The 72,089-nt window shown below is 30.9% G+C and overlaps 6 protein-coding genes across 7 annotated transcripts; 5 read left to right on the forward strand and 1 right to left on the reverse strand.

Annotated features, from left to right (window-relative positions):
* The first annotated feature begins 7,189 nt into the window (after window positions 1-7,189).
* LOC146721972 (uncharacterized) lies at window positions 7,190-8,244 on the forward strand. Its single transcript, XM_085485716.1, has 2 exons — window positions 7,190-7,495; window positions 7,543-8,244. The coding sequence occupies exons 1-2, from the start codon at window positions 7,190-7,192 to the stop codon at window positions 8,242-8,244; spliced, it is 1,008 nt and encodes a 335-aa protein (XP_085341842.1).
* An 87-nt stretch (window positions 8,245-8,331) lies between these two features.
* Window positions 8,332-11,437, forward strand: LOC114932247 (uncharacterized). The gene is made up of 2 exons (XM_085485717.1): window positions 8,332-9,363; window positions 9,956-11,437. Exons 1-2 carry the CDS (start codon window positions 8,332-8,334, stop codon window positions 11,435-11,437), a joined length of 2,514 nt encoding a protein of 837 aa, XP_085341843.1.
* A 92-nt stretch (window positions 11,438-11,529) lies between these two features.
* LOC114932248 (uncharacterized) lies at window positions 11,530-12,711 on the forward strand. Its single transcript, XM_029304403.1, has one exon. It carries the CDS (start codon window positions 11,530-11,532, stop codon window positions 12,709-12,711), a length of 1,182 nt encoding a protein of 393 aa, XP_029160236.1.
* Window positions 12,712-20,932: 8,221 nt separating this feature from the next.
* On the forward strand, window positions 20,933-28,399 carry LOC114932240 (uncharacterized). Of its 2 annotated transcripts, XM_085485767.1 has the most exons (10): window positions 20,933-21,344; window positions 21,434-21,493; window positions 24,166-24,337; window positions 24,420-24,522; window positions 24,611-25,052; window positions 26,394-26,526; window positions 26,992-27,136; window positions 27,353-27,456; window positions 27,575-27,881; window positions 28,076-28,399. In XM_085485767.1, the coding sequence occupies exons 4-7, from the start codon at window positions 24,467-24,469 to the stop codon at window positions 27,009-27,011; spliced, it is 651 nt and encodes a 216-aa protein (XP_085341893.1). In that variant the 5' UTR covers window positions 20,933-21,344; window positions 21,434-21,493; window positions 24,166-24,337; window positions 24,420-24,466; the 3' UTR covers window positions 27,012-27,136; window positions 27,353-27,456; window positions 27,575-27,881; window positions 28,076-28,399. The 2 variants fall into 2 exon arrangements, with proteins under 2 accessions (XP_085341893.1, XP_085341894.1); XM_085485768.1 differs by having other exon boundaries at window positions 26,394-27,136; window positions 27,575-27,727.
* Window positions 28,400-34,237: 5,838 nt separating this feature from the next.
* Window positions 34,238-37,674, reverse strand: LOC114932238 (uncharacterized). The gene is made up of 3 exons (XM_029304389.2): window positions 37,515-37,674; window positions 36,178-37,347; window positions 34,238-36,084 (listed from the first exon to the last, which is right to left on the reverse strand). Exons 1-3 carry the CDS (start codon window positions 37,534-37,536, stop codon window positions 35,858-35,860), a joined length of 1,419 nt encoding a protein of 472 aa, XP_029160222.2. The 5' UTR covers window positions 37,537-37,674; the 3' UTR covers window positions 34,238-35,857.
* Window positions 37,675-66,215: 28,541 nt separating this feature from the next.
* On the forward strand, window positions 66,216-67,026 carry LOC114932245 (uncharacterized). Its single transcript, XM_029304401.2, has 2 exons — window positions 66,216-66,640; window positions 66,774-67,026. Exons 1-2 carry the CDS (start codon window positions 66,245-66,247, stop codon window positions 66,906-66,908), a joined length of 531 nt encoding a protein of 176 aa, XP_029160234.1. The 5' UTR covers window positions 66,216-66,244; the 3' UTR covers window positions 66,909-67,026.
* The last annotated feature ends 5,063 nt before the right edge of the window (window positions 67,027-72,089 follow it).

Genomic DNA, 72,089 nt, shown 5'->3' on the forward strand with positions numbered 1-72,089 from the left:
TGTTAATTATCTTTAATTTCTACTATGTACAATGAGTGAATTCAATTGTCTTACGTCATAGTAACAATTTAATGATCGTGATAGATGTGTGTATGCGTACACATTAATGAAATAGTTGCCACGGCTCCACAAATCAAGTATATCGTTAATGGTTTTAATCGATCTTGACGACATAAGCTGAAAAAAATTGTTATTAAATTTTAAATTAAAATCACATATGATATCATATGTAATGATTAAATTCAAATTATAAATGCGTGTAAGAAAAAATATATTTAGATATATTTTCGAAACTTTATAATCTAAAACTAATCTCACATATTACATGCTTTTTTAATTTATTAGAATTAAGCTTATTGATTTTAATGTTCTTAAAATATTTTACAGAGGAAACATCGCTGATTGTGTCTTTTATATCAAACGTCGCTGCATTAAACGTCCATCCAGTTATAACCACCATAAAATGAAAGTATAAAACTACCAATATTTTATATAAATAACTACTTACTATACGTGCATTTTTGTCTCTAGCTTGAGGCGGCACTCATTGGCATTTTCTTATGTTAGAAATCTTTGCATTATCTAGATTATCTGTCCATTCAAACATAAAAAATTCTATATTTTTTGTACAATTTCTGTATAAACAATAAAGAAATAACATGTTCATGTACATCAGTGCGTAATGTAGATGTTTAAAAATAATATTCATTCAATGATAAATTTTTTAGTCTTTCTTGAACTAATTTTTCTTTAGCAAAAAGGAAAACTTATTATTATTATTTGACTTATTTAATGTATTATAGTAGATTCAATTATATGTGTAGGATTCGGTATTGGAGATAAGGTATATTCTGCACAAATATTTAGAGAACCAAGGTTTGTAATTTTATTTGTTTCTCCTTTCGAGGCTTATAGCGGACTGCCTCTCGTCTCTCTTACAAGTCGCTCAGCCGCTCAGCTGATCCCGTCCCCACTCTTGTTTTTCTACAAAGGAATTCGAGTTGACGAAAACCCGAATCCTCGAAAGATTCGCATATTATATTATCTAAATGCGCGTATACATCAAATTATAATAACATATGATAAACAACGCATAGAGTTAACAATCCTACAATCGGCCATTCTGATAAATTATTCGTCTCGAATGATTGCTAGCGTTATGACCAAGGTTTCATGTATTCCGCACATGTGCTGGTCGTAATCGGACCGTCGCCCGATCGCATTCGTTTTACATCGTATGTATCATTAATTTTCGCTTTTTCTACGCGATATGGCCCTAAATATTTCGCACGTAATTTTCGTCCGGGAGTCATTTGAGTTCGTTTAATAGCCACGAGGTCCCCTACTATATATTTACGAGGTACTCGGCGTCGAAAGTTATATGTCTTACGATTTTCCTCTTGCGTTTGTAAAATTTGATTTTTGGCTCTCAATCTATGTGCTTCACGATCTTCTTGAAATTGCTCACGGAATGCCTCTTCTATTAATTTTTTTAATTGAAGATCCTCTTTAGATTTCATTTTTACGCCTACTAATAATTCGAAAGGAGTCATATCGATACTTCTGTGATACGTAGAATTCAACGTATTTTGCAGTGCGGGAATGTGTTGATACCATTTTGTTGGATCCTCGAGAGACAATTTAGTTAATATCGGAATAATACTGCGGTTAAGCCTTTCAATTTGACCATTGGCTCTAGGTAATCCTGTAGTTATCATTATGTGCTTAATATTTTCTTCTTTACAATAATTGCAAAATTCTCCTGAAGAAAACGCAGTTCCTCTGTCTGAAATTATTTGCACTGGATTGCCAAAAATCTGTTTTTGAAGTTCCAATTTGGCTATTGCTTCTCGTGACGTTGTTGATTTCGTAGGGTAAAGCCATACAAACTTCGTAAAACTGTCAATTACTGCAAAAATATGATTGTAATTTTTTCTAGTTGATTCCAATGGGCCCAAATGATCTACATGATATGTATATAATGGTAAGTCGGCTTTTGGCAAAGGATGCAGAAAACCCTCGGCTTTTCCTTCTTTTTTATTTGCGAGAATGCACGGGATGCAGGAACCAATAAATACTTCTACTTTTCCTTTTAAGTCGGATATATAATAATCCTTTTGTATGATGTCCATCGTTCTCTTCAAAGAATAATGAGCCTTTTGATGTATTATTTGGATAATTTCGTTATGCATTGACCCTGGTATCATCAGAAGATCAACGCCCTTAACGAATTTATAAATTAGTCCTCCTCTTAAGGAGTATTCTGCTGCGGGCTTATCTCTGATTCGCTCCGTTATCGCGTTGCATTCAGGATCTTCTTCTTGTAGCTTTCTTATCTTAGCTACTAAACTATCCTCCGTAATGGTCATCACAAAACTTCGGCTGATTGCGTCTACATGTTTCATGCGTGTGCCCGGTCGGTGTTCTAAAACATAGTCAAAATCTTCAATTTGTTCAGCCCATCGCCAAATCTTTGCTGAGACGTCTTTCTTATTCATTGTCTGAGTAAAGGTTGCACAATCCGTGACAATTTTAAATTTCAAACCTAGCAGATATACACGGAATTTTTTTAAGGCGTCCATCACAGCTAGAACCTCCAATTCATAGCTTCTATAATTGCTTTCAGCAGCCGTTGTTTTGCGGCTCCAATAGTATATGGGATGAAGACTTTCTTCGCGAGAAGATCGCTGTAATAATATCGCTCCTAAACCATTTCGACATGCATCCGTATGAAGTTCTGTCTCACTATCAGGATTAAATATTTTTAATACAGGTTCTTTAGTCAAAAGTTCCTTCAAAGCACAAAAAGCACGCCTTTCGTCATCATTAAAGCAAAATACATTATTTCCGCGCAATAAATCACTCAACGGTTTAGCTATCAAGGAATAAGACGGCATAAATTTACGAAAGTAACCCGTTAATCCAAGAAAACTTTGAACATCTTTAACCGATTTTGGCTCTGGAAAGCGCATGACAGCTTCTATTTTACTTGGAGAAGGATAAACATTACCATTTTCTACGATCTGTCCTAAGAATTTTATACGCGTTTTCATAAATCTACATTTCTTAAAATTAAGTTCGAGACCATAATCGCTCGCCGTCCTTAATACTATTTCTAAATTCGTTAAAGCTTCCGCAAAATTTGAAGCAATAACTATAATATCATCTAAATACAATGTCATTATATTACTATTAATTAACGGTCTAAAAATATGATTAATATATCGCTGAAACGCTGGCGGAGAATTACAAAGTCCAAATGGCGCTTTCAAAAATTGATATTGTCCCTCATGCGTGACAAAGGCCGTATATTTACGACTTGACTCATCTACTGTGACATGGAAAAATCCATTTTTTAGATCTAATGTACTAAATACACGCGCGTCTTTTAATTTGTCTATTTGATCTTTGATTAAAGGTAATGGATGCTTATCTTTTTCTATAACTTTATTTAGCGGACGATAGTCGATACATACACGCGGAGAACCATCCTTCTTTTTTGCCACTACCACTGGACTCGCATATTCGGAAGAGCACTTTTCAATAATTCCGTTTTTTTGCCACTCGGCTACTTGTTCTTCGACGATTTTTTTATCCGGTGCGGGCAGTCTGCGCGGTCTTTGTGAAATCGGTTTGCTATCCTTCAGAGACACACTCAATCTAATACCCGTCGATTTGCAAATATTCGGTTGATATGAATTAATTAATTGTTCCACTCGATCACGTATTTTCTCATCGCGAATAAGTCCGAGGTCAACTTTTGTTTCTTCCGGCAAATCTATATGCGCTATAAATACTGTAGGAACAATTTTGGTAATAATAACCTTATTTTGATCAAATTTAAGTACAGCCATCTCAAGTATGTCTCTTCCGATAACAACATCGACTTCCATCGCATCGCTAGGAACAACATATAACGTCATTGGATAATCTTCATGATCGATATAAATGATTGTTTGAAAATATCCCAGCGACCTAGATTCGCCCTTGCCGAAACCGAGAAATGTTCGCGCGCACTGTACAAGCGTTCCCTTTAATTTACGAAACATATTTTCGCGAATGAAGCTAACACGACTACCGGTGTCTATTAACGCTAATAGTTTAATATTGTCTATAAAAATTTCTTTAAGCGGTTCGATTCTTTGAGAATACGTCACTAAATTAACTGTCGATGATTTAGAATCTCGCGCGTAATTTTTTGGCGCCAAACACTTAGCTGCTACGTGACCGAATTCGTTACAATTGAAGCATTTCTTACCTAGCGCTTTTTTCTTACAGTCTTTAGAGTTATGTCCGTATATGCCGCAGTTGAAACATCGAGTCTCCGTTTTTTGTTTGTCAGAAATCGTTGCTCTTTCCTTGCCGTCCCCTCGTGTTGTGCTACCGAATGTTTGCCTTGGTCTATCATTCTTGTCTTTTTAATACTTCGTAGATTTGTCGTGGTAGGCCTTTCTAATTTTTTCATAGGTCCTTAATTTTTCCTTGAACTCTCGGATAGTCTTGGCTCCAAATAACATCATTTTGTTATGAGTTTCGTCTTGTATGCCATCTATTACATAATCGAACAGAGCATCTATTTCGAGAGTACCGCGGGAGGCCAATTCTTTCATTGCCAAAAAATATTCCTTTATGGATTCCTCTCTTTTTATTTTGCGTTCTTGGAGCATTTTATGCAATTGCGCGCTGGTAATTTTCATAGAAAATTCTTTCGTTAAGGCCGTCTTCAATTCCGTCCAGGACTTTATTACACCTTCACTCTGAACAAATATTGTAATTTCGCTAATCCTTTCAAACATCTTTTTGCGAAAATTAATTTTTGTAAATTATTCCACTGGAACATAGACGCTGCGTCTTCAAAATCTGATATCCACCGCTGCACGGAATAAGAATCACCTCCGTCAAAAGATGGTACCGAATCCTCGACATCCTTATAACTTAGTGTGAATCTTGTATTATTTTCGTTCACGTGATTTCTGTTTTCTTGTCCTTGTTCACCGTGAAATATTGCCGCTGCCTCATTTGTTTCCAATGTCAACCTGTATGTTGTTAATGTTTGCCTCTCTCTCGTTGACCGCCACGTCATCATCCCCTGGCTTTCCATCGTCGTCGTCGTCAGAAATTACTGCCACTTGTTGCAAAGAATTTATATCCATTAATGTTTGTACTATGCGTTTTCTTAATATCTCTGCATTCCCAGTATAGTCTAAACCCAGGAGATTACAGATTGATATCAAGTCTCCGATAGTTAGCCTTCTTGTATAATCGAGTTTAGCACGAAATTCTTCTGAGTCATTGCAAAAATCGAAACCTGGGAATCCACGTATACGCTGTCGATTTCCTCGATCGCCTTCTTCCTCAAAGATAAGTTTATGTAATGCCGTTATAGTGGCCTTTGTTGCCGTCTTAATTTTTCCTCTTATCGCTGGAATCTGTGCTAAATTCTCCATCGTCGTAACACACTTTCACTACACTTCGTTGTTTTAAAATTCGTCTTTACCGTCTTTACTTTTGCGTTCGTCTACCGTCTTAGTCTCTCTTTTTCACTCTGTTTTATGAGATTGGACGAGCCCCCAAATGTAGGATTCGGTATTGGAGATAAGATATATTCTGCACAAATATTTAGAGAATCAAGGTTTGTATTTTATTTGTTTCTCCTTTCGAGGCTTATAGCGGACTGCCCCTCGTCTCTCTTACAAGTCGCTCAGCCGCTCAGCTGATCCCGTCCCCACTCTTGTTTTTCTACAAAGGAATTCGAGCCGACGAAAACCCGAATCCTCGAAAGACTCGCATATTATATTATCTAAATGCGCGTATACATCAAATTATAATAACATATGATTAACAACGCATAGAGTTAACAATCCTACAAATATATACTACAGTGCTATTGTTTTCACAGATTAATGTATTGAATTGGTTAATTAATACATTAATACATGAATTATTTTAGGAAAAATGACCGCGATACAATCGAAAGATATTGCGATATAAATAAATCTCTCTATATAAAGTTATCTTTGGTAGGAAGTGAATTGGATAGTCTTCAAAAAAAACTTGAAAGAGAACAACTCTTGGAAAAAACTTCTACTCTCCTGATACAATATATTCAACCGCGAAGAGATGTATGTTACTCGGATGTAAATGAATCATTGGATAGAATCGTACAAGAGGTACTGAATTGTCTCAGAGAGAAGCATCCTGAACATTCGATATTCTCCACGTCTGATAAAACTTTTTCCTATTGGAAAAACAACAATATCGATGATAATTATTGGAACGAAAGTGAAAGTACGCAAATTATGGATACACTCGAGGAATATATATTTGGCCAATTGAACTTTCAACAACGCGACTTTGACATGAGCTTTAAAGATTTATGTATAGATTATGTAAGTTCTAATAAGTTATAATATATGTTTGAGATGCAAAGTAAATTTTTAGTAAATTCTAGAATCATCGATCAGCGTCAATAATAAAAGTCACGTTCTTTTTTGTATGTTTGTCAAGGTAAAAAGATGACATAAATTAAAACCTGTCATCACAAAACATTCTTTGCATATAAACAATTAGCGGTATCGCAACCGTTTTCGCCGGATACTTATCGCGCTAAAAGCATGCGCAAAATTGCCACGCGGCCTCAATCACCAATTAGAAATAGCGAGCGGCCGCGCGCGCATGGCAAAACGCGAGTCCTTTGCGCATCTTAGCGAAGCGGCCAATTATGAGCTGTGTCCTCGAGTCACCTCGAACACAATTTAAATTGCTTACAATAATTGGCGCTTCCCGAGAGGGTGGGTTTTCTTCGGGAAACCATAAAAGAGAGCTCGCACCCGAAATTCGCGCCTTATCGCTTTTCGCAGTGACCGCATAACGCAAACCGCATATTAGTTAATCCGCAAAAATCTCGTTGACGACCGCCGCTTATTCCGCACTTTGATCTTGATTACGTTTTCTCTGAAATAATTAACTGTTGTAATAAGTCTTGTTCAAATGTATTTTGTAATTAAGTGTGTGTTGAAATTAAACCTTTTGATACAAAAAAGTGACTTATCCTGTTGTATCGCGCGATCCTCTTTCACGCAGCGCGTTCGCGAACATATTTCTGGTCCTTCGAGCCGGATAGGTCGTGCCGGCATCTGCAAGTTTGTGAACGTGTCTCTTCGTGCAGTTAGTGAGTTCGTGAATTGACATGGATGTGCACACCTTGATCGATTGTCAACGTGAGATCCAGGTCCGCATTTCACGCTCCGTGGAATATTTGAAAAAGCTGGGCACCACCAACATCACCACCAGTGCCGTATCTACACGCACCAGAATCCTAGATCAGCTGTGGACGAAATTCGAGGCACAGCATGATCTCATTCGTGCGGCTCTGAAAGAGAAATTTAGTGAGAGCGACTACTACAAGTCGGAGTTGCATGGAGATACGGAAAATCTTTACGTGGCACAACGCAGTACTTTGGATGGCTACGCCGAACATTTTCGGAAGCCGAACGTATCTCCATCGACGTCGCATCAAAGTCTTCGCTGCCGCGCATCAAGTTGCCGCCGTTCTCTGGTGCCTACGCTGATTGGCCTTCATTTCGCGATCTCTTCCTGTCCGTTGTGAGCAGCAATTCCATCTCGAACATAGAGCGCCTTCACCACCTCCGCTCATGTCTGACAGGTCAGGCTGAAAAGTTGATAAAGTCACTACCTGTCACAAGTGACAATTACGATCGCGCTTGGGCAATCTTGGACAAGCATTACGATAATAAAAGAGAGTTAATCCGCTCCAACTTTGTCACGTTTACCGCCGTGCCAAAGATGAAGAGAGATACCGCCGAGGAGCTGAGCCGCATCCACAACGCTGTCACCGCCGCCGTCAATCCACAGGAGAGCATCGGTCGTCCTATCAACACGCACGGGATAGACCTGTTCAACCACTTAGTCATCGAATTGTTCGACGCACGCACTCGTCTCGAATGGGAGTCAGCCACATCAGACTCCACCGAACCACCACAGAACGAAGCACTTCTCGACTTCATTAGTCGACGGGTATTGACACTCAACGCCGCACGACCGAGGAGTGTCACGAAAGGACCTGGAGAGGCATCACGATTCGCCAAAGCGCACGTCACAAAACATCAAGGCACAGATTCGCCTCAGTGTGCGCTGTGTCGTGAAAAACATACATTGATGACCTGCAAGGAATTCAAGGCCAAGACCGCGGTCGAACGGAAAACGTTTGTGGAGACCAACTGACTGTGCTTCAACTGCCTGGGCAACCACTTCTTGTCACGGTGTCAATCGAAAAAGAATTGCCTCACTTGCAACGCGCGACACCACACCATGTTGCACGGGGCATCCACGTCAACACCGTCAGCTGAGGCCACTTCACTTGCCACCACACTGGCCACCTCACGGCAATCTGAGAGCCACAAGGCCGTCCTTCTCGCAACTGCTCGCGTCAAGGTCGCTGATCGCTACGGATCACCACACGAGGTTCGAGTCTTGATCGACCAGTGCTCCGAGGTGTCCATCATCTCTGAGGCTCTGGCTCAGCGTCTTCGTCTGCCTCGAGCTTCAACGGATCTGTCCATCTTTGGCATCGGAGGGACTCGCTCTGGATCGGCTCGTGGCAAGGTCACGCTGGACATCACATCCGACGTGACCAACGCCGAGCTCCGCGTGGTTGCTTTTGTGCTGCCTCGCATCTCATTGCAACAAGGCACCGCCCAACGCGAGGATCGTAGCTGGCCTCACATCCAAGGACTCCGATTGGCCGACCCGCGTTTCCTGGATGACGACCCTGCGGAGCTACTTCTTGGAGCAGAGGTCTACTCGTTGATCCTTGAGGAAGGCCTTCGCAAGGGCGGCTCACGCATGCCGATCGCCCAGCAGACTAGCTTAGGATGGATCCTGTCCGGGGGCTACGACGCAGCAGCCACCGACGGACATCGCCGCACGTTTCAGTGCACCGCCGACAACGACCTCGCTGACCTGGTTCGACGATTCTGGGAGGAGGAACATGAGCCAGTAGCTGGGATCTTGCTCACCGCCGACGAAGCCAGATGCGAGAACATCTATGTGCGCACAGTCACGCGCACATCCAGTGGAAGATACGTGGTGAGGCTGCCATTTGCTTCACCGCCGACATCGCTCAGCGAGACTCGTCGACCTGCAGAGCGCCTCCTAGAAGCAATGGAGCGGAAGGGAGCCCGTGATGCTCGGTTCGGTGATCTCTATCGAGATTTCATGGACGAGTGCGAAGACCAGCAACATATGGAGAAAGTTAGCACGTCTACAACAGCTTCTAGCCCCAGGTGCTACTTACCGCATCACGGGGTCCTCAAGGAGTCGAGCACGACCACGAAGCTCAGGGTTGTGTTTAACGGCTCTAACGCACACGGTCCGGAGAGTCGCTGAACTCGCACCTCCTCACTGGAGCTAATCTCTTGCCAGCACTCGCTGACGTCTTACTCCGTTGGTGTTGGCATCGGTACATTTTCGTCACGGACATCGAGAAAATGTACCGACAAATTCTTGTGCATCCGGAGGATTGTCGCCTGCAAACCATCCTGTGGCGCCACAACAGCTCGGACAACATCCACGAGTACGAGCCCAGCAAACACAATATATAAATGTTACATACTTAAGCATGTTACATGTAACGTATATGTTAGTTGTAATTTCCCACTCATAGATGTAACATTTTTAATATTACATATATTACATTGTAGTTATATTGTCATTGTATCCCAAGATAGCACTGACTTATCAATACATCAATGTGCTATTTGGTATATAATTACAATGTAACTACAATGTAATTTATGTTATATTAAAATGTTACATCTGTGAGTGGAAAATTACAACTAACATGGATGTTACATGTAACGTACACGTTATATTACCTGTTATATTCCGTTTTATTATAGCAATGTAACAATTATATATCGGTGTTTGCTGGGAGCTGAAGACCGTGACCTACGGACTGGCGTGCGCACCCTTCCTCGCCATCAGGACTCTTCAGCAACTTACTGCAAACGAAGAGGCACGGTATCCACGCGGAGTCAGGGCGCTGCGACACGACTGTTACGTTGATGACGTGGTCACCGGTGCTGACAGCCTAGCGGATGCTATCGAACTTCAACAGGAACTTCGGAGTCTCTGCATGGCGGGCGGATTTCCTTTGAGAAAGTGGGCTGCCAACGATCAGCAGGTGCTCACAGGAATTCCACCGGAACATCGGCTTCAACGCGGACCGCACTCGTGGGAAGGAGAGAGCCACGCTACCTTGGGTCTTCGATGGTATCCTCAAGGTGATTGGTTCTCCTTCACCATACGTCCACGTGCAATCACCGACCTCACAAAGAGACGAGTTTTGGCCGAGACATCTCGACTATTTGATCCGATGGGCTGGCTAGCGCCTGTCGTCATCCGAACCAAAATTCTGATCCAGACAACGTGGCTTCAACGGCTGGATTGGGACTCTCCGCTGCCTGATCAGGACGCACACCGCTGGAGACAGCTGTTAAATCAACTTCCTTTGTTGGATCACATCCGTGTGGATCATTGGCTCAACACCGGAGATGACCAGTCGCAATTGCAGCTCCATGGGTTTGCCGATGCGTCGGAGCAAGGATACGCCGCCGTAGTATACATCCGCAACGCTGCAACAGAAAAAACATCAATCAACCTGTTGATGGCAAAATCGAAGGTCGCACCAGTCAAGCAGGTGTCGTTACCTCGATTGGAACTTTGTGCCGCCGCGTTACTTACCACGATCATGCTGCACGTACGCGCTACCCTCGGTTTGACTGCTACGCCGGTGCACCTGTGGTCAGACTCAAAGGTCACCCTTCAGTGGATTCGCGGACACTGCACCATTCAGTGGATTCGCGGACACTGCACCCTTCAGTGGATTCGCGGACACTGCACCCGCTGGAAAACCTTTGTCGCCAACCGAGTGTCTCAGATCCAGACCCTGCTTCCAGACGCTCAATGGAGACACGTCGCCGGACGAGAAAATCTTGCAGATTGTGCATCGCGCGGTGTTACCCCTGATGACTTACTTAATCATGAACTGTGGTGGACAGGACCTACCTGGCTGTCAGGGGACGAGGCTGCATGGCCTGGTGCAGACATCGACGTCCCAGAGGATGACCTCCCGGAGCAGCGAGCCACCAGTCTGGTAGTCAAGGTGCCAGTCACTGCCAAACCGGACCTTCTTCTACGGTTCCCGACGCTACAACGGCTGCTGCGAGTCACTGCGTGGTGTCGTCGATGGCTCAACCCGGTGAGACGTGACGCCACACCTGGCCGTCCATTGCATCCGGACGAGCTGGACGCCGCCTTGTTTCGATGGCTGCGAGTAGTGCAGGCGCTCCACTTTCCGACGGACGTAGCCGCGGCCTCTGCTCCGGACGCACTAGTCTACCGCAAAGCCACTTAGTGAAGTTGAGTCCGTTCCTCGACGGTCAAGGCGTACTGCGCGTCGGAGGACGTCTCAAAAATTCTCAACTACCGCTCGACGAGAAACATCCGATGATCATCCCTGCGGCATCCTGGCTGACTCGGCTGGTGATCGATTCCTGCCATCGACGGACACTGCACGGGGGTGTGCAGCTGACACTCGGCCTGCTCCATCTGCGCTTCTGGGTACCTCGAGGAAGAACCACCGTCAAGCAGCAGCTACACCGATGCGTAACCTGCACTCGATGGCGTGCTGCCACGCCACAACCTCAGATGAGTAACCTTCCTCGGGACCGAGTAACGCCAACTCGTCCGTTCCTCAGCACCGGCTCAGATTACGCGGGACCCATCCTCCTCCGGACCAGTAAGGGGCGTGGACATCGTGCGCACAAAGGGTACATCGCAGTCTTCGTCTGTTTCTGGTCGAAGGCCATTCACTTGGAAGTTGTCTCAGACTACACCTCAGAGGCTTTCATCGCCGCTCTGCGCCGTTTCGTCTCCCGCAGGGGCCTGTGTGCTGAGATTTACAGCGACTGCGGCACAACGTTCATCGGGGCAGATCGTACGTTGCGCAGTCTCTTCAACGCAGCGACAGTTGAAGGTCAGAGTATTGTCCTTGCCGCCACCGCTCAAGGAATCCGCTGGCATTTCAACCCGCCAGCGGCCCCGCACTTTGGTGGTCTTTGGAAGGCCGCCGTGAAGTCGACCAAGTTCCACCTCCGTCGGGTGATCAGCGAGACCACCCTTACGTTCGAGGAGTTGAGCACACTCCTCGCCCAGATCGAAGCCTGTCTTAACTCTCGTCCGTTACAGGCACTCTCAGATAATCCAGAGGACGTCTCGGCGTTGACCCCCGGTCACTTCCTCGTCGGGGCGCCGCTACTCGCTGTGCCGGAACCGTCATTGACAGGGCAGACGATATCCACCTTGCCACGCTGGCGTCATCTGCAGCTGATGAGGGATCACTTTTGGCAGCGATGGTCATCCGAATATGTGCACGGACTCGCCTCACGCACCAAATGGTTCAAGGACGAAGCTGCACCCAACGTCGGCGATCTCTGCCTCGTGCGCTCCGAGCTCACCCCACCAAGCCGATGGTCCCTCGCTCGCATAACGCGATTGCATCCCGGGGACGATGGGATTGTACGCGTGGTGTCAATCCGAACGGCCACGTCCGAGCTTGTGCGCCCACTCATCAAGCTTGTTTTCCTTCCGGGCGTGAACGCACCTAAACCGCACGCTGACACTTTGTAATTTCACTCACTACACAGTCATCACGTCATGCATCATAGTATCTGTCGCACTTCACTCATCTCATCCACCACCGCACTAAAATTATTTCATTATCACCGCTCACTGCATTGCACACTCGCCGTTCACATCAACCACGCGTTTTCGCCATTTCAGCTGATTGTTTCACACCACGCGTTCACCACGTGTTCTCATCGGCTCACAATCAGCTGATCAATTCACACCACGCGATCACGACGTGTATTTCGCCGCGCCGGCGCGCCCGCCCCACCATCGATCGCTATCGGAATGTGATCCGCGCCGGAACCACCACCAACTTTTTGTCACGTTGCGACAAGGCGGGCGGGAATGTTTGAGATGCAAAGTAAATTTTTAGTAAATTCTAGAATCATCGATCAGCGTCAATAATAAAAGTCACGTTCTTTTTTGTATGTTTGTCAAGGTAAAAAGATGTCATAAATTAAAACCTGTCATCACAAAACATTCTTTGCATATAAACAATTAGCGGTATCGCAACCGTTTTCGCCGGATACTTATCGCGCTAAAAGCATGCGCAAAATTGTTACGCGACCTCAATCACCAATTAAAAATAGCGAGCGGCCGCGCGCGCATGGCAAAACGCGAGTCCTTTGCGCATCTTAGCGAAGCGGCCAATTATGAGCTGTGTCCTCGAGCCACCTCGAACACAATTTAAATTGCTCACAATAATTGGCGCTTCCCGAGAGGGTGGATTTTCTTCGGGAAACCATAAAAGAAAGCTCGCACCCGAAATTCGCGTCTTATCGCTTTTCGCAGTGACCGCATAACGCAAACCGCATATTAGTTAATCCGCAAAAATCTCGTTGACGACCGCCGCACATTGTGCGACACATTAATGAAACAAAATTACAAAAAAAAGAATTACCTCTGAAGAAGTTTTCTCTCCATAAACTTCTCATATTGAGCTGCATACCTAAATTGATGGTATGTGCATTTAATGTTAATGATATCCTCAATAGTGATAGCATTATAGCTGAGAATGAAGCTTATCATTTCCTCTGGTAAGCTTGTTATATCGCTTCTGCCGTTATAAATAGAGAATAACACACAAGAAAATAATATAAATTAAAATGATTGTAATTTACTATTCGCATACCCAGCCAGAAATGATATTGAATCGACGTCAATTCGTCGTTGAATCGATGTCAATTCATCATTAAATCGACGTCGATCGGGTAAATCGCCGTCGAATCGATGTTGATTCAATGTCGATTTAACATTCATTTCTGGCTGGGATAATTAGTACTCGGTTTCTCCAAGCGCACATAACTTACTGAGGTACTGCAGGTATACACAGGTTTACCATTTTCAGAGAACACATGTGCAGGTTTTATGCACTAGAAACGTTTTCTACACTCTGGCTACTCCTTTTGTAAAATATCTTTATAAGTCCTTTATTCCTTCCCACTAAGGTCCTACAAGAACTTGTCGCGTCATGCGCAGAAAATAAATTTCAGAATGGACAAGCATTTCCATTTTACCTGCGCGCTTTTGACACAACAATAATCCTCTATTGTTGTGTCAAAGGCGCGCAGGTAAAATGGAAATTCTCGTCCACTCTGAAATTTATTTTCTGCGCATGACATGACAAATTCTTGTAGGACCTTAGTGGAGAGGAATACAGGACTTATATAGATATTTTACAAAAGGAGTAGCCAGAGTGTAGAAAACGTTTCTAGTGCATAAAACCTGCATATGTGTTCTCTGAAAATGGTAAACCTATGTATACCAGCAGTATCTCAGTAAGTTTTGTGCGCTTGGAGAAACCGAGTACTAATTATCCCAGCCAGAAATGAATGATTAAATCGACATTGAATCAACATCGATTCGACGGCGATTTACCCGATTGACGTCGATTTAATGATGAATTGACATCGATTCAACGACGAATTGACATTGATTCAATATCATTTCTGGCTGGGTATGCGAATAGTAAATTGCAATCATTTTAATTTATATTATTTTCTTCTGTGTTATTCTCTATTTATAACGGCAGAAGCAATATAACAAGCTTACCAGAGGAAATGATAAGCTTCATTCCCAGCTATAATGCTATCACTATTGAGGATATCATTAACTTTAGATGCACATGCCAACGATTTAGGTATGCAGCTCAATATGAGAAGTTTATGGAAAGAAAGCTTCTTCAGAGGTAATTCTTTTTTTTGTAATTTTTTGTAATTTTGTTTCATTAATGTGTCGCACAATGTATATCACTTCGTCATATAATATATTTTATTAAAACAATATCAATGAAAAATATAAAAAATATAATGAATGCAATAAAAATTATAATAAAACGAAAATTTTGATTATATTTATATATACAAACAGGTAAAAGAAAACTAAAAAGCCACCAGGTAAATCTACAAATTAATTTTCTGAATTGCACATTTTATTTTTTTTTAATAATTTAATTAAATTTAGTAGAATTAATTTTTTTAGGAATTAAAAACATGTTTTTGAAAATAACACTCTTTTTTATGTTTTAAATTTACATTTGAACGCCTCAGTATGCATAGCTCATTGTTCTATGCATTTTCTTTTATTAATAATAATAGAATATACAGGGTGTCCGGTAATGGTCGCCTCAACCGTCGTGTGCAGGTAGAGTAAGTTAAACCGAATAGGAAAGTCCTCTACCGTTTTGCGATTTTCGCAATAATTATTGTGTTATTAAATAAAAAAGATCGGCCAATCTAAGCGCGCGACGAGATGAGACGGCCCCCTGTCACACAATACACGGCGCGCGGCAAAGCGGAGGGAGGAGCGAACGCGATGGCTACGAACGGCGCGTAACGCTAAAGCTCCGCGACAACTATTTTCTCTCTTTCCCTTTTTATCTCACTTTCTTTTCTATAATATTTTTATTATAGTAAATATTAATCAGAAAAATTCTTATAAAATTCTTTCAATACCATTGTCCCACGATTACCATCATTTTTAGAGTAAATTTTAAGAAAAAATTTTCTCTGTGTAGTATTCGAATACATCCTATCAAAATTTTACGTTTTTTAAAATAATCAATAAATGATAATAATGAGAGAGGGAGAGAGAGAGAAAGAGAGAGTGAGTGAGTGAGTGAGGAACGTTATCATTTATGATAATAACGTTCCTCACTCTCTCTCTCTCTCTCTCTTTCTCTCTCTCTCTCTCTCTCTCTCTCGTTATTATCATTTATTGATTATTTTAAAAACGTAAATTTTGATAAAACGTATCCGAATACTACACATAAAAAATTTTCTCTTAAAATTTACCCTGAAAATCATGGTAATCGTGGGACAGTAAGGTACTGGAAGAATTTTATAAGAATTTTTCTGATTAATATTTACCACAATAAAAATATTAATATCTACCACAATAAAATAAAAAATGTACTCGATTAATTTTACTATGTTCATATTAATAATTTTTAATGTAGTAAATATTAATCAAAAAAACTCTTATAATATTTTTCCTACACCATATTATCCCACGATTACCATGATTTTCAGGATAAATTCTAATAAGAGAAAATTCTCTCCGTGTATGGTGTGATTTGCATCAGACTCTTATTTTGCTTTGTATGCATGTTAAATTTTAATGAGATACATCGTCGAAAATGATGTCAATGCGATTATTAATTTTTCAAAACTGTACTTTACAATAATTAATCAAGATGCCATTTTGAAAATAAAAAGATTCGTTTTTAGTAAAGAAAGTGAGATGAAAAGGGAAAGAGAGAAAATAGTTGTCGCGGAGCTTTAGCGTTACGCGCCGTTCGTAGCCATCGCGTTCGCTCCTCCCTCCGCTTTGCCGCGCGCCGTGTATCGTGTGACAGGGGACCGTCTCATCTCGTCGCGCGCTTAGATTGGCCGATCTTTTTTATTTAATAACACAATAATTATTGCGAAAATCGCAAAACGGTAGAGGACTTTCTTATTCGGTTTAACTTACTCTACCTGCACACGACGGTTGAGGCGACCATTACCGGACACCCTGTATATGCTTTATATAAACCATATACATTTTGTACAAATAACAATATATATATATATATATATATATATATATGTGTATATATACAAACATATATATATATATATATATATATATATATAAAATTTAAATAATATATGAAATATAACAAACAAAATATAATATAAATTTCAAACAAAAAAATATTTAAAAAATTTTAAATATTGTATTTTTTGTTTATTAACTAAATCATCTTAGAGCTTTTTATTTTTAACAAATTATAATATAATTATATTTTTTATTAAGAAATATGTTAAATTATATAGCTTTATAAATATTTTCCATATATTTGTAAAAATAAAATAATTTATAATAACTACATAAGGTTGTAACGTAAATAAAGTTTTGTTTATTTGTATTTACTTTATTTTACATTTGTAGTAAAATTTAATTTCAATTTAAAATTAAATATTATACTTTTATTATATTTTATGCATTAAAACAAAATGCATTGATATATTGATTTGTATTTTGAATAATGCAATATATGTTAAAAAATTTTGGTAAATGTATGTAGAAATATTTATTATTTTGTAAATTTATCACTAATGCAATAGTTTATTGCAAACATTTATTATAATATTTCGTTGTTCGTATTTCAGATGGCCTTGGTCGTCATCATCGTCATTGTTGAATGTAAAAAAAACATTTGTCTTTTTTACAATAATACTACTTTGAAATTCGAAAGGTCTCATAGAAATGCATTACCTGAAAGATTCTTCAAAGAGATTTTTCTGCAGCTGAAAAAAATTTCTTTAAGAAAAATCTACTTTCGTCAACAGTTACGTTACAAATATATATTTTGTCAAAAATGATGTATATTTAAAATTTCTTGGAATTTTGAAAATATTCCATCCAATCTATAAAGATAAGCAATGTCGAAAAAATTGAATGATTGAATAGTACAAAATTAATTAAGAATCAACGCTCAATAAAATATATTTATTATTTTTTTGTTATATTTAATTTTATTAATCAATAAAAACGATAAAATAAGATTGCTTTTAAAAATAATTAATAAATATTTGTCGATTTCGCTACAAATGTGATATACATTTTAAACATTTCTAACTATTGTATTATTTTGCAAGTGTCGTAAAGTAATATAGTTTTTATAAAAGTTATAGCAGTTTAAAATATCTCACTTTCTTATTGGAACCGCCTCCAAAAATACTTAAAATTTCTTTTAAGTATTTTTATTTTATAATCCGAAAGATATCTTTTTACAAAGTTTCATGGAAACCAAAGAAATAAGTCTTTTTTTAAATTACATTCATTTATTCTCTTTTTTTTCAGATATTATATCAGAGTTCGTATTATTAAAAAACATTTTTTACCTTCTGTTCCTTAATACCTTACCATGTCAAAATGTGTGTGATCTCTATTGAAGGTTTTATTGTTCATTAAGCGATTTCCGTATGGTACATCTTCCAGCTTTATTTTCTCAAACGATTGTTATAATGTGAAGGCAGTAATAAAATCGATGACATTCATGTCACAATGTCATTATGTTATCATTAATTAGAAAAACTAATATATCGTTAAACTGTATAGTTATAAAATTTTATAACACAATGAGAGACATATAGGATTTTAATCGAAAATTAGAATAAGCAATACATTTGCGGTATATACTATATGTTTGTAACATATCCACCGAAAATAAATAAAAAATTTTCTACAAAATGGGACATATATATGCAAAAATTATAAAAATATTTACTGATGCGAATGCACACAACAAACAGAACGAATTCGTTTATCTAGCATCACTCTTTGAATTACAATAGAAAACGTTTTTATTTTAAAATATGGGACCATATGTAGTATGTTATTGTTCTGTTTTCTTGCTTTTTCCTTTTTTCTTTTTGTTTTTCTTTTGTGACATGACACGTAATCAATTCGTAGTGGAAAGAATCACAGACCCTTAGATTTTTAGGAATGAATTTTACAATATAAGTGCACAGAGTGTAAAAAGCATCTGCAGTGTGCATTAGACCTAATTGTAGTAACGAGTCGAGCAGCATCACAGGAAATTGATATTGTTACGTCTAGACTCAATAATAAGGAAGAGTCGAAGGTAGAGCGTAACAATACTAATCTCGAATAATGCTGATCGGTGCGTTTATTTGAGCCGAGCAAACCTGGAAAGGCCGAAATAAGTCAATGACCAAAAGGGTCACTTTTAAACCCTCTTCACTCTGTGGTCCCTTTTTATCAAGAGAATTTAATCTCTTTTGCATAGAATAGGACCTTGTGCGATTGTTGGAATCGAATCGTGGAGTCTACAGGAGGTAACAATATCTTAAAAGCAGAGAATTAATTAGGCAAATATTTCATTGTGTGTGATCACTTTAATTTATATTATTTTCATGTATTTTATTAAATTCTATGTTTGTAATGGAATAAAGAATTCTCTCAGTTTTTGATATATAGCCTTCAATTCCCTCACGATTTTTGTTTAATATTTTCAACGATCGTAAATCGTTGTCCATCCATGCTCTTCATGGTTTTAGGTACGACATCTTTTCTTTCTCAAGAATAAAGAAAAAATGTTTGAAGCAAAAACCAGAATAGGCAGATAATCCCAGTCGTCCAAAATTTTTATTTTCCTTGAATCTTTCAATCTATACTCCCGACCATAAAACCCATACAGCACCGAAAGATTGCAAAAACATTACAACAATCTTTCACCGCAATATTGCAATATTGCAAATTCACTCAAAATGTTGCTACATCATTGCTGTTGAATTGCAGCAATGTTAAAATGTCCGCTTTTTGGAAGATTGCAACAAAATATTACAACAATATTGCAATATGTTATGAGTTTGCAATAATGTATTGTTATTGCAACCATAAACTAATGTTGCATATACAGGTATATAAATGTAAATAAATCATTAATGAAAATACGTTGTAGTTAATTCATATATATTACAATATATAAATTATAGAATTTGGATTACATGCAATATTTCCGAAATATTAATGTCATGTTGCTACAAGTGTGCTGGAATTTTGTGCACTTATATCTCTGCAATGTCTTTATAATGTTGCATTGCAACTTGCAACATTGCAACGTTGCTGCAATATATTTGCAATAATCTGTGCTGTATGGGAAGTGAAACTCTATCTTAAGAGTTATTGATGTTCTATCCATTCATTTATTTTAACTATCTGCCTTTTCTTTTTTATCTCATAACCATACTACATTATTCTTTTACTTAAACTGTTCCAATCCCGATTTTCAATATTAAAACAAGAAATATCATTGGATGAGACTCTGGTCAATTTTCTCCCAGTATCTCTGGATTATCCTGGATCTTCTTTGAAACGTTAGTTTAGTTAGTTCTAAGTCATCTCTTGAAGCGCAAAAATCTCCTACCATAAGCATTTGATAAATAAAGTCTTCATATTAGACACTTGCCTGATTTTACTTTATTCGAACATTACGCGGCTTCTAGCTCGTAACATATCGTAGTAGATTGGTGTGCTTTCAGAAGCAGAGAATTGATTGCGCGAATAGTACATTGTTATTATTTTAATTTATGTTATTTTTTTTGTGTTTTGTTCTATTCATAATGAAAGAAACGATAATGTGTTTACCAGAGGAAATAAGAGTCATTATTCTCAGCTATAATGATATCACTATAGAGGATGTCATTAACTTTAGATGCGTATGCAAGAAATTTCAATATACAGCTAAATATAACAAGTTTGTGAAAAAGAAGCTTTTTCAGAAGTATTTTTTGTCTGTAATTTTTTATCATTTGTATTGTTTTATTTTATCGTACATAATGTATATCACTTCTGCAAAAATTTTATTTTTTAAAAATAAAGCTAAAAAAGATATTAAAAATGTAAAATAATACAACAAAAAGTGTTATTATCAATATAAAAATAAATAAAAAAACGAATTAAAATTGAGAGACAAAAAGTAGGATGTGCAGTAGCAGTAACTTTCAAATTATTTTCGTCAATTATTCAATTTTTTTCGTCAATTATTCAATTTATATTTTTTAATTGTTTTAATTCAATTTAATGTGGTGAAATTTATTCTTTTTAATAACTAAAAATACATGATTTTGAAAATAATTTTTTTGCCGTAATTTACATTAGCGCATTTTTTATTCTCCCGACTGCTGCCAACCGTAGGTTGGCGAAAAGAGAGTAAGTATGCGTTTCATCGAGCCCGGATCGGTCGTGACCTTAATTCTCGATAACTACTGCATAGTTTTATATCAACTTTGGAACATAAGTTTCTTATTAATCAAGGAAGGTTTAAAGCGTATTATTATCGTTATTTATTCTATTAATAAAAAGTGAAAAATGAGTATTATTTCGTCAATACGGTCTCTCATTGGCTGCTGTGTGAACCTAAGAGGAAAAATGATTCACCAATGAGATTCGTTGTAGTATCCGGATAGGGAATGTTGGTGACATTGGTATATACATCTCGAAGTAATAATGACGGGACTGATAGGAAAGGTTAGCTGTCACCTGTTGCGTGTTATTGTCAACAACAATATTAAGTGAAGTGTATTATTATGGATATATCTCAAGAAGATATAAATAAAGGAGTAAGTTTCTTCTTTTATATTTATTGTTTTTTTCTTTATTTAGAATATTGTTATTATTATTTATTTATTGTTTCTTTATTTATATGTAGGAAGAAGATACTCGCTTGAAGATATCTGAAGAAGAAAACATTATTAATAATAGAAAACAAGTAAATCTTGTTATTAATAATTAATAAAAATATATAATATAATTAATAATATAATTAATCTGTTGTAGTCATAACATGGCTATATGAATTTATATTTGTCTGCGTAGCCACTTATTTGCTATTAAATTTGCTACGTAGCCACATTGCTATAAATATCCACATATATAATTGTATAAATGTATATAGTTATTTTTTCTCTTATTTGTATATTATATAATAATTATATAATTAATTAAAAATATGTATACAAATATATTTATAGTTATACAAAGATATTAGCGCACCAATAATTATGGCAATGCAGACAAATATATTAACTTACATAGCCAATTATCTACTACAAAAGATTATTCACATATGTAATAATAATTAAGGCTATACAAATATATAAACTTACTTGTGATTACATAATGTATAAACTTATATAGCCATAAGAAAGTTAATATATTTGTCAAAGCCATAATTATAACTGCGTACAAGTTTACGTATTTGATATAAGATATTGTTGTCATCTGTCTTTGTCATCTGTCTCTCTCTATCTATCAATCTATCTATCTAGCTATTTTTTTTTATTTATCTCTCTATTTATATTATATTATATTAATTAAAAAAATTGTAGCAAAAAAATATTTGGAAAGAATATAGAACATTGCAGTCACATGGTGAGTGTATGTGTGTCTTTATTATTATTATTATTATATTATATACATTGTAATATATATATTACATAATAAAAACTTTTACATGTGTAGGATGAAGAAGCAGAGAGACAAAAGAATGAAGAAACAGCATAAGAACAGCAATAAATTAGAAAATAAATAAAAAAAAAAATAATAAAAAAATTAGAAAATAAAAAATAAAAAATAAAAAACAATTAAAAAAAAAATAAAAAATAAAAAACAATTAGAAAATAAATAATAAAAATAAATTAGAAAAAAAAAATTAGAAAATAAAAAATAAATTAGAAAATAAAAAAATTAGAAAATAATAATACAATTTTTTACAAAAAAAAAACTCCCGACTGCTGCCAACTAAGTTTTAATGTTTAAATTAAAAAATAATGTTTAAATTAGAAAATAAATAAAAAAAAATAATAAAAAAATTAGAAAATAAAAAATAAAAAATAAAAAACAATTAGAAATAAATAAAAAATAAAAAACAAAACAAAAATTAAAAATAATAAAAGAACAAAAAAATTATAAGTATAAAAAATAAGCTTGTAAAAGTTGGAAATAATCACACATAAATAAAGTCTGTTGTTTATTATATAATTTTTCTTATTTAAATTTATTGTTATCATACATATTTAGCGCTATATAATTTACAAAAATTTCAGATTTTTGAATTCAAAAAATTTTTTTAATTATAATTATTATTATTAATTCTACAATTTACAAGAGCAGTCGGGAGACGCCGCTAAATTTGAGACATATACGCACGCGTACGTTTTATGTAATAAATAGACACAAACACAAATATCGATACTCAACGGACGTTACAGTTTTTAGACGCGCGGCGTCTCCCGACTGCTCTTGTAAATTGTAGAATTAATAATAATAATTATAATTAAAAAAATTTTTTGAATTCAAAAATCTGAAATTTTTGTAAATTATATAGCGCTAAATATGTATGATAACAATAAATTTAAATAAGAAAAATTATATAATAAACAACAGACTTTATTTATGTGTGATTATTTCCAACTTTTACAAGCTTATTTTTTATACTTATAATTTTTTTGTTCTTTTATTATTTTTAATTTTTGTTTTGTTTTTTATTTTTTATTTATTTCTAATTGTTTTTTATTTTTTATTTTTTATTTTCTAATTTTTTTATTATTTTTTTTTATTTTTTTTCTAATTTAAACATTATTTTTTAATTTAAACATTAAAACTTAGTTGGCAGCAGTCGGGAGTTTTTTTTTTTGTAAAAAATTGTATTATTATTTTCTAATTTTTTTATTTTCTAATTTATTTTTTATTTTCTAATTTTTTTTTTCTAATTTATTTTTATTATTTATTTTCTAATTGTTTTTTATTTTTTATTTTTTTTTTAATTGTTTTTTATTTTTTATTTTTTATTTTCTAATTTTTTTATTATTTTTTTTTTTATTTATTTTGCATTATATGATTGAAGAAAATATAACATATATATCTAGTATAACATAATTAAAAAATTATATATAAAAAATAGTGGAGATTTTGTATTTTTATTTCATTTATTTAAACATCTTTTACTTATACATAATCTTATTTTATTAAATTACTCTATTAAATTTTTTTTATTTTGTAATTAATTTGATAACTATACCGTTTTGTAAAAATGGAATAAAATATATACCATAATTTATTAAAATTGCATAAAAATATAAATGTAGTATTGTTTAGATACTTGAATTCACTCTGTTGTATTTCCTTATAAATTTAATTATAATTAAAAATTATAGACCTTTGCATATTTATTGTATTATTACTGTATATTTATGAAATATTATTGTATATAATATTACATATTTTATATATTTAGGATTAGAACAGAAACAATATATATTTGGATTCATATTTTATATACATTTTAAAGACGTTATTTTTTTGAATATTTATTAGTGGTGCAAAGCATTGCTTAGTGCAAATTTCAAAAGTTTATTAATGTATTTTTTGTTTCAATTTCAGATGGCATCTTGCAAAGGAATATTATGACAAGCAATGTAAAGAAAATGCACAGGTAGAACCTGTAAATTCAGTGCAAGGGATTAAAGGAAGCTTAAACTTTATTGAAAGAAGAAAAAATTGTGTGAAAGGATTACGAAAATATATATTTCAAGCAATTCAAAAACATTATTATGTAACTATATACTGCAATAATAAATACTGTATAGCAATCAATAACATAATACAATTTAGAGGTAGCTATTTATTTGATATAGATTTGAGAAATTACTTGAATGAGATTTATAACAAAACGAACTATTGTATGGAATATTTTTTCATTATTGATGAGATTAAAAATATGCTATCACAATCTTTAGGGTAAAAGTCTCAATATATGTATATATTATATGCTATTACCTTCATAGCTTAATCTATTATTTACGCAGTTAATATATAAATTTTTCAGAAGAACTGATTGCAATTTTACCGAAAGATATTACTATACAAGATTTTTACGAGAATTAAGGTTAAATTCGATTAAACTAGAATTTGAGAAAATGCTTGATCTACCAGGCAGACAGCAGCTTATGGAACGGGTTGCTATTTTTGTGGCACAATCACTTCAGCCTGAAAAGGATGTCTTTTACTCGAACGTAAAAACATCATTGGATAGAATTGCACAAGATGTACTGAATTGTCTCAGAGAGAAGCATCTTAAACATTCAATATTCTCCACGTCTGATGAAACTTTTTCCTATTGGGAAAACAACAATATTGATGATAATCACTGGGACGAAAAAGAAAGTACGCAGATTATGGATACACTCCAGAAATATATATTTGAAGCATTGAACTACCGAACATGTAATCCGAGAGACACAACTGTGGAATGTTTATATATAGACAGAGTAAGTTATCATAGATAATTCTATAGATAAAATACAGATTTTTAATTTACAGGGTGTCTCGCAACGTGATGTCCACAGTGAAACTTTGTATTCTTGGGATTATTCTAAATTAAAAAATCTTAATACACATATGCCCTAAAGTCTTAATGCACATAAAGTCGATTATTTTAAAGTTGCAGCAAAAAAGCAAAATTGCATATATAATAAGATAAGTATTATTTATTAAAGATAATTTTATTTATTGAACAATAATATTATACAATAATTAACTATTTTATAAACTGTGCAGTAATGTAAATCATAAAGATGTTTTTTTGCACTCGTGCGGCAAAGTAAGGCATACATTGAAGCGTTAAGAAATTTAATCACTTTCTGCAAACTAAACAGCAATCAAAATTCAAACTTTCGTGACTGGCATTACAAAAAATAATTACATGCGTTGTCATAGTAATAAAATAAATAATATATAAATGTGTAAATAATAATTAAACATTAATTTTTGTAAATAATAATTAAAAATTTATTTTTAATTATTCTTTACAGAAATTAGCTTATTTCTCAACGATTCAATGTATACCTTAATTTACCTCACAAGTGCGAGAAAAACACCTTATGACTTACATTACTACATAGGTTATAAAGTAGTTAATTATTATATATAATCCGAGCAAACACAGTATATAAATGTTATATACTCAAGCATGTTACATGTAACGTATATGTTAGTTGTAATTTCCCACTCATAGATGTAACATTTTTAAATCACAAAAAAATACATATATTATATATATTACATTGTAGTCATATTGTCATTATATCTCAAAATAGCACTGACTTATCAATACATCAATGTGCTATTTGGTATATAATTACAATATAATTACAATGTAATATATGTTATATTAAAATGTTACATCTATGAATGGGAAATTACAACTAACATGGATGTTACATGTAACGTACACGTTATATTACCTGTTATATTCCGTTTTATTATAGCAATGTAACAATTATATATTGGTGTTTGCTGGGATATATTATCGTTTAATAAATAAAATTATTATCTTCAATAAATAATACTTATCTTATTTTATGCAATTTCGTCTTTTTGCTATAATTTTAAAACAATCGATTTTAGGGCATATATGTATTAAGACTTTTTGACTTAGAATAAGCCCAAGAATACAAAGTTTCACTGTGGACATTACGTTGCGGGGCACACTGTATATTATATAATTATACGAGTTATGCAGCAAAACGTGACTATATATGTTTTTTATACGTATATTGAAAATACTCTCGTTCTAATTAATTTCTTATTTTAATATATCTTTTATATAGGTCTTAAAAAATAAGTGCGGACACGAAATAATTTTATTAATAATATATCAGCGTGGCCAGGAGACTTGGTCTATGTTGTCAAATAATAAAACTGGAACATCACTATTGTATATTTTGGACACCAAAATAATAAGTATAATAATAAATTCGTAATTGTATGACGTTCTCAAGATTTTTACTCTTATTATTTAACACACACGCACACACATATACAGAGTGTATCTAAATAAGTGCGAAAATTTTTAGGAGATAATTCTTTGTCGGAAATTAAGGAGGGTTTCTTATATAAACATATACTCTTATCTCCTTCTCTGAGGAGTTACATTTTTCTAAATAACGAGCTAAAAATAAAGTTTTTACTTTTATTATTAATAAATATCTTTTTTACTAGTAGAAAATATCCAAGTTTTCTTTTAATAATTTGACTGAAATTTGAGAAAAAAAAATACTTAATTTTTACCTTCCTCTTTTTAGAAAAGTTAAAAGAGTATACTTATATAAGAGAACTCCCGAAATTTTCGACAAAGAATCATCTAAAATTTTTCGCTCTTATTTAGGTGTATCCTGTATATATAATAATATAATATATTGTTCACAGTGCCACGAATAATTGTTTAGAAAATGCAAGATGTTTTAACATAATTTTTGAGCAATTCCGGGTTTGTTTTATCAACCAATTACCGCTATTCTGGACGCTGTACACTAACAGACATGCATTATCTATATTTATAAATGCCACAGAGGTAATCTGTTACATATATAATTTCTATTAATTATATATATAATTTCTATTAATTTGAAAATTAATTAATATATTTGTAATCTTAGCAAAGATATAAATAAATGAAATACGTTTTATGTGTATCCAACAGAAACAATTAAACAATCTCATTTTTGTGTGATTTGTAATCAGAGTTTTGTACACATTTAATTTTTACTATGTTTAATTCTTTTTTCAGATTTGAACAATATAAAAATATTATTTTTAAATTTAAAAATCAAATATAATAGATTTTTCGGACTTTATCCGCGTGAATCTCGATTTTACAGCTGTACTTATGAGGTATATATATATACATCTTATGTACAACATGTACAGTTGCATATATTATAATTTATTGTGCTATGGGAGACTATTTGTAATTAATTGGCAAGCAATAATTAAGATCTGATCTTTCTAGATCTCCCTTCGCTTTAAAAAAGGAAGGCAGTTAAATACAAGACCAGAGGATGTAAAATGTGCAATAGAGATGATAGTAACACATCGTGACAACGATAATCAAGATACTTGTGCCGGCGTGATAATCGGATGGCATCGACCTGAAGATACAAATGTTAAGTTTGATTTGTCAACCTATGACGATAGTGAAATTTTTTCCTATTATATTCAACGTGCATTGCCATTGATTCACAATTACGGATTTAGAAAACAACAAACAAATTATATAATTCTCACTGAAAATAATAATATATGTTATGTAAATGAAGGTAATATGAATTAGAAATCATTTTTTTTGTAATTCTAATCTCTTTGTGTGGATAAAATATTATATTTTGTTTTCTTTATTTTATTTTTTTTCTAATTTTATTATTATATTTCTTTTAATTATTATTTTATTTTTTATTTAATATTGTGTGTATCTTTATTAAAACTTTATTTTTACTTGTATTTCTCATTTTAGACACTATAAATCTAACAGAGCCGAAATGGATCGATAATAGCCAGATAGATCCCTATTTTTGCGAATTCAAAAATACGCATTACATGCCAAATAAGATGCTGAGAAAATTTTATCCACACGACGCCGCTATAACTATACTCAGACAATAATAATAGAAAATTAACTACATAAATTACATTATGCAATATGTAGAATATACATAACTTTTTTTATTTTTTAATGACAAAGTTCTCATATTATTCATATATTTAACAAATGCTTGTAGAATAAATCTATCTATATATTTAACTTTAACTAATTTCGAAATTATATATATGACTACTCTATTATAATTATTACTGATGATCCCAAAATCGCATAAAATCCCAATTCGCGTAAATTCGAGAATGTAATATTATATGGTGTATATCAGTTCAAATTTAGTAAATTTATATAGCAAAATTTTATTTTTATTGTGATAATTAATTGCCAGAGTAATAATATTATTTAAATATTAGTATTAATATTAGGAATTGCATTATGTAACATTTCAAAGGGCATTACATTATATTAATAATAAGCAATATATTTCGAGAATGTACAAAATTTCTATAAATAGAATTCTTATTGAATACTAATATAAAAAATATTATTATTAAATATAATAAAACTTTTACCACACAAATATTATATTATAAAACAAAATATTATATATTTACACCGGATAATAGTCGGATGGCACCGACCTAGAGATACAAATGTTGAGTTCAGTTTGTCATATAATTTGCGAAAATAATAACATATGTTATGTGGAAGAAGGTACGAGAATATCGTTAGACAATTTTTTTTCAAGTTCTCACCTTTTTGTATTATAACATTAATAATAATTTATTTTATTTAGTTTCTTTTGTTTCATTTTTTTCTAATTTTGTTACTGTATTTCTTTTAGTTATTATTTTTTATCTTCTTTTTAAATTTATTTAATATTTTTCTTTATTAAAATTATATTTTTATTTACATTTCTCATTTTCTCAGACGCTATAATTTTTTCAAAATCGAAATGGATTAATAATAGTGAAATAGGTCGCTATTTCTGCAAATTCAAAAATATTCATTATGTGCCAAATAAAATGCTGACAAGATTATATTCGCATGACGTCGCTATATAACTATATTTAAATAATAATACCACAAAATTAACTACATTATATAAATTACATTATACAATATGTAGAATATACGTAACTTTTTTTTATTTTTTTAATTAGAAAATATTAAATAATGATAAAAGAATTATAAAATATAAAATTAAATATTATATTGTAAACTGTCATACTACATCAAATATTATCTACTTTCATCATAATTTTGATAAAATCTTTTTTCTCTTTTATTTGTTCATTTAGCTTCATTGTCGTTGTTTCTCTTTCATTTGTCAAGTATTATATATTTCAAATTATATATTTTAAAATATTAAAATATAAATAATTAAACTTTATAAAAAAAGTGAAATACATTATTAGCTCATAAAAGTAACTATTGATAGTCTATCTTAATTTAAAAAATTAATAAAAAGTAAAAACCTGCTAAAGAACAAAAAAAAAGCATACAACAATAATACATGTACTAACAAACATTTCTAATATTAAACAATAATACAAAAAAAAACATTAACACAATATCAAACTAATATAAAGGAAAATTATAAATATCGAATAATGTCATTGTTTATAGCACACGAAATAAATAAAAGTAAACGTCTGCGCGACAATAGATCAAACTATACATATATGTTAATCACGTCTGGCAGCTTGATTGCGACATCCAGGATTCTATCCGACGCACATTGTATTTTAAAAAATCTTTTTCTTATAATGACTGAGACAATAAGGGGTAATATAATATATTTACCTGTCAAACTGATAATCATCATTCTCAACTACAGTGATATCACTATTGAGGATGTCTTCAACTTTGCATGTGCATACGAACATTTCCAGTGTGCAGTCGAACGCAGCTTGGAAAAGAAGCTTCTTCAGAGATATTTTTAGTCTGTAATTTTTTGTCATTTGTATTTTGTTAATCGCACAATGCAACATTGCTTCTGTTAAAAATTATTTTAAAAAAGGATAAAATAAATATAGAATATTAAAAATAAGACAAATATTAAAACAAACATTTAAAAAAATTTTAATTATAAATATAAGAGTTTTAACAAGGCTCTGTAATATAAATATAAATTTAACGTATAAGACGGGCAACAAGAGCCAAATCGCGGATGACAATGCGTTATCCTAACGAAACTAAATAATTTTCCGTTAGAATTAAATACCGGTGCACAAGGCACCAAATTTTACTTGGACACGGCCAAGATTTTAAAATATGAAATAATCTCATATTTGAGATTTAATTTCAATACCCCCTTTAACCCCCCTACGGAAAATAAATAAATGAATGCAAGAGAAAAATATAGATCCGAAAATCGCTGAATCGGGAAGAGCAGTCGCCCGGCAAGCGAAAGGTCTCGGGTTCGTTTCCCGATTCAGCGATTTTCGGATCTATATTTTTCTCTTGCATTCATTTATTTATTTTCCGTAGGGGGGTTAAAGGGGGTATTGAAATTAAATCTCAAATATGAGATTATTTCATATTTTAAAATCTTGGCCGTGTCCAAGTAAAATTTGGTGCCTTGTGCACCGGTATTTAATTCTAACGGAAAATTATTTAGTTTCGTTAGGATAACGCATTGTCATCCGCGATTTGGCTCTTGTTGCCCGTCTTATACGTTAAATTTATATTTAATTATAAATATTAAAACGCGTTGTAAAACAAAATAATGAAAGACAAGTCATAGAAAGCAAAGTACTAACAATTACTTTTCAAACATTTTCACCAATTATTCAATTTATTACATTACTAAAATAGCTACATTTTGTGAAATTTATTTTTCTTAATAGGAATTGAAAATTTTTTAAAAAATATAACCATTTCTTCTACGTCTTATTGTTAGTTTTTATTAGCCTATTTTTCTATTATATCCTATTTTTATATTAAAGTATTATAATAAAAAGTTATATATATATATATATATATATATATATATATATATATATAAATCTCTCGCGCCAAAAAATAATACAAATAATATGAAGACAACATAATAAATTGCATCCGAAACGTATGTCAATCGCACATACTTCTATATTTAATCTAGACTCACAATCTCCACTTGATTCCTCTCGACCAATAGAGCCAAACGCGATGTTATTGCGATAATTATGAAGGAAAGAACATTTTGGAAAGGAATTTGAATTTTCGGACCAATATTTTTCTCGCCTATTTCTTTACAGGGGATGTTAAGAGAAGGAACAGGGGGAATTTCTGAGATCCCAACCATAGGATTCAAATTCCTTTCCAAAATGTTCTTTCCTTCATAATTATCGCAATAACATCGCGTTTGGCTCTATTGGTCGAGAGGAATCAAGTGGAGATTGTGGCTTTAAAAATTAAAAGAGCTGACTAAATAAGTATTCGCATTATTAATCTAGACTGTTAGATTGTTATAGTTTAGTACAGGTTTCATTAAAGTTAGTAATTATAACAATTCGTCATCTTTGAAAGTACTTCACGTACATGTATCCTGTCAATGTATAAGTGATCGATAATGTATATGAATGTATTTGAAAGATGGTCGCCTTTCTCTTTTGTGACTTTATTCGCAAAGTCTGCATTAGCAGTCTAGATTACATATAGAAGTCTGTGGTCTCGGGGGTAAGCGAACAATGAGCAAGCGATTTAGGGAGGACTTAGGAATGTACGGTGACAACCTGCGCGATTTCAATAGCCTACGTTCTCCAAGTACTACGTCTTTCAAGTCGGAGTCTTTTCGCGTTTTGTCACGCGCTTATTCAATGCACTACGCGTTTAAGCACTCTGACGAGAGACAAGGTGACAAGTTGCTTTGTAAAACCTATTAGTGATCATTAAAGTGCTCTGCTTTGTAAGCCACGTGTTCAATTAATTCGTCCTCACGACCTATAACTCGATCCTCGTCCCAAAGTCCCAACACGCTCCGATAAAATGGGAAGCCTTCTACCCGATTTTAACGAGAGGGCCAAAGGTGATACAATTTGTGTATATATTTCTTAATAATATTTTTAATTAATTTATTTTTTATTCAATGTTAATTTATTTTATTTACTATATAATATATAGAAAAATTAAAATATTAAAAACAAAAATTGTGATATAAAAAAAATTAAAGCAACACACAGAATATTATTTTCATATTATTTTACTCTCGTACAATCGATCGACGCATTTCTTCATACTTTCAGTCTCTATTAATCAGATCGCAATAAGATCGTGGTTAAATAATTAAGTCTCTATTACCAATTGTGATATAATTATCGCGATATAAACAGACAAAAAATGAAACTATATATAAACAACATGCACGGAGAAAATTTTATATTAAATATTACTATAATGTCACAGTAGCTGCGGACCATCAAGACTTTATAAGCCTAAATGCTATAGTCATTATTTTAAAAATAATGAAGCAAAGCAATTTTTACTCTTCCTCATAATAAAATTTGTATATTACAAAGTAAAAATTTTCTGAATAAATGTTAGTATTGCAAAGAAAGATAAAAAATATACACTAAATAAATTGTAACTATACAACATAGCAAAAATTTACTCTTCTCACTTTATAATATAGTTTTAGCGGCGGTTTCACTAAAATTACTTTATTGATGTGATAAAAAGTGATATTACCATAGTAAAAGTTATATCAAAATTATTTTAATAGTATCAAACTGTGTATGATAGCGCTGTTGAGATTCTAATCAAACAAAGGTAACTAAATTTATATTATTTAGAATTATTAAAACTAAAATATTGTTTAATTTCTTTTCGTAAAATGCATTATTTCTTTTCTGTAATTCTTATAACGTTTGGTCTGGTAAATCAATAAATAAAAAATAATTAATAATTAATAATTTATGAAACATTACTTGATTTATCAGACCAAACGTTATAAGAATTACAGAAAAAAAATAATGCATTGTACGAAAAGAAATTAAACAATATTTTAGTTTTAATAATTCTAATAATATAAATTTAGTTACCTTTGTTTGATTAGAATCTCCATATTCAGATGACATTTTTATTCAATGCATCTATATCATCTATATTATAATAAAACTAATTTTGACTTACGTGTTCTTTTTGTATGTCACTTTTCATGCACTTCTAAATAAAAACCAAAATTCAGTAAACGACGTCAACGACGATAGATATAATAAGTATATAGATACATTTAAATATAGTAAAAAAAAGAGGTTTAACATATTATAATACTTTAAATGATAATAAAGATAACTTTTTATACCTACAAATTTTTACTATGGCAAATGATAAAATATATTAGATAAATGTTGGTTTTAAGTTTTGCTATGTTATACTTTAATTTATTCTATAAAGTCATGATGGTCCACCAATAATGCAAAAAATAGTAAAATATAATTTAAAATTATATTACAAATTAATATAAAATTTTCTCCGTGTGTAATTTAAATACTATTATTTCCGGCCAATAAGATTGATTAAAGAAAAATTGCGTATTTATAGGGTTCCGTTGGACGTGATAAGGAAACTAAATAAGAATTTCAAGATTGATGACAATTATTTTCGCCATTGTTATCGATGAATTTAATGTTTTTTTTGCCCAACAGAAATTAATTGAAAAAAAAAACAAATATATATATATATATATATATATATATATATATATATTGTTCTAAATAAATTTGATTATAATGATACTAAAAAAATTACAACTAGAGAAAAAATATTTCACAATTTTACTTTAGTGTGCTGCGTCTATCTTTGATATTACAATTTGAATAATGCACTTCGAGCAATCTTTTGATCTTTTGTACTCTTCAACACATGTACAATCTCCATTTGTACAACCTAAGCAGAATTACTACTTATACTATATGACACAGATATTAAATCAGATTAAAGAAAATTACTTCTAACAATCATAGTAATAGAGTACTAATCTTATCAAAATATGTGATTGATAATTAGTTGCTTAAGCAAATAACTATATCTTTTTAATTTAATTATATATGGTTAAAAATAAGACGTTCTATTTTTGATGCATATAAGTAATTCACATTTTATTAATATTTTATTTCTAAATAATTAAAGCAAATTTTTTATATTAATATGCACATTGACAAAGCACTGAAAAGGCGAGAACTTTGACTTATAAACTTTTAAACATATATGCTAACTGTTGCCTACCCTAAACGCAATTTACACGATTTCATAAAGTATACTTGATATAAAATTCAACTTTAAATTAAATTTACTAATTTTGTTGTGTGTAATTATAATGTGCTACTACGATAATGTATGTATCAACTATATACGTGTTTGATACATAAATATTTATATAATATGCGCAGTATACCTGCTATGTATTACATATGTATTTTCACTTGGATATATCAAACATATTGCAATAAATTACGTATTTAACACGTTATATTTCATATATAATTAAATATAATGTAAATGCAATATTCCCGATAGCCAAGAATGCCAATAACATGTATGCAAATTGGTGTTATATATTTTTGCCAGAAAAAACACTGCAGATTTGTATATAAAACCTGTTATAACAGACAATAATAGCAAAATGTTGTCAGAAATGTTATAAAATCTGTTAACATAATTTTGCAACAAGTTAGTAGCAGAAATCGAGCAGGATCTGCGGAACGCAGTTTGATGTCAGATTGCGGCAGAAATCGAGCAAAATTTGCGCACGGACAATCTGATGGCAAATTGACAACATGGATCTGCATTTTGTAGCTATTTAATAATTCCTTACCGCTATGCGATGTATTTTCTCGGAGTTAAATTTCTGGTAAACATAGATATAAGGTCTGCAAGTCGTGGCTATAAATAGAAGATCTAAAGTATATAGGTCTGTTCGTTTTGGCTACACTGGCTACACTAGTTCAGAGGTTGTCTTTTTTGCTCGACATTGGAAGGAAAAAGATAACCTCTGAATTAGTGTAGCCAGTGTAGCCAAACCGAATAGACCGTATATTTTTCTTTTCTGATATCTAGCAAGTCTAACATATAAGAATATTAAACTGATTAGAATCAATAGGATATAAATGAAAAATTATCCATTTACTTCCCATTTAAAGCATAAAACAAGAGAGAATTTAATTCTTATAAATTATATCTTGAATTTTATAAATTATAAATTTAAATATTTTAAAAATTTATTTTATTAATTAAATTAAATTAAACATTTAATTGCTATGTGAGATATAACTATAATATAATATATGTTATACATTAAATTTCATATTTATAAAAAAAAATTATAATTAACGGATGATACATCTTATTGTACATATTTACTGAAAAATATTCAATTCTATCATATATTCAAATGACAAGGAATTGTCCAGGTCCTGCTCGATTTCTGTCGCCAATATGCTATCAGATTGTGTTTGACAAATCTGCTCGGTTTCTGTCGCCAATTTGCCATCAACTATATTGTGCAAATCATCTCGATTTTTGCCGCTAATCTGCTGTCAGATTTTGCTTACTTATATGCTAGCAGAATGTCATCAATTGCGGACACAGTGGACAGGAATCTGCTATAAAGTCATGATTAATCTTGCTGTCATACTGCCGATATTCTGCTAACATTTTGCTATTACGTATTTAATATATATTTGTAATAAAAGGTGCCGTATGTGTAGAATTTTATAAAATTTTAGGGCGCTTCATTTTATCATAATCGACATACATATCATATTTCTGTATATCTTCTTCAGGAATTTTCACTTCTTCTTTGTCAGGCAAGGAAATTTCCCGTGAATCCGGAAATTCCTTGAACGTTATATCAACATTTTCAAAGTCCTTCATATTATAAGATATTATCTCGCGGTCATTATCCTCATTTTCTTTACTTATTGTCCTGGATACTTTATCTAAAATAGTGGCATCGTTTGTTTCATTAATTTTTTTAAAATTATCGTTTGACGCAAAATTATTTAATGCATTAAAAATATTCTTTTCCTTACTATTTTTAGGAGCTTTGTTAAAAATGTCCGAATCAATATTTTCGCTTTCGTGAGATTGATTATGTATTTTTGTTTCTGGAGTAAAAGCATCAATAGTCTCCGTGTTTTCAGTCGTACTCTCCAATGGTGGATTTCTTCTCTTTCTTTTTATCTTGTTAGATTCTGATATATCTTTCGGTCCACTTTGTAGATTATTTGCAAAAATAGGGGGCGATTTATTAGGTGGGTATATAACAAAATCTGATTGTGTAGATGCATTGATTTGTTCATCAGTTCCATCGTTCGAAGAACTTTTTTCACTATGATTATCTTGTATCGCAAATTGTTCAGATATATCAAGAAATATCTGTTTCAGATCTTGTGCACTATTCTTCAAACTTTTTGTCAAATCTTCGAAATCTTCAACTTTTAAAATCCTAACATTAAATCCTGCACTTTTGATTTCATTGAATGCATTTGGAGCACGATCTTCCTGATTATTTAACATCAAGCGATCAACAGTCTCAGTAAAATCATTGTTATTTGCAAATCTTTTTAAGTCATTAATTGCTATATTGTGCAATTTTTCAAGAAATTGTTTCAAGACATTAGATTCTTTGTTGTTGTTAAAAATAATCATTTTATCGATGTTTTGGATCGGAAAATTTTTCCATACCATCATCTTCAAAAGTCCTTTGTTTTTTGACGATGATGTCATTAGGGGATTATTGATATCACTTGCTTCCATTATATTGTTACTTGGCATGCTAACAGAATTCTGCGTACTCGTTTGCATACTGCTGTCTACATTTATTCCAATTGTCTTGCTTGGCATTAAATCTGGTTCTTTCAATCCTATGGCTTCTAGAAAATTATTATTTAGCTTATCTGTAATTTCAGGTTTGACAAATATCACAGATATTTCCCCAGTTGGATGTGATTTCTGTACTTCGGACACTAGTGAATATTTTTCACGAGTGACATCTGCAATCTCATTTTCTGTCACTCGGGAATGATAATTCTGTAAGATCATGTAACAACCCCATCCGAGGAATAACGTTAGTGTTAATAAAAATATCAATCTGATGTATCGTGTCCATTGCTTGCAACAACTGGTATTAAATTTGGACTTGCTTATATATTCTTGTTTCTTCTGTTGTAATCCTTCTTCTAAAATTGCTACGTCTTTTTCTATGTATATATAAATTTAAAAAATTTTTATCTATTTATACATCTTATTAATAAAATGATAAAAAATTATATTTAATATATATAAGATTATGATATAAAGAGAATCACACTTTTATATTTAATATAAGAAACGAGAAAATATATATTAATAATTAATTTATTTTTACCATTTTTCCACTGTTCCTTCATGGTGAACACGTGAGTGATTACAAACTGAACAATTCTTACTGACAAGAGATGATTAAATGTTCAGCACAGTAGTATGAATAAATCTCGATCCGTCAAAGTAGCGTACAGAAGTGAAGAACCGCGATAGAAACTGTCTCCCGCTACATCTTACGAGGAACTCTATTGGGTCATCGTTTATTTTTCCCGGGTCACTCTGATGACTCCGCGCCTCGTTGTTAATAGAGCCTGATCCATTCATCTTGCTATTTACAAAAATTTTAACTATATTTAATATGAAAGATGTAAAAATTTTAAAGAAATGTAGTTCAAATCTATGCATTACATAATTATTTATAAAGTTTGTTAAAATTGATTATAAGGTTGTCAATTGAAAGCAATAAATGCGCTTTAAATTATTTTCCTCCAATCAATTATTATATTTTTTATGTGCTTCTCTTTTAATTGCCGATATATGTTACATGAGATTTGTTATAATAATCAAATCTAACGTGTGATGTTTTAAATGGTTCGAGTAATTCAAATTATTTCGAGTACGTTGTGTAATAATACATAATTAATTATATCATTCAAATAATATATGTGTGTGTATGTATCAATCAATTAATATATAAATAATTAAAATGTCAATATACATATATGCATACATACATACATACATACATACATATACATATACATACATATACAGGGTGGGCCATTTTAATCCGTCCACGGGAATATCTCCTCAGGTAGGGACGATAGCGGAAAATGCCTCAGACAAAAGTTGTAGGATAAGTAGGGGGACACTTAGCGGTGACCTTGACTTTGACCTTGAGGTGGAGGGTTAAGGTCATTTTGAGGCTAAACTGATTTTTTCAAACAGGAATCCCTATTTCTGACTACGGAAATAGAAAGTACGGAAAATTTCACGTCCAAATAGGTAACTTATGACTGTGGTCAAAATGAACTTTAGGGGTCATTTCAAAAACAAATGCGTAATATTAATCAATTCACTCAAGTACTCGTAAGTTAAACGAAATAGTGAAAAATGTTTCAGACAAATTAATATTACGCATTTGTCCACAAATTCTCAGGGGATGAAAACTTGGGACGTTAAAATATAATAATAAAAAAAATATTTTAAAAATCTAAAAATTTGCAATTTTTATTTATTCTATAAATTATCTTATTATTTGTAATACTATAATATAATTTTTTTATTTTAATAAATATGTTAAATTATACTGTTTTATTTATATATGGAAAGTAAAAAAATAGAATAATTTGTTAATAGTTTTACGAAATAAGATTGCTAAATAAATATAGCAATAGTACATAAATATAATGCATTTATATTTACTTTATTTTACATTTGTAGTGTAAAAATGTAATTTTAATGTAAAATTAAATATATATTATATTTTAATATATTTTATATTTGTTGCATTAAAACAAAAAAAGTGATATTTTGATTTATACTTTGAATATTGTAATTTATTCTTCGCATATTGTATTTCTTGAGTATTTTAATGTTAAAAAATTTATTGTTTTAAAAATTTATTACTGATGTAATAGTATACTATACAAATTACGGACGCTTATTATAATTCATTGTTCATATTTTAAATGGCCTTCTGCGAAGAAGTTTTATAAGTACAGTAAAAAAAATGAACAGAAAGTGTTTGAAAAAACATGCTGGAGGAGAAAGAAAACATAATAAACTTTGCTGAAACAGGCATAAATTATACGAGAGAATTAAAAATTACTTATCTCAAATTAATTTTATTATGCCAACAGATTCGACAATAATTATTTAAATTTACTAGAAACAATAATAGAAATTAACATTATATCTTTTGCCAGGCTCTTTCTGTTGATCCAATAAAATGGACTGGATATTCCCAACTAAGTACCAGAGCGGTTAGCAATTACTCATTTATTGTTTTATTAATTTTAAGTTATTATATTTATATTATTTGTAAAGATGTGAATCAATTAATTACACTTTATGTATTTTTAGCAAAAAAATGTACAATTTCTCATTTTTTAAATTTAAATCAGAACTCCGTTTATATATTTAACCTTTTGCTTATATTTAATCCATTTTTTTAGATATTACTCGAGTTAGAAAAGAGAATTAGATATTTGAAAGAGTCACACTTCATAAGCCGTTCGGGATTAATCCAAACGAATTCGACAATCCAAAGAGATAATAATAAATTATATATACGATAATAATATATTAATATCTAAACTAATATATAAATAATAATATAGTAATAAAGAATCTCTTTGTGTGTGTGTGTGTGTGTGTTACCTTTCTGATGACACTTACAATTAAAATTATAATTTTAGAATTATAATTTTCTGTAATTTAATCAGATGCAATTTATAAAGTTTGTTATAAAGGTTTATTTAGTATTGTCAAAAAACAATTAAAGTAAAATGATTTTAAAGATTCCCATATTCTGTTTTGAAATAAAAAAGCAGATAGCTAATAAATACAATATATAATAAGAATTACTATTCTATTATTTTATTTTTGCATGTTTATGTATATTAATGTAATTTTATAAGAATTAAATGTTTTACTTTCTTAAAAATAAAATTGGAAACGACAAATAAAAGCCACGTAAAGGAGAACGATTAGATAAAGTAAAACGATGACGTTAACCCTCCATTCTTTAATATATTAAACGTTTCGACTCACTTCGAGTCATCTTCATAATGTATTTCATGCAACTGTAAATAAGAATTTTACTTTATAAATAAGAGTTATTTACTTTGTAAATAAAAATTTTACTTTCTTATTGGAGATGTCAAAATTTCCTTTACTGTTTTCGTTGTTAACTCGAACAAAAATTTTCACAAAGTTATTTCATCGCAATCGCAGAGAGCAAGAGCACTTATTAATCACTTTGATGAAAAAAAATTAGTATAAATAATTTCTTAATATTCCTTTAACACTTGCATAAATGTGCAGAAAAATTTACAAATTTTGATATGTAAAAAAATTAATTAATTTATTGAAGCATATGTTAACATACGTCGATACAAGATGAATAAATAAAATATTAATTATGTCTTATTTTAATAATAGCATAATGTAAAAGTTTTCTAATAATATTCATTTAACAATCACTATTTATTTTATGCGAGATATTTGATTATATGTATTGTATATAACTAATAGCTATAAAATATGTATTGTAAAATTATAAAGACAATTATTTATGCGAACGCACACAACAAATATTACGAATTTATTTGTCTAACATCGCTACCTGGATTACAATAGAAAGCGTTTTTATTTTATCTGAGATCACGTAATATATATTATACTATTGTTCTCAGTTGCTTTGTTTTCTTTCTTATTGTGCGTATGACGTTTCACGCAGCAAGCTTATGGGGAGAGGAGTTGTCAATTTTTAATTTATTAAGAAATTTTTGGTAATCTATTTAATAAAATTTTTAATTTTTTATTAATTATAATTAATAACACTATTTAATTCATAAACGAGAATTTTGAAACACGTTAAATTGTATATCTATGATTTATTATAGTATATATGTTTTGAAAATATGAAAACAATAATTATGGGAAAATTTAAGTTATATACATGTTTAATTATTAAAATTAATAAAGAATAATATTTTTGTATATTTTAGTATTATCGAAGACAAATTATATATTAAAAGATTAATTTGCTTTCGTAAAGTGTTGAAAGAAATTTAATGTTTTTTCACTTTTAACTTTATTACAACTTACCATGAATTTTTACAATTTTCATGAATTTGTTAAAAGTTCATAATTTGTTTTTTGGATTTGCATTCTTTATGCTAATAGTTAGAATATGTAAGACATACGAAATACGTTAAATCGTTTTTTTCATGATCCTTAGTTTTAGACAATATTTTACAATATTTTTTAAAGGCTATCTGAAAATGAAACAAGAAGTGATTTAATAAAGTTTTCAAGTACATATCAAAAATTCGCCTCCCTTCTTATAACGCTTCTTGTCGTAAGAAATATACAGGGTGTTACAAACCTATAGCATATAATCTGTTAATAGCACATTTCTAAAACTCTATCCCAAACTTTTTCTATTGTATTTCTTTCATACAAGAGTGCACTAGCTGAGAGATTTATTGAGATTCAAAGAAAATGTATTTTCCCAACATAGAAAAATATGATACATTTGTAAATATTTATGTTATATAAAAACAATTATTAATAAATATATAAAATATAAAAATAAGTACATTTTGTTTGAAAAATTTTAAATTTTTTAGAATTTTTTAAAATATTCCGTGCTACGCATTTTTTCATGTTAATTTAATGCTATTCTGTGATTTTCTATCTTCTTCTGTCTTAAAGGCTCATTATAAAATGAAAATAATGGAACAATGGAATTTCCAACAATAAAATTTGTTTCCTTTTTCTACATATAGCACATCACAAAACAATATGCACAACGGAAGGGACTACTTTAGGTTCTTAAAAAAATCGATTCAAGTAAGATCTCGATTCAAAATCGGTATGTAAAAAAACAATTTAAAAATTTAAAAGTGCATATTTTTATATATAAATAATGAAAGATTGACAAAACAAATACAAGAGAAAATAGAAGAATCTCGATGATAACTTATTGTCTAATTGATCGACATTTATATGTTATTAAGATTTTGAAAAATTAGCTATATTCATATAAATGCGTGTATTGTAAGAATATTTTCTATGATAAAAATGTTATAAATTATTAATATTATATAATATAATTAATATAATATAATTAATACAATTATTTCTAAACATATAACACAACATGTGTAATTATGGAGACATTGGCAAATATTCGCTAGAAAAGAATTTCCGAAAGTAAAACTTTATAGATGAGGTACCATATATACATAGTGTGTCCCATATGACGCTTCCGAATCAAAACATAAATTTGATTCGGACACTTATAGGTAGCGCGCGATGCGGTATCGCGAGTTCGATGACAGCACGTCATATATGGGACACACTATGTATATTTGGTACCTCATGTATCAAGTTTTACTTTTGAAAACTCTTTTCTTGCGAATATTTGCCAATGTATTTATAATTATATGTTGTGTTATATGTTTAAAAATAAATAACTCAAATTTTCCAAAATAGAAAAATATGGTGCAATAATACAAATGTAATGATCTTGTTTCAACTTTTTTAAAAAATGTATATATATTTCGATATAAAATCCTGATATTAAACAAATCTTGTCAGTTAACTATTGTGCGTATTATTAATTTATTATCTTTGAATCTTATCATATGCTTTTAGTATAAATTAAAACAAATTTCAATTGTTTGACATTTAATTATTCGTTACAAAAATATAAGATAAGATATTTATGTTTAAAAAATATTATTAAATATTTGACTCATCAGTTTTGTTTAACATGAATATGGATTAGATATGACAATTCCAAGTTTGTTATATATTTATTTGAATATAATTAAAAATTTAAACATATACGCATTCAATTGTAAAAAATACTGCCAGAATTTCTGCATTTGGATGCAATTTAAATTTGTATGTTTTGAGTTATTATACATTTGTGTCATACGCATTAAAGAATAGTTGTATAATCTTGATTATTACAAGTATTTTTTAATGTGTGTATTCAATTATTTAAATACATGATCGCACTGAATGTTCTGTACCTAATATTTTTTGCATGAACTTTATTTTCATAATATTTCTGAAATGTTGCTACAATGTTGTTTAAACTATATTGCAAATTCATGCCTATATAAAATTTCTACAATATTACTAGAAAGCATTTTTATTTTATTTGAAACAATGTTATTTATTATACTATTGTACTCAATTTCTTTGCCTTTTCTCTTTTTGTGCGCATAACGTTTCACGCAGCAAGCTTATGGGAAGTGGAAAGGACCCTTAAATTTTCAGGTAAAAATTCTTCAAACGAAGTGGACAAAGCATGAAGAACGTTTCTAGCGTACATTACATTCGCACATGTGCTCTCTTCAAACGACAAATATTATAGTTACGAGTTTTTTCGCAGTGAATTGGTGTACCTCAAGCAGCTGAAAATTAATTACACAAATATTATCCTTTGTAATTATTTTAATTTACATTATTTTCTTGTATTTGAAAGAATCCTGTTCTCAATGCCTACTGAAATAACGTCCTTACCTGAGGAAGTGATAACTATCATTCTCGGCTACAGTAAAATTACTATTGAAGACGTCATTAACTTTAGATGTGTGTGTAAGAAATTTCAATATGCAGCCAAGTACGACAAGTTTTTCGAAAAGAAGCTTTTTGAGAGGTACTTTTTTGTCATTTGTATTTCGTAACCGCAAAATGCATCGTTTTCGTTAAAACGAATATTTAAAAAGAATAAAATAAATATACAGAATGTAAAAAATAAAAAATATATGAAAACAAACACATACAAAAATGTTAATTTTCAATATTAAAACGCACAGGAAAATAACGAAATGAAAAACAAGTCAGAAAGCAGAATACTCGCGATTACATTTCAAATATTCTCTTCAATTATTCAATTTATTATTAAAAAAAAATCTTTCCTCAATGGTAAAAGTCGACCAAACTGGCAATCATTTATTATAAATAATTAGTTAAAATACAACGTTTCGGCTGTCATTGCAGTCCTTTTCACAAGTAAATCTATAAAAAGTTACATAAAAATAATTATAATTTTAATACATTTTATTGCAACAAATAATTATAAATTCATATACAAAAATATGTTACATACCAAACGTAAATGCATAATAAATTAATACAGTAAATCAAATTCACTGCATACCACCGACAATATTCACCATTGTTTTAATGAACAATGTAGAATTGACAGAAGTAAGCAAGAAATAAATAGATGTTAACAGTTAGCAAGAATCTTAGTCACTACGCGTTAAGAAAATCGAGACAAAACTAATGTGTCTTTCGCAATCTAAAACCTCATAACAAAGTCAAATAAATATATATATATATATAAATAAATAGGTAAAAATAAAAATAATTTAAATAGCGTCAAGAACACGATCATAAAACCCACTAAAATTCTCCGTATCTTTCTGTAAATTAATGCTTTTACTTTGCTTTTTATATAAAACATTTCTGCAATTTCTCTTTTTCTTGTTTGTTTTTCTTGATACAAGATCACGGGAGAATCCCAACGGAACTCATGATCGTTGCAAGTCCGATGCAAACTAACGACTGAATGCAATGTAGTGTGATATTATTTTGTACTCGCTGACCCTATGTTTCACAAAGAAAACATTAATATAGTCAAAAGAATTCTTCGTAATAATTGTTACCCGTTAACGGTTATAAACAAAAATATTAACAAAAGACGTAAAGTTTTTGATATTATTTCTGTTCTTTGATGCGCGTTTCTAAATGTCTCTTTGTCTGTTCAATATACGTAGAATTACAATTCGCACATTCAATTTTATACACGACATCGGTTCTTTTTAAGTTGTCTATCCTATCTTTTCCTCTTTTTATCAGTGTGTCTAATTTTTTTGGAACGGTATATACTACATCAATTTAATGCAACGCGTAATATTCTCGCTCAAATCTCTAATGTAAGGCAACACCATACAAGTTCGCGCATTAAATTTATTTCGGTTAAATGAGCTACGATTACCGCCAAATTTAATCGCCCTACGTCTTTTGTTAATATTTTTGTTTATAACCGTTAACGGGTAACAATTATTACGAAGAATTCTTCTGACTATATTAATGTTTTCTTTGTGAAACAGGGTCAGCGAGTACAATAGCCCTATCCACTAGGCTTGTGATCACACTGAGTTTATATCTCATTGGATGATTCGATAGAAAATTTATATATCGACCTTAAAACGTAGGTTTACGGAACCAATTAGTCCTTAATCACCAATACATATAACATTCGTGTCCAAAAAACTCAGAGAGCAATTGTTCTCTAGTTCAGATGTAAATTTAAGTCGAGTGTGAAAACTATTGAAAATCCTAAGCATATTCTCTATTTTTCCTTTCGGAATAATTGAAAAAATATCATCGACGTACCTAAAATAACAAGAGGGTTCGAAATCCAATTGACGCAAACAATATGATTCCAAATCGTCCATAACCATGTCGGACAAAATTGGAGACAAAGGAGACCCCATAAAAGAACCGAAAACCTGTTCGTAAAATTTACCGTCAAAAACGAAACTAGTTGAGCGCATAACAGTGTCGATGGCGTGTAAAAACTGCGCAAGGTTAAACAAAGTAAATTGTGAGATGTCTTCCCATCGGTTTTCTATTGCTATCTTAATTAATTCCCACGGGGTGTAAAAGGGGTTTGTAAAAAGTGAAGTCACGTCCAACAAAATCATAACCTGACTATCGTCAATGTTTTTATCTTTAATAATTTCCACAAAGGATCAACTATCCTTGATATGAGATCGAGGTTTCTTGACTGCATTTTGCAGTATCTCACTCAAAAAGGTTGCAATGTTATAAACAGAACTTCCTACCGTTGAAATTATGATACGGAGAGGGTAACCTGCTTTAACGTTGTATTTTAACTAATTATTTATAATAAATGATTGCCAGTTTGGTCGACTTTTACCATTGAGGAAAGATTTTTATTAATTATTACTGGCGAACCTTAACAATTATTATCAATTTATTATGTAACCAAAATTGTTACATTTTGTGAAATTACTTTTTTTTATTGAATGAGAATTTTTTTAATATTAGATAAATAATTAATAGAAAATAAAATATTTAATAGAAAATAAAATATATATATTTTATAAATTAAACTTCGGCTCGTATACAATTAAAATATGTGATATAATAAAAGGCCAACTTAACGAGCTTATAAGATATTAATTAAAAAATTTTTTTATTAATTTACGTCATAATATACAAAAGATAAGATAAACGTTTCGACTGTACGACAGTCCTTTTCAATATCATGCTAATATGTCATAAAATTAATTTAGTCATATCGACCTTATTATAAATACAACATTTATGAGATTATCATATGACGAACGCAGTACAAAATTCATGTTTGTTGGCTTGAGTTAGAGCGTCAGATTTCTGTATGCCATGCTGTTATATTATGTAACGACACTGTGAACAAATTAATATATCCGCTCAAATATTACATTTTAGATTTTTAATAAATAGTATTAACTTACTTTTTTGTCACGTACAGTCGAAACGTTTATCTTATCTTTTGTATATTATGACGTAAATTAATAAAAAAATTTTTTAATTAATATCTTATAAGCTCGTTAAGAAAATAAAATATTTAATAGAAAATAAAATAAAAATTTTTTATAACCATTTTTTTGTCTTAATATATACATATATTATATTATATATCATATTTATTAACATATTTTTCTATTCATTTTTATATTATAATTAAAGTATATATATCGGATGTTAAAAAAATGTCGTATGCTTAGTGCTATTCGATAAATAATGGAAATCTAAGAATAAATGTCTAATATCAGTTTTCAATGCAATTAATAGTATCAATTGATTATTCTAATCAGTCAATTTTTAGACATAAAATATAAAATTTCTTTCTGATAAAATATCTTGTGAAATATTCAATTTTTGGTAATATTACTTTAATACTTTTATGCACAGAATTGAAAATTGAATATTTCACAAGATATTTTACATTTTATGTTTATAAATTTACTAATTACAATAATTTATTGCGGCGAAAGTATTCATTGCATTGAAAAATGGTATTAGATATTTTTTCTTCGATTTTCATTCTCTATCGAATGGCACTAAGCATACGCGACACTTTTTTAACACCCTGCATATATATATATATATGTATATATATATATATATATATATACACTTATATACAATATAAATCACTCGTGCGAAGAAATAACGATACATATTATAAGAAAAAACTCAGTAACATTAATAACAAAATAAAGAACAGAGAAACAAGATTAACAAAAATTATCCAAATAATATGCGGCCAACAATAAATTGTAGTCAAACCGCACATCGGTCATCGTTCGATTCGGTCAATATGGCATTGTTAAACAACGACAAATGACATATAAACAATCCCCTTGACGATTATCTCAAAGAAATTCTCAGGGGATAAAATCCGAAAATTTTACTTACAATTAATAATAAAAAATACTATTATGAAAATTTAAACATAATTGCAATTTTTGTTTATTCAAAAAATTATCTAATTATTTGTAATAATGTAATATATAATTCATAATAATATTTTATTTACTAGGTCAGATAAAGGCATTATTACAGTCGCATTAGATAAAGAATTCTATATAAAAAAAGTTGAGAGTCTTTTAAAAGATGATTCTACTTATACTATAGTTAAAAATAACCCGTCATCTAAAATAGAAAAAGAACTTAATAATTTTTATTAAAAATGGTTGAAAAAAAATATCATCAATAAGAAGAAATATTATTATTTATTTTCTAGCGATTCCCTTCTCTCCAAGGCCTATGAGCTTCCCAAAGTCCATAAGGAAAATATTCCTTTCAGATTAATAGCCTCCTCAATAAATACTTCTTTATATAACATTGCTTCTTTTTTTCATAAAATTTTAAAAGATAGCCTTCCTAGAGCTGACAGTTTTGTGAATAACAATTTTGATTTATGCAACATTCTATCAGGAACAACGCTAAAATATTCCGACACAATAATTTCATTGGATGTCGTTTCATTGTTTACTAATGTCTCCGTAGATCTTGCATTGAACGGTATCAATAGTAGATGGCATTTTATAGAGTCACACACAAAGATTCCTAACAATGACTTCATAAGTATGATAAAATTTATATTAAATTCTACATTTTTTACTTTCAATAACATAACTTACAAACAAATTTATGGGACTCCTATGGGCTCCCCACTTACTCCGATCATTGCCGATATAGTCATGCAGGACTTGGAAACATTGCTAATTGGTAATTTAAATTGCGAACTGACTTTCTATTTCCATTATGTAGATAATATTATTTTATGCACTTCCGTTATTATACAATATTACATACGTTTTGAATGAATTCAACAATTATAACGATAGAATAAAATTTACATTAAAAAAAGAGGATAATCGATGTATAAGCTTTTTAGACATAATGATCAAAGTAATAGATAATAAAATTTATTTAAATTGGTATCACAAAAAGACATTCTCAGGTAGATTACTCTCATTTTTTTCAAATTATCCGACTTGTCATAAATTAGGAACAATTTATAGCTTGGTAGATAGAGCTATATTGCTATCACATCCTCAATTTCACAAAAAAATATAAAGAAAGTTATTAATATTTTGCTATTAAATGGTTATTCTCTTGACTTAATTTTCATTAAAATAAAACGCAGATTGAAACATCTTTCAACGAGGAAATTTAACAAGTCTAATACCAACAATATAATAGATACCAATACTTCAAATACAAACATTAAATATTTTGTCATACCATATATAGAATCAATTTCTGATAAAGTCGCTTCAGCAATAAAAAGACCTGACATATTGGTGGGATATCGTTGCACTAAAAAATTGAATGACTTTATAAGGGTTCAAAAAGACAGAAACGATTGTCTCAAGAATTCTAATGTTATTTATAAATTGAACTGCAATGATTGTGACGCCACATATGTCGGACAGACAAAAAGACAGTTAGGAACGAGACTTAAAGAACATAAAAATAATATTAAATTAGACTCTGCTAAGCATTCGGTTGTCACGGAACACATTCCAATGAACAGCATACATTTGACTGGGATAACACTAAGATTATGGATCATGAAAAGAATTGCCACAAAAGGCTAATATCTGAAATGATCCATATTAAAAAACAGAAAAATGGAATTAATTTAAACAAAGACACTGAATTGCTCGACAGTAGTTATTTTGAAATACTTAAAAAATTAGCTGAATTATAGTTTAGAAAAACATTGGTAAATATATACATCACGATCTCTACCTGGACATTTGTTATTTAAACTTCGCAACACACATTTGAAATTTCGAGAAGAACTTGTTAAAACAATCATGTAAGTTAAAAGATTTTTCAATTTTTTTCTGATATTAATTAATTCGCGTAAAATCTCCACAGCATGATTAAATGTCGCAAAACTTGGAATCTCAGACCAATCGCCTTACTTATCCATTGTTCATCAGCGAAGAATCGTTAACTTTGTATTTTAATATTTGAGTTTTATGTATTGAAGAAGACTGTAGTGCAGTCGAAACGTTTACGTTGTATATTGTTTCTCTAATGGAATGAGAATTTAATTATTAATAAATCTTTATATCTTATGTAATTTTGCTCGTATAATTGGCTTACAATATTTATTTCTTTTAATTTCGTTAATTTATACGAGCCTTTCATCAATTAATTGTAATATAATTCTTTTATTAATAAACATGTTAAATTATACTGTTACATAAATATGTGGAAAATAAAAATACAATAATTTGTTAATATAGCGACGTAATATAATTGAAAATAAAGATAGCTTCTATAAAATTTTAAATATAGTTTATTTTTATTTACTTTATTTTACATTTGTAAACTACTAAAAATTAATTTTAATTTAAAATTAAACATATTTTATATTTTAATATATATTATCTACCTACTATATTTTTTGCATGAAAACGAAGGGAACTAATATTTTATTAGATTTATTCTTTGAATATTGAAATTTATTCTCTAAGTATTCTATTCTTTGAGTATTACAATGTTAAGAAGTTTATTATTTTAAAAATACTATTCTGGTAAAAATTGACTAAAAATTACGAAAACTTATTATATTGTTTTGTTGTTCGTTATTCAGATGGCCTTGTGCGAAGATGTTTTTTGACAAGTATAAAAAAAATGAGCAGAAAGAATCTGAAGGAAACGTACTGGAGAAGGAAGAAAACATAAATTTTCTTCAAACAGGCAAAAATTGTGTGAGAGAATTAAAAAATTATTTATGTGAAATACTTTTTGACCAGTATTGTGACCGCACATTCAACAATATAGTATTATGACTAGGATATACAAAACAATAAAAATTGAAGATATTTTTCGTAAAAGCAGAACAATTAAAATTTTTGAGAAAAATTGTAAACCTAAAATGTGGATAAAATATTTGTTCATTGCTGATGAAATTAACAGTTTATTTATACAACATTCACGGTAGGATTCCTAATATTTATTATAGTGTTATTACATTCACAGATTGATGTATCATACTTTAATATTAATTAATACATATAATTTTTAGGAAAAGTTGTTGCGATATAATCGAAACATATTGCGATATAAAAATGTCTCACTATAAAAAGCTATATTCGGTAGGAACTCAGTTGAAAATATTGCTAAAAACACTTGGAGATCAGCGTTCGGAAGAAATCTTTACTCTCCTGGCACAGTATTTTCAACCTCGAAAAGATGTGCGTTACTCGGACGTAAAAACATCGTTGGATAGAATCGCACAAGGTGTATTGGATTGTCTCAAAAAGATACATCCCAACCATTCAATATTTTCGACGTCCACTGCAATTTTTTCCTATAGGAAAAACAACAATATTGATGATAATCATTGGAACGAGACAGAAAGTGTCCAGATCATGGATACACTCCAGGAATATATATTTGGTAAATTAAACTTTCGATCATGCAAATGGAACGATTCAAAATTGGAATACATGTGCATAGATAATGTAAGTCCGTATGGATTATAATATATTATAATTACTGGCGACATATATATATATATATATTATATTTAATATAACTTCTCATTCTTGTTAATTAATTTTTTTATTGTGATATTTGGCACAGGTTTTACAACATAAATTTGGTCAAGAAGTAATTGTATTAATAATATATCGCAGCGTAGCTAAAAGACTTGGTCTACGTTGCGATATTCTCTTGGATAGATACATCTCGAACGACAAGAGTACATATTTCCTATATTGGAAACCTAAATAGTAGGTAGAAATATAGGTACAGATATACAGGGTGTATCATAAGTCACGTCGCATATCTGAAAAATGAGTTTGTCAAATCATGATAAGTCGAAATTAGAGGATGATAAAATTACGTTTGAGCCTTCTTTAAAGAGTTGCTTTAATAGACAGCCCAATGCTGTAGCGAGTGAGAAATTCTCTTTTAAATCATGCTAATTTGTTCATTCAAGTTAATGGCGATTTATTTGTACACTTTATGTAATTCCGATTTTGTCTATTTATTAGTTAATTTATGTTATAATTTTCAACTTAAATAAAAATAAATTTTGCTTCGAACAAATTTTTCGTTTATTTTTGATTGTATCTCTTTAAGAAAGGCTCAAACGTGATTTTCTTATTCTTTATTTTTGACTTAATTTCACTTAACGTATTCATTCCCCAGAAATGCGGTAACTTATGATACGCTCTGTATATTAAGAATTATCTATAAATTTTTCGGTAATTTTTTTGTTCTTATTATACATATACATACATAATTTTATATTATAAAAATTTCATTATAATAATAATATTTTTATATTATTCACAGCGTTACGAATAATTTAAAAAATGAACGATGTTTTTGCATCGCGAAAACAACACGCAAGAAATATCCAGATTGCCTCGTCAACAAACTATCGCCATTCCGGTCTTCACGTATTAATTTAAATTTATACTTCAGACATGTACTTATCAAAATGGTTAGTATTTTTTTGTTTATGATTTTTATTAACTATAAGTTGTCATAAATGTTTCCAAAAAATATAAAGGAATGAATTACACTTTATATTTTTAGCAGAAAAATTGTATAATCTCTCTTCTTTTGTAATCAGAACTCTATTTGTATTTAATTTTTCTCGTGTTTGATTCATTTTTCAGATAGTAGACAGATTAAAATCAAATATATATAAGAGAATGACGCATTTCATATCCTATTCGGAATTAATCACAATGTATTAGAGCATATCAAGATATTGCAATATAAGGTATTGCATATTTATACCTAATATAACATGTTAAAAATAACAGTAATAAAGAAATATCTTTCTGATGACACTTATAATTACATATGAACTGTAATGTCCATTAATAAAAGCAACTGTAATTTATAAAGATTGTTATATAGATTTATTAAAACAATTATTTTTAAAAGAAACAGTTAAAGAAAAACATTTTACAATTTCTCAATTTTCGCTTTGTAAATAATAATGCAGATAAATAAAAATGTACAATATGCAGTCACAAAATTATCATATATTCACACAACAGATCAATCTGTAAATAGTTGTGTCCACATAAATTCAGATGTTATCGACATATAAATATATATGTGTCATTCAATATTGTTGCGGACTATTTATTGACGACACTATAATGCGGAGAGAGAAACCTTCTTTATAGATTTTTGGAATCCCATATGCTTTAGGTAACGATTTGTCATTAGATCTAAGTTGATAGTATTGTTTAGACGTGATAAACTTTTGATCTTGGTAATATTTAAGAATTTTGTTTAATTCACTTTCAATCTTTTTTGTGGGATTCTATTTTATAACCTCATATATATTATTATCACTTAGATTCTGGTTCATTTGTCTAAAGTATGTGTCTTTTTCTATTGCCACTGTAGTGTTCCTTTTGTCTGCATGTGTGAATATGATTTCTAGTTGTAAATTTTTATATTTGAACGTAGATTTATACAAACTTTGTAAATGTTTATCAAGAAGTGAAAATAGAAAGTATTTTTTTAAAAAACCTTTCCAATTGAGGAATCACTATCCAGGTAGCAAGCTGACGTCATTAAACGTCAAAATGACGGCATTTTGACGTCAAATGACGTCTTTGTGATGCCGATGACGTCATTTTGACGTCAGCTTGCTGCCTGAGTAAATTTCTTATTTTTTGTCGTGTATTAATATTAACCTTATGTATATTACTTTCCACGTCTTTTATAAATTCAAAAATCAATTTTTCATTATTCTGAGGAAAAAAAGAAACAAACTGTTTCCCTAATTGTATAAGTTTACAGTGTTCAATCGGGATGTCAACTTGAGTAGTGTTCACAAACTATTTTGTATTAAGTTTAAGTAATACCTCGATAGGGTTGTTATATCCATGCTTTGACATAAATGAATAATATTTTTATATAACGAACGACATGTACACCAATTGTGTTTTTGTCATAACTAATAATTTATTTGTCGAGTTATGTACGTATTTATGAAGTTATTACACACATTTTCCTGTTATTTTTAATAAGTAATATATATAAAAAATTTTTTTACAAAGCAATGTATCGTCGAAATTATAACAATAATTGTTCATAATTAAATTTATGGTATTTCGTAAGGATTAGCGGCTGAAGATGACATAAGTAAATGTTCGAAACGTTCCGCTGTGTATGATATTTCAATAATAAATAAATTGTCAAAAAATTTGCTCCAAAAAAAGGCTTTTGTTCAATTATTTGGATTATATATATTATTATTATTCGAGCCGATCTTTTTTTGTATTATATAATTGTCATTTTAAAAGAACATTTGTTTTTTTTTTAATAACACTTCTTTAAAAATCGAGAGTGTCATGGAAATGCATTACCTGATAGACTCTTTCATCTTCAAAGGGATTGTATTGCAGTTGAAAAAAGTTTCTTTAAAAAAAATATAAGTTTTGTTAAAGATATATATATTTGAACTCGGAATTTTTATAGTATTCCATATACATATAAAAATAAACTATATGTCGATAAAAAATCAATGATCCTGTAATAAGAAATTCATTAAGAATTAACGGGGAATAAAATATAAAAATTATATAACATTCTTCTTCCTCTTGTCCTTTAATACTAATACAATAATATGTCAAAATGTGTATGATACTTATTATAAAAGTTTTTTGTAAATTATTCAATTTTTCTTATGGTACATCTTCCAACTTTATTTTCTCAAATGACTGTTATAACATAAAGACAGTAATAAAATCGATGACACTCATGTTACAGTGTAATTGTATCCTTATCGTTAGTTCGACAAACTAATATAATTTTTACTTAACTGAATTTATAAAATTCTTTGACACAATGAGAGACATTATATAGGATTTTAATAAAAAATTACACTAAGCTGAATACGGTATATATATATGAGTTTGAAATTTATATACCGAACGGAAAAATTTTTATACAAAATAAGACAAGTCATCTATTGTTGTCGCATTTAATTAGTTAATATATCTTATTTTGTTATCCTTATCTACTCTAATTATTGTCAAGTAGTTATGTAGTAATTCCTTAAGAGAAAAAACATATGCTTTTGTATTTTTATTTAATATGTTTCTGTAGGCCATTTATTATAGCCAGTTGTAACAAAAAGGTTGTTTCTAACTAACAAGGTTTCAATATTTGTTAATCATTTTTTATTCGCCATCGTGAAAAATATTAGTATAAATAATTTTTTAATTAGTATAAATAATTTTTTTAAATATTTTAATATTAGTATAAATAATTTTTTAGTATAAATAATTTTTTAATATTCCTTTAACACTTTATGTATGAATGCGCAGGAGAATTTCAAATTTTGAAATTTAGAAAAAATGGATTAGTTTATGGAAGAATATGTTGGCGAGATATGCGTTGGTACAGATGAATAAATAGAATAAAATATTAATAATGTCATATTTTAATAACTGTATAATGTAAAATTTCTCTAATAATATTGATTTAATAATCATTATTTTTCTCATGCGAGGTATTTGATGATATGTCTATAACCAATGGTTATAAAATATGTTCTTGTTCACTCTGTGTTTAATTTAATTTTAATTTTTAATTTTTAACTTATCTCCGATTATATAACCGTTACAGTCTTACTTTTTGCCTTTAAACCATCCGCAATTACTTAAAAATAATATTTTTCCGAGAAGATAATAGCGTTTGCGAATTCTGTTATAATTAATATGCGTCTTTATCTATTGTATTAAGATTTATCTTGTATTATAAAGAATAAAAATCTTTGGCCACAATAACGGCTTCGGCTCTCAGCCCCTTTTTTCTGTGATTTTATTCTTACGAGACTTTGAGTTAACTTTTTATGAAATATGTATTGCAAAATTATAAAGACAATTATTTATGCGAATGCACACAACAAACGAATATAGATCACAATAGAAAGCATTTTTATTTTATTTCAGACAACGTAATATATTTTACTATCGTACTCAATTTCTTTACCTTTTCTCTTTTTGTGCGCATAATGTTTCACGCAGCAAGCTTATGGGAAGTGGAAAGGACCCTTAGATTTTCAGGTAAAAATTCTTCAAACGAAGTGGACAAAGCATGAAGAACGTTTCTAGCGTACATTACATTCACACATGTGCTCTCTCCAAACGACAAATATTATAGTTACGAGTTTTTTCGCAGTGAATTGGTGTGCCTCAAGCAGCTGAAAATTAATTACACAAATATTATCCTTTGTAATCATTTTAATTTACATTATTTTGTTGTATTTGAAAGAATCCTGTTCTCAATGTCTACTGAAATAACGTCCTTGCCTGAGGAAGTGATAACTATCATTCTCGGCTATAGTGAAATTACTATTGAAGATGTCATTAACTTTAGATGTGTGTGTAAGAGATTTCAATATGCAGCCAAGTACGACAAGTTTTTCGAAAAGAAGCTTTTTGAGAGGTACTTTTTTGTCATTTGTATTTCGTAACCGCAAAATGCATCGTTTTCGTTAAAACGAATATTTAAAAAGAATAAAATAAATATACAGAATAAGAAAAATAAAAAATATATTAAAACAAACACATACAAAAATGTTAATTTTCAATATTAAAACGCACAGGAAAATAACGAAATGAAAAACAAGTCAGAAAACAGAATACTCGCGATTTACATTTCAAATATTCTCTTCAATTATTCAATTTATTATGTTACCAAAATTGTTACATTTTGTGAAATTAATTTTTTTATTAATTGAAAATTTTTTTAATATTAGATAAATATTTAATAGATGAAATTTTTTTATAACCATTCTTTTTGTCTTAATATATACATATATTATATTATATATCATATGTATTAGCATATTTTTCATTTATTTTTATATTATAATAAAAGTATATATATCGGGTGTTAAAAAAGTGTCGTATGCTTAGTGCCATTCGATAAATAATGGAAATCTAAGAATAAATGTCCAATATCAGTTTTCAATGCAATCAAGAGACACGGTAGTGTCTCGCGACCAGTTAAGGGCGTAGCGGAGACACCGTGTATCTTAACGCGAGTCGGACATTTGAGTCTTTATAATATTTCGAATCCTCAATAATGGCTGAAGCAATCGAGTTTATACTAGACTTAATCGATAGATTGAGTTCGAATTATATAATAAAAGTGTCTTTATTTCTGCTCTACGTGATTTGTAAGCAGAGATATATAAATGCAAAGTCGAAATATGAAAAATTTCTATTAAGAAACGTCATCATTATCATCATTATCATCATCATTATCATCATCGACCACGCATACATAGTAGTATCGTGCTACACGTATTCACACGTATACAACACATGCGCACACATATATCACACGTACACAACACATGCAAGATGCATGTAGTGGTAATTTTGTCCATCTCGCACGGTTTACAACAGATGGCGATAGTGGCGCTCCGCCATATCGGCAGCGTGCGGGGTTATGTTGGCTAACTCTCTCTCTTTCTCTCTTTCTCTCTCTCTCTCTCTCTCTCTCTCTCTCTCTTTCTCACACACACACGCACACACACACACACTCTCTCATTCTCACTCACTCACTCACTGTTCGTCTTGTGTACTTATTTAGTACATTCATGATCGGCAGCGTGCGGGGTTATGTTGGCAACTCTCTCCCTCTCTCTCTCTCTCTCTCTCTCTCTCTCTCTCTCTCTTTCTCACACACACACGCACACACACACACACTCTCTCATTCTCACTCACTCACTCACTGTTCGTCTTGTGTACTTATTTAGTACATTCATGATTAAACATCTATATGCATTAATGTGAAATTTACTTACAATTAGTTTACTTGAAATATTCGATCTCTAAAGTGTTTATCTTATAAGATAGACAAAAAAATCTGAGTAAATAATAAGAAAAAAAAACAAGGATTATTATTGTCATAATTTTTTATCAATTAAGTACTCTCAACTATCCAATAATTAAATAAATACGTACAAATGTGCGCGCGTGTACACACATACTCATATTGATATTAAAGAGATTGAAGGAGAGGAAGGAGAAGATAAAAATTTAAATATTCACATATATTTTCAAATATTATATATGAATTTATAGTTTACATATCTAATTAATAATGAATTTCTAATTATATTAAACATATCAAAATAAAGACATACATGTATTTATCAAATGAATAAAATTATTGAATACAGACTTAAAAAATTTATTAAACATAGACTTAAAAAATTAATTAATTAAACATATTCCAAATTTAGAAAAAATAAACTTTATTTATATATGCAACAGCTTTTTAAACTAAATTTTTAAATTCTATTTTATATTAGACAATTATCTCAATCAACATCTACGTCCACATTAGCTGCACTGCAGACTACCTCTACAGCCACATTATCTGCTCCGCGGATATAGCGTTATGTCCAATACGATACATTACATGTACTTACTTACTTGCCTTTACTGTACCAACTCTTGTTCTTTCCACGTAATCATGTTTTTACAGTTATCGGTTGCTGTATATCTTCCAGCAAACTTTATTTCGTGTGAAGTGTATTTAATTAATTAAATCTCTGCGAAAGATTGAGAAGATGAAGGGATAATTCAAACTATGAAGACATGGTTACATGGAAAAGACAAGAGTTGATACAATAATAAAGACATACATGTATTTGTATCCTGCTGGCATAAGGTTATAGAAGTTGATTGAGATTGAAAAATAATAATGAAAATAATAAAAAAAATAAAGACACATGTATTTGTATCGTGCTGGCATAAAGTTATAAAAGTTGATTGAGATTGAAAAATAATAATAAAAATAATTAAAAAAAGGAAATATTCAATCATCATTTAAAAGCATATTTGAAATCTGTAGAATAAACAGTTTTTGCAAAAAATGTGGAGCATTTGAGCTCTAGTAGTAAGTCTAAAAATAAATGTAAACATCAATTAATAATAACTGATGTTATATATATATTATATATATAAACCAATTTGTTGCAATATTCACTATAAAAGGTTGTAAGGGTAAGATGGCTAAAAGTGAATAATTTAAAAGATAGTTAACATAATTTTACATAAACTGAAATATTTCATAAAATAAAATATTTGTAATATTTCGAAGTTTATGTAAGATTATGTAAAAATTATACCTTTACAACTTTTTATAGTAAATATTGCGAGGAATCGATTTATATGAGAAAAATTAAGGTAATTCTATTTTGAAAATATAAGTGACCTTTAAATAACCTTGAAAATCGCCGTTTAGGAAAAAGTCTGTGTCAACTTTTTCTTTTTCGAAATCCTGCAACTTTTATCTAAATTTAATAGAAAATGTATAAAAAATGCTCGATATTAGTACACACACACACACACACACACATACACACACACACACACACACATATGGGTAAATTTATATAAATAGGGTGCTTTAGGAGGAATGATCAGGATTCTAGGATATGATTGTACACATCATTTTAAGCAAAGAAGTTTAGATAAACATGTTTAATAATTGTTCTATTCCGGTCATAAAAATATACAAAAATGAATGATATAATCTCTAAAAACTCACCTTTAAAAAAAGGTAAAAAAAGGCGACCAGTTAAGGGCACGCCATTAACAAAAATTATCCATTGCAAACCCATGTAGAATCCTACTTTAAAAAAAGGTAAAAAAAGGCGACCAGTTAAGGGCACGCCATTAACAAAAATTATCCATTGCAAACCCATGTAGAATCCTATCCTATTGCAAACCCATGTAGAATCCTATAAAAAATTAATCATTGCAAACCCATGTAGAATCCTAGGCAAAATTAACCATTGCAAACTCATGTAGAATTGTATTAAAAATGATCCATTGCAAACTTATGTAGAATCCTACATTGCAAACCCATGTACAATAGAATTGTATGAAAAATTATCGATTATAAATTCATGTACAATCGTAACAAAAGTAATGAAATAAAAAAAAAATTGCGCCAAGTGAAAGTAGAAACTTGTACCAGTGGAAAATTAAAGTTGCAGACATATATAGAGTCGTATAATGAATCAGTAAAAATTTAAATTTGCAAATGTAGAATCGTACCATAAAAAAACTTATCTTTAAAAAAAAAGATAAACAAGATGCCAAGTCCATGCGCCATGTAAAAAGAAATAAAAAAATTTTAGTTAAAAAAAACTGGGCGCGCTGCTAAGTTTCAAAATTACAATGCACCTTAAAGTAACATTAATTAATTTAAACACAAAACATATTTTAACTGTAATGAGTTTAAAAGTAACAATTTAATTTTAATATTGTTAGAATATTATTTAGCAGCGCTCCCAGTTTTTTTAACTAAAATTTTTTTATTTCTTTTTTACATGGCGCATGGACTTGGCATCTTGTTTATCTTTTTTTTTAAAGATAAGTTTTTTTATGGTACGATTCTACATTTGCAAATTTAAATTTTTACTGATTCATTATACGACTCTATATATGTCTGCAACTTTAATTTTCCACTGGTACAAGTTTCTACTTTCACTTGGCGCAATTTTTTTTTTATTTCATTACTTTTGTTACGATTGTACATGAATTTATAATCGATAATTTTTCATACAATTCTATTGTACATGGGTTTGCAATGTAGGATTCTACATAAGTTTGCAATGGATCATTTTTAATACAATTCTACATGAGTTTGCAATAGTTAATTTTGCCTAGGATTCTACATGGGTTTGCAATGATTAATTTTTTATAGGATTCTACATGGGTTTGCAATAGGATAGGATTCTACATGGGTTTGCAATGGATAATTTTTGTTAATGGCGTGCCCTTAACTGGTCGCCTTTTTTTACCTTTTTTTAAAGGTGAGTTTTTAGAGATTATATCATTCATTTTTGTATATTTTTATGACCGGAATAGAACAATTATTAAACATGTTTATCTAAACTTCTTTACTTAAAATGATGTGTACAATCATATCCTAGAATCCTGATCATTCCTCCTAAAGCACCCTATTTATATAAATTTACCCATATGTGTGTGTGTGTGTGTGTGTGTACTAATGTCGAGCATTTTTTATACATTTTCTATTAAATTTAGATAAAAGTTGCAGGATTTCGAAAAAGAAAAAGTTGACACAGACTTTTTCCTAAACGGCGATTTTCAAGGTTATTTAAAGGTCACTTATATTTTCAAAATAGAATTACCTTAATTTTTCTCATATAAATCGATTCCTCGCAATATTTACTATAAAAAGTTGTAAAGGTATAATTTTTACATAATCTTACATAAACTTCGAAATATTACAAATATTTTATTCTATGAAATATTTCAGTTTATGTAAAATTATGTTAACTATCTTTTAAATTATTCACTTTTAGCCATCTTACCCTTACAACCTTTTATAGTGAATATTGCAACAAATTGGTTTATATATATAATATATATATAACATCAGTTATTATTAATTGATGTTTACATTTATTTTTAGACTTACTAGAGCTCTAATGCTCCACATTTTTTGCAAAAACTGTTTATTCTACAGATTTCAAATATGCTTTTAAATGATGATTGAATATTTCCTTTTTTTAATTATTTTTATTATTATTTTTCAATCTCAATCAACTTTTATAACTTTATGCCAGCACGATACAAATACATGTGTCTTTATTTTTTTTATTATTTTCATTATTATTTTTCAATCTCAATCAACTTCTATAACCTTATGCCAGCAGGATACAAATACATGTATGTCTTTATTATTGTATCAACTCTTGTCTTTTCCATGTAACCATGTCTTCATAGTTTGAATTATCCCTTCATCTTCTCAATCTTTCGCAGAGATTTAATTAATTAAATACACTTCACACGAAATAAAGTTTGCTGGAAGATATACAGCAAACGATAACTGTAAAAACATGATTACGTGGAAAGAACAAGAGTTGGTACAGTAAAGGCAAGTAAGTAAGTACATGTAATGTATCGTATTGGCATAACGCTATATCCGCGGAGCAGATAATGTGGCTGTAGAGGTAGTCTGCAGTGCAGCTAATGTGGACGTAGATGTTGATTGAGATAATTGTCTAATATAAAATAGAATTTAAAAATTTAGTTTAAAAAGCTGTTGCATATATAAATAAAGTTTATTTTTTCTAAATTTGGAATATGTTTAATTAATTAATTTTTTAAGTTTATGTTTAATAAATTTTTTAAGTCTGTATTCAATAATTTTATTCATTTGATAAATACATGTATGTCTTTATTTTGATATGTTTAATATAATTAGAAATTCATTATTAATTAGATATGTAAACTATAAATTTATATATAATATTTGAAAATATATGTGAATATTTAAATTTTTATCTTCTCCTTCCTCTCCTTCAATCTCTTTAATATCAATATGTGTATGTGTGTACACGCGCGCACATTTGTACGTATTTATTTAATTATTGGATAGTTGAGAGTACTTAATTGATAAAAAATTATGACAATAATAATCCTTGTTTTTTTTTCTTATTATTTACTCAGATTTTTTTGTCTATCTTATAAGATAAACACTTTAGAGATTGAATATTTCAAGTAAACTAATTGTAAGTAAATTTCACATTAATGCATATAGATGTTTAATCATGAATGTACTGAATAAGTACACAAGACGAACAGTGAGTGAGTGAGTGAGAATGAGAGAGTGTGTGTGTGTGTGCGTGTGTGTGTGAGAAAGAGAGAGAGAGAGAGAGAGAGAGAGAGAGAGAGAGTTAGCCAACATAACCCCGCACGCTGCCGATCATGAATGTACTAAATAAGTACACAAGACGAACAGTGAGTGAGTGAGTGAGAATGAGAGAGTGTGTGTGTGTGTGCGTGTGTGTGTGAGAAGAGAGAGAGAGAGAGAGAGGGAGAGGGAGAGAGAGAGAGTGAGAGAGAGAGAGAGAGAGAGAGAGAGAGAGAGAGAGAGAGAGAGAGAGAGAGAGAGAGAGAGAGAGAGAGAGAGAGAGAGAGAGTTAGCCAACATAACCCCGCACGCTGCCGATATGGCGGAGCGCCACTATCGCCATCTGTTGTAAAACGTGCGAGATGGACAAAATTACCACTACATGCATCTTGCATGTGTTGTGTACGTGTGATATATGTGTGCGCATGTGTTGTATACGTGTGAATACGTGTAGCACGATACTACTATGTATGCGTGGTCGATGATGATAATGATGATGATAATGATGATAATGATGACGGGGACGTTTCTTAATAGAAATTTTTCATATTTCGACTTTGCATTTATATATCTCTGCTTACAAATCACGTAGAGCAGAAATAAAGACACTTTTATTATATAATTCGAACTCAATCTATCGATTAAGTCTAGTATAAACTCGATTGCTTCAGCCATTATTGAGGATTCGAAATATTATAAAGACTCAAATGTCCGACTCGCGTTAAGATACACGGTGTCTCCGCTACGCCCTTAACTGGTCGCGAGACACTACCGTGTCTCTTGATCCTATTGCAAACCCATGTAGAATCCTATGAAAAATTAATCATTGCAAACCCATGTAGAATCCTAGGCAAAATTAACCATTGCAAACCCATGTAGAATCGTACCCATTGCAAACCTATGTAGAATCCTATGAAAAATTAACCATTGCAAACTCATGTAGAATCCTATAAAAAATTAACCATTGCAAACCCATGTAGAATTGTATTAAAAATTATCCATTGCAAACTTATGTAGAATCCTACATTGCAAACCCATGTACAATAAAATTGTATGAAAAATTATCGATTATAAACCCATGTACAATCGTAACAAAAGTAATGAAATAAAAAAAAAATTGCGCCAAGTGAAAGTAGAAACTTGTACCAGTGGAAAATTAAAGTTGCAGACATATATAGAGTCGTATAATGAATCAGTAAAAATTTAAATTTGCAAATGTAGAATCGTACCATACAAAAACTTATCTTTTAAAAAAAAAGATAAACAAGATGCCAAGTCCATGCGCCATGTGAAAAAGAAATAAAAAAATTTTAGTTAAAAAAACTGGGAGCGCTGCTAAATAATATTCTAACAATATTAAAATTAAATTGTTACTTTTAAACTCATTACAGTTAAAATATGTTTTGTGTTTAAATTAATTAATGTTACTTTAAGGTGCATTGTAATTTTGAAACTTAGCAACGCGCCCAGTTTTTTTAACTAAAATTTTTTTATTTCTTTTTCACATGGCGCATGGACTTGGCATCTTGTTTATCTTTTTTTTTAAAAGATAAGTTTTTTTATGGTACGATTCTACATTTGCAAATTTAAATTTTTACTGATTCATTATACGACTCTATATATGTCTGCAACTTTAATTTTCCACTGGTACAAGTTTCTACTTTCACTTGGCGCAATTTTTTTTTATTTCATTACTTTTGTTACGATTGTACATGGGTTTATAATCGATAATTTTTCATACAATTCTATTGTACATGGGTTTGCAATGTAGGATTCTACATAAGTTTGCAATGGATAATTTTTAATACAATTCTACATGGGTTTGCAATGGTTAATTTTTCATAGGATTCTACATGAGTTTGCAATGGTTAATTTTTCATAGGATTCTACATAGGTTTGCAATGGGTACGATTCTACATGGGTTTGCAATGGTTAATTTTGCCTAGGATTCTACATGGGTTTGCAATGATTAATTTTTCATAGGATTCTACATGGGTTTGCAATAGGATAGGATTCTACATGGGTTTGCAATGGATAATTTTTGTTAATGGTTAATAGTATCACCGCAATTGATTATTCTAATCAGTCAATTTTTAGACATAAAATATAAAATTTCTTTCTGATAAAATATCTTGTGAAATTTTCAATTTTCGGTAATATTACTTTAATACTTTTATGCACAGAATTGAAAATTGAATATTTCACAAGATATTTTACATTTTATGTTTATAAATTTACTAATTACAATAATTTATTGCGGCGAAAGTATTCATTGCATTGAAAAATGGTATCAGATATTTTTTCTTTGATTTTCATTCTCTATCGAATGGCACTAAGCATACGCGACACTTTTTTTAAGACCCTGTATATATATATATATATATATATATATATATATATATATATATACACTTATATACAATATAAATCACTCGTGCGAAGAAATAACGATACATATATTAAGAAAAAACTCAGTAACATCAATAACAAAATAAAGGACAGAGAAACAAGATTAACAAAAATTATCCAAATAATATGCGGCCAACAATAAATTGTAGTCAAACCGCACGTCGGTCATCGTTCGATTCGGTCAATATGGCATTGTTAAACAACGACAAATTACATATAAACGATACCCTTGACGATTGTCTCCAAGAAATTCTTAGAGGATTATATCCGAAAATTTTACTTACAATTAATAATAAAAAATACTATTATGAAAATTTAGACATAATTGCAATTTTTGTTTATTCAAGAAATTATCTAATTATTTGTAATAGTGTAATATAATTCATAATAATATTTTATTTACTAGAGCAGATAAAGGCAGTATTACAGTCCCATTAGATAAAGAATTCTATATAAAAAAAGTTGAGAGTCTTTTAAAAGATGATTCTACTTATACCATAGTTAAATATAACCCGTCATCTAAAATAGAAAAAGAACTTAATAATTTTTTAAAAAAATGGTTGAAAAAAAATATCATCAATAAGAAGGAATATTATTTGTTTGGAATTTGTTGAAGGATTATTATTTGTTTTTTAGCGATTATTTTCTCTTCAAGGCCTATGAGCTTCCCAAAGTCCATAAAGAAAATATTCCTTTATGTATATTCCTATATAAAATATACTTATATGTAAGTTCGAGATTAATTTATATATGGAACTTAATAATCTCAAACGAAAAGATACAGTTCCAAAGAATTAATTTTTCGCGCTTTGGCTCTATTGGCCGATTTAAAATATCATATATTATTCTTATTATATTGTTTTGTTGTTCGTATTTCAGATAGCCTTCTGCGAAGATGTTTTATGACAAGTATAAGGAAAATGAGCAGAAAGAATCTGAAGGAAACGTACTGGAGAAGGAAGAAAACATAAATTTTATTTAAACAGGCATAAATTGTGTGAGCAAATTAAAAAATTATTTATCTCAAATACTTTTTGACCAGCATTGTGCCTGCACATTCAACGATAGTGGTATCAATATGATATACAAAACAAGAAAAATTGAAAATATTTTTTATCGTAAAAGGACAATTAAAATTTTTGAGAAAAATTGTAAACCTAAAATGTGGATAAAATATTTGTTTATTGCTGATGAAATTAAAAGTTTATTTATACAACATTCACGGTAAGATTTTTAATATATAGTGCTATTCCATTCACAGATTGATGTATAATACTTTAATATTAATTAATACATATAATTTTTAGGAAAAGTTGTTGCGATATAATCGAAACATATTGCGATATAAAAATGTCTCACTATACAAAGCTATATTCGGTAGGAACTCAGTTGGATATATTGCTAAAAACACCTGGAGTTCTACGTTTGGAAGAAATCTTTACTCTCCTGGCACAGTATTTTCAACCTAGGAAAAATGTGCGTCACTCGAACGTAAAAATATCGTTGGATAGAATCGCACAAGGTGTATTGGATTGTCTCAAAAAGATACATCCCAACCATTCAATATTCTCGACGTCCACTGCAATTTTTTCCTATTGGGAAAACAACAATATTGATGATAATCATTGGGACGAGGCAGAAAGTATCCAGATCATGGATACACTCCAGGAATATATATTTGGTAAATTAAACTTTCGATCATGCAGTAGGTACGATGCAAAATTGGAATACATGTGCATAGATAATGTAAGTCCATATGGATTATAATATATTATAATTACTAGCGACATATATATATATATATATATATATGTTCATTATATTTAATATAACTTCTCATTCTTGTTAATTAATTTCTTTATTGTGATATTTGGCACAGGTTTTACAACATAAATTTGGTCAAGAAGCAATTGTATTAACAATATATCGCAGCGTAGCTAGAAGACTTGGTCTACGTTGCGATATTCTCTTGCATATCAAGGGTATATATTGCCTATATTGGAAACCTAAATAGTAGGTAGAAATATAGGTACAGATATACAGGGTGTATCATAAGTCACGTTGCAAATTTGAAAAATGAGTTTGTCAAGTCATAATAAGTCGAAATTAGAGGATGGTAAAATTACGTTTGAGCCTTCTTTAAAAAGTTGCTTTAATAAACAGCCCAATGCTGTAGCGAGTGAGAAATTCTCTTTTAAATCATGTTAATTTAAAATAACTAAGAAGTAAAATATATAAGGCTCTGATAAATAAACACAATAAAAATCCAATAATAGGCCAGTAAGAGCGGGTGGTAAAGGCGTAAGTAAAAAACAAAAAAAAGATATAAAAAACTAAGACAAAAAATTATTTTAATTATACGTTTCGATCCTTCCTTGGGATCATCTTTAGTAACTGTCAACACAAAAATAAACAAAATATGTAACATAAAAAGTTATTTTTTAAAAAACATTACGTTATCAGAAATATCAGACAAAAAAAAGATATAAATACAGAAATACGTACATAAGAAAACTCAGCAATTATATAACGCATAAAGTCATAGCCAAATCAGACATAATGACGTGCATCGCATGACAAGCCTCTCATCGATTCCAGTCGTTGAAAGACGGAAGTAATGCGTGGACATGCTACCCATAGCGATACTATTGTTACGTCCTGCGGTCTTCACGATTCTTTTCTTTCGAAGAACGCAAAGCGATATCTTGAACATCAAAGGCGGATAGAGAACGACCCGAAAAGCAAAGTAAACGTAATAAATCGTGAAATCTACGAATCTCTTTCCTTTCGGAGAGTGTAAAATGATATTCAAAATATCGCAGACCCGCAGATAAGGCACGATGTGACAGGCGAGGGAAAACAATTTTTGGTGCCTATTCCTTTCAATAGAACCCTTGAGAATCAATAAAACTTTCCGAGAACCTAAACAATCCTCGCCTGACAGATCACCGGACGCGATATCTGCTTGAGTCACAACTAAAGGAGCAATAAAATATCAACCTCCCTCTATAAGAACAAATTCTCCATTGGTCGAAACCCAGGACTCTAAACAAAGCCCGAACCAATCATATTAATTTTCAAAACCAAAGGACGCCTCCAAAGCGTCATTGAAAATTTCCTTATTCGTCGGGGATATTAACAACTAATGGAGAAGGAGGAGCAAGGAGGTTTATATACGAGTAACACCGTGCGAGCGACAAAAAACAGGCTTTTTCTCTCAATTCTTATTCATTCTCATTCAGTCAGTCTCATCCCGTTCGCAAACTTCAACTAGTTTTTTTTTGAGTGTTCAACCGAAAGAATTATTAATTCTGTTAGTATTAATTTCGCAAAACGAAATCCCAGCCGTCGTCAACCACCGAGCCACCTCCAGCTGACCAAGGTTCTTCTTGATAAGTAGTAAGTCTACCTAACACATTCACACCGATACTTCGTACAATTTCCGGGAGTTTAATCAAATCATAAAAACTAGAGTCTTTGGGTTCGCCGTTGGATTCGGTAACCCAATTATTTACCTCACACCCTTTGGTCCTCCTCCTACTTTTCTCCCAGAAATCACTCCGGATTCTCCGCAACAGCGGACGACTTCGTGATTTCTATCCTGTTCTTCCGAAATCACTCCGGATTCTCCGCAACAGCGGACGACTTCGTGATTTCTACCCTCTATTCCAGAAATCACTCCGGATTCTCCGCAATAGCGGACGACTTCGTGATTTCTATCCTGTTCTTCCGAAATCACTCAGGATTCTCCGCAACAGCGGACGACTTCGTGATTTCTCCCGCTAGTAAATTAGGAAATAAAAAGGAAAGCGAATATAAAAATATACACATTGTATATGTACGTATGTATGTATATACATATATATATATATATATATATATATATATATAGCTCCCGCGATTTGTAACAGAACCCTTTCTTTCTTTTAATCCAATTTAAACCACCCGATCTCGTAGTGGACGGACCTCAAAACCGAATATCGCGAACCGCGTTCAGGTCGTCGAGGAATCGGCGGAATCGGCGGCTGAAACAAAGAGCGGGTCGGGGTGTAAAAGACCCTACTATTATTATCATCAATAATATTAATTCGTTCGACACCCACACACCACACACGTCTCCCATTCCCACATCCTCGGAACTTCCCCAAATTCCTTCCCCTTCCTCCCCTAAGCTCCCCGATTTTCCTAGATCTCCATCCCCTGCTCCTTCGACAATCATCTTCGAGGAATCCCCTGTCTCTTCCCCGTCATCCTCCGAAGACTCGAAACCTACCGAAGAGATCGAAACGATCGATCTCACCGAGGAAGAGCCCAGGTTAACTTTAGACCAACTCCGAGCCTGGTTGTTTGATCAGATCCCCAGAGTACGTGAAGTACCTGAGGATGGATTTACGATCGGTCCCGACCTCGTGGATCTAGAGGCTCTGGCGCAATTCTTAACAACTGCACATCCCGACGAATTCGTATATTGGTATCTTTCCGAGTCGGAATATCCTCTGCTCGTCCCCGTCCAACTCCTATTTAAAAAACTTTATCCCCCCTCTACTGTCCAACTCGAAGAAATCCAATGACCTTTCACACATACCTATACACGCCTACTCTTAAAATTAACCTTATTGCTAAATTGTAATGTCCAATCGGGGTATTAATATTAAAATAAATATATATATATATATATATATATTCTCACACACCCTGTCCGTTATAATCCCGATTGATGACCTCTGCACTTATGTAACACCCGCGAGATATACACACACACTCACATTGTGCATATAAGGTTTTCGTGTAGTTTAAGTATTAGATATGTAAATACCTTTTCTTCTTTTCTAATTTCATTAAAAATAATTATATTAAACTAGATTTTTGGGATGAATCTGGACTTAATTATTTAAACAAAAAAGACAACCACTCTCATTCCTTTCCATCCTGGAAGTCGCACAGGGTCCCATCCCACGCAAAAGAGATTTAATTCTCTTGCTGAAAAGGGACCACCGAGCAAACTGCCCTTTAAATTGAGTAAGAGTCACCCTTGCGGTCGCTGACCTATTGCGGGGCCCTTCGTACGTTTGCTCGGGTCGAACAGACGCACCGTCTAGTGTCGTTCGACATCAGTATAGTTACGTTCTTCCTTCGACTCTTCCTTCTTATTGAGTCGGGACGTAACACTATGAAAAAAACACTTAAAGAAATTGAGTGATATAGCCCAATTAAACAGATAAGAAACTGAGACTCACCAATCCAACACACGTCAAAAGTCGAAGAACAACGCACGACCGTCACGTTCGAGAGTCTAAGTTAAACTGAATGTCAAGAAATAAGCAGACACACGAAAATCCCAAAAACAAAAATAATACAGATTGAGCAAACATATCAATATGAGTAAAAAATTACACGGTCGGCATATTCTTTAAAATCGATAAATAAGCAGAATGCAGATTTTCGGTATCCTCCTGCTTATTAAGGCCATTTTTCTGTCTCTTAATGAATAACATCTCCGACACAAGTCTTTTATGCAAAAAAGGTTGTTCATCCAAGACTTCCACATTATCCCAATTAAATTTATGTCCCTGCAACCGATGCTCAGTAATAACAGAAGTCTGGTTGGTATTTCTGTTGATATGATTTTTATGCTCTTTAACACGAGTGGACAATAGTCTTTTGGTTTGTCCGATATAAGAAACGTCACAATCAGAACACGAAATTTTATAAACAACATTATTATGTGAGGATCTTGGTAATTTATCTTTATGAACTTTAATATATGTTTTTAATTTATTTAAACCAGTATAAGAAAGTTTAACATTTGTGTCCCGTATTGTGTTTCTAAATCTTTCAGAGAAATTTCGGACATATGGAACATTAAAAAACGAGACTCGAATATCAGACGTCGAATCCGAAAAACCTTTATTATTTACATTAATAATATCATCTTCTTTTTTATTAAATAAATATTTTAATCTGTCATGAATTGTTTTAAAAATAAAATCTATTGGGTAGCCGTTATCAATTAAAATCTCTATTATTAACTCGAGATTATTCTTGTGGAATCTTGGATGAGAAAGACGAAAAGCTCTGTCAGTCAAATAATAAATTATGCCTCTTTTGTGAATAAGAGGATGATTAGAAGTATAATTCACAAATCTTCCCGAAAAAGTTGGTTTGTGATACCAGTCAAAAATTAAAAACCCGTTTTCTAAAATTAAGGTCACGTCTAAAAAATTCAATCTATTGTCTGTTCCCTCCTCCAGTGTAAATTGTAATCTCCGATGGTATGAGTTGAAGGTATTTAACACTGATGTCTTCATAGAGGAAGGAACAGCCAATGCAACATCATCTACATAACGAACGTAAAACGGTAAATAAAACGGAAGATTTCTGATAGCCCAGCATTCTAAATCGCGCATAGTCAGATCTACTATTATCGGAGACAACGGAGAGCCCATGGGTGTGCCAAAAGTTTGTTGGTAAATCTTACCATCAAAAGTGAAAAAAGTAGAAGAAAGCACAAACCGAACTGCCAATAAGAACTTGTCACGTATAGAGCAATTATTATTTATCAAATCCCATCTGTGGGAAACACTATCAATCGCAAGCTCGATAGGGACATTGGTAAACAACGAAATAACATCAAGTGATATCAATTTACAATGATTATCAATGTAAACTCCGCCATATTTATCTACTAATTGGAAACTGTCTTTAATATAACTATCAGCTAACGGAACAGAGTCAAAAATAATTTTACGTAAAAATGAAGCGAGAGAATATAACGGAGTGTTAATAGAAGAAACGATGATTCTCACAATGGGCAGCCCGGCTTGTGTATCTTTGGAAGTCCATAGGCCCTCGGCAAAACACCATCATGTTAGCGCGCGATAATTATTGGCACTAACCTTTTTTACCTCGTCGCTGACTGGATTCGCGGTCCTCAGATCTATGCCAGATGGATGGATCTCGTTCAATTTATTATAATTAGTCAGGATGTGTGTGAGGATATATATATGTATATTATGTTCCAGTAAATGTATTTATTTGCGATCCGATGTGTATATATACATATATATATATATTGTAGATTCGATACAGACGCCGGAGCTGCTGGTAACGCCGCCAGAATAATTACTTTCCCTGATTGTCAGACCGTGTCAAACTGTGTAACTGTGTAACTGTATAACTGTATAACTGTCTCTCG

The sequence above is a fragment of the Nylanderia fulva genome, unplaced genomic scaffold, assembly GCF_048542155.1.
Source record: "Nylanderia fulva isolate GAGA-0341 unplaced genomic scaffold, ASM4854215v1 Scaffold39, whole genome shotgun sequence".
Classification (NCBI taxonomy): domain Eukaryota; kingdom Metazoa; phylum Arthropoda; class Insecta; order Hymenoptera; family Formicidae; genus Nylanderia; species Nylanderia fulva.

What these genes read in the sequence shown, in the direction of transcription:
- LOC146721972 (XM_085485716.1), top strand. Translation starts at nt 7,190, where the DNA reads ATGGATGTGCACACCTTGATCGATTGTCAACGTGAGATCCAGGTCCGC. An exon ending in AACATTTTCGGAAGCCGAAC is followed by an intron (nt 7,496 to 7,542) that starts GTATCTCCATCG and finishes CCGCGCATCAAG; the next exon opens with TTGCCGCCGTTCTCTGGTGC.
- LOC114932247 (XM_085485717.1), top strand. Translation starts at nt 8,332, where the DNA reads ATGTTGCACGGGGCATCCACGTCAACACCGTCAGCTGAGGCCACTTCA. An exon ending in GCACGACCACGAAGCTCAGG is followed by an intron (nt 9,364 to 9,955) that starts GTTGTGTTTAAC and finishes GTTTGCTGGGAG; the next exon opens with CTGAAGACCGTGACCTACGG.
- LOC114932248 (XM_029304403.1), top strand. Translation starts at nt 11,530, where the DNA reads ATGATCATCCCTGCGGCATCCTGGCTGACTCGGCTGGTGATCGATTCC.
- LOC114932240 (XM_085485768.1), top strand. Translation starts at nt 24,467, where the DNA reads ATGGAATATTTTTTCATTATTGATGAGATTAAAAATATGCTATCACAA. An exon ending in ATGCTATCACAATCTTTAGG is followed by an intron (nt 24,523 to 24,610) that starts GTAAAAGTCTCA and finishes TAAATTTTTCAG; the next exon opens with AAGAACTGATTGCAATTTTA. An exon ending in AATGTTTATATATAGACAGA is followed by an intron (nt 25,053 to 26,393) that starts GTAAGTTATCAT and finishes TCTTTTATATAG; the next exon opens with GTCTTAAAAAATAAGTGCGG.
- LOC114932238 (XM_029304389.2), bottom strand. Translation starts at nt 37,536, where the DNA reads ATGAAGGAACAGTGGAAAAATG. An exon ending in GAAGGAACAGTGGAAAAATG is followed by an intron (nt 37,348 to 37,514) that starts GTAAAAATAAAT and finishes ATATATACATAG; the next exon opens with AAAAAGACGTAGCAATTTTA. An exon ending in TAACAAAGCTCCTAAAAATA is followed by an intron (nt 36,085 to 36,177) that starts GTAAGGAAAAGA and finishes CCACTATTTTAG; the next exon opens with ATAAAGTATCCAGGACAATA.
- LOC114932245 (XM_029304401.2), top strand. Translation starts at nt 66,245, where the DNA reads ATGTCTCACTATACAAAGCTATATTCGGTAGGAACTCAGTTGGATATA. An exon ending in AATACATGTGCATAGATAAT is followed by an intron (nt 66,641 to 66,773) that starts GTAAGTCCATAT and finishes TATTTGGCACAG; the next exon opens with GTTTTACAACATAAATTTGG.